At 45.3% G+C, this 72,089-nt stretch overlaps 1 protein-coding gene across 2 annotated transcripts; it reads left to right on the top strand.

Annotated features, from left to right (window-relative positions):
• The first annotated feature begins 24,078 nt into the window (after positions 1–24,078).
• Positions 24,079–59,719, top strand: NDUFS8 (NADH:ubiquinone oxidoreductase core subunit S8). 2 transcript variants are annotated; one of them, XM_069232955.1, is made up of 8 exons: positions 24,113–24,196; positions 29,533–29,714; positions 41,544–41,606; positions 44,879–44,941; positions 45,860–45,949; positions 47,901–48,073; positions 49,051–49,179; positions 59,451–59,719. In XM_069232955.1, exons 3-8 carry the CDS (start codon positions 41,564–41,566, stop codon positions 59,580–59,582), a joined length of 630 nt encoding a protein of 209 aa, XP_069089056.1. In that variant the 5' UTR covers positions 24,113–24,196; positions 29,533–29,714; positions 41,544–41,563; the 3' UTR covers positions 59,583–59,719. The 2 variants fall into 2 exon arrangements, with proteins under 2 accessions (XP_069089055.1, XP_069089056.1); XM_069232954.1 differs by lacking the exon at positions 29,533–29,714 and having other exon boundaries at positions 24,079–24,196.
• The last annotated feature ends 12,370 nt before the right edge of the window (positions 59,720–72,089 follow it).

The raw sequence follows: 72,089 nt of genomic DNA, 5'->3' as shown, positions 1-72,089 counted from the left end.
AGTTGATAAATCTTTGGAAATACTATTCCCAAATAACACCTTCCATACCATCCTTTTGGAAGACGGTAATAGGCATTGAGTCCGCAAATATAACATACCCCTGGAATAACTGGATCTAGGCCATTTAACATGAACGTCCATTTAGCTTGAAACAAAAACGTATGTTTACATTCACTCGTTCCCACAAAGATTGTGTCGTAATATGATTTAGGTCTGTAAGGAAATGCCTCCTTGGCATGGTTGCCCCCTGACTTTTTGCCTTTGCTGATGCTATGTTTACAATTGAAAGTGTGCTGAGGCCTGCTAACCAGGCCCCAGCACCAGTGTTCTTTCCCTAACCTGTACTTTTGTATCCACAATTGGCAGACCCTGGCATCCAGATAAGTCCCTCGTAACTGGTACTTCTAGTACCAAGGGCCCTGATGCCAAGGAAGGTCTCTAAGGGCTGCAGCATGTCTTATGCCACCCTGGAGACCTCTCACTCAGCACAGACACACTGCTTGCCAGCTTGTGTGTGCTAGTGAGGACAAAAACGAGTAAGTCGACATGGCACTCCCCTCAGGGTGCCATGCCAGCCTCTCACTGCCTATGCAGTATAGGTAAGACACCCCTCTAGCAGGCCTTACAGCCCTAAGGCAGGGTGCACTATACCATAGGTGAGGGTACCAGTGCATGAGCATGGTACCCCTACAGTGTCTAAACAAAAACCTTAGACATTGTAAGTGCAGGGTAGCCATAAGAGTATATGGTCTGGGAGTTTGTCAAACACGAACTCCACAGCACCATAATGGCTACACTGAAAACTGGGAAGTTTGGTATCAAACTTCTCAGCACAATAAATGCACACTGATGCCAGTGTACATTTTATTGTAAAATACACCCCAGAGGGCACCTTAGAGGTGCCCCCTGAAACTTAACCGACTATCTGTGTAGGCTGACTAGTTTTAGCAGCCTGCCACAAACCGAGACATGTTGCTGGCCCCATGGGGAGAGTGCCTTTGTCACTCTGAGGCCAGTAACAAAGCCTGCACTGGGTGGAGATGCTAACACCTCCCCCAGGCAGGAATTGTCACACCTGGCGGTGAGCCTCAAAGGCTCACCTCCTTTGTGCCAACCCAGCAGGACACTCCAGCTAGTGGAGTTGCCCGCCCCCTCCGGCCAGGCCCCACTTTTGGCGGCAAGGCCGGAGAAAATAATGAGAAAAACAAGGAGGAGTCACTGGCCAGTCAGGACAGCCCCTAAGGTGTCCTGAGCTGAAGTGACTCTAACTTTTAGAAATCCTCCATCTTGCAGATGGAGGATTCCCCCAATAGGGTTAGGATTGTGACCCCCTCCCCTTGGGAGGAGGCACAAAGAGGGTGTACCCACCCTCAGGGCTAGTAGCCATTGGCTACTAACCCCCCAGACCTAAACACGCCCTTAAATTTAGTATTTAAGGGCTACCCTGAACCCTAGAAAATTAGATTCCTGCAACTACAAGAAGAAGGACTGCCTAGCTGAAAACCCCTGCAGAGGAAGACCAGAAGACGACAACTGCCTTGGCTCCAGAAACTCACCGGCCTGTCTCCTGCCTTCCAAAGATCCTGCTCCAGCGACGCCTTCCAAAGGGACCAGCGACCTCGACATCCTCTGAGGACTGCCCCTGCTTCGAAAAGACAAGAAACTCCCGAGGACAGCGGACCTGCTCCAAGAAAAGCTGCAACTTTGTTTCCAGCAGCTTTAAAGAACCCTGCAAGCTCCCCGCAAGAAGCGTGAGACTTGCAACACTGCACCCGGCGACCCCGACTCGGCTGGTGGAGATCCAACACCTCAGGAGGGACCCCAGGACTACTCTGATACTGTGAGTACCAAAACCTGTCCCCCCTGAGCCCCCACAGCGCCGCCTGCAGAGGGAATCCCGAGGCTTCCCCTGACCGCGACTCTTTGAATCCAAAATCCCGACGCCTGGGAGAGACCCTGCACCCGCAGCCCCCAGGACCTGAAGGACCGGACTTTCACTGGAGAAGTGACCCCCAGGAGTCCCTCTCCCTTGCCCAAGTGGAGGTTTCCCCGAGGATCCCCCCCCTTGCCTGCCTGCAGCGCTGAAGAGATCCCGAGATCTCTCATAGACTAACATTGCGAACCCGACGCTTGTTTCTACACTGCACCCGGCCGCCCCCGCGCTGCTGAGAGTGAAATTTCTGTGTGGACTTGTGCCCCCCCCCGGTGCCCTACAAAACCCCCCTGGTCTGCCCTCCGAAGACGCGGGTACTTACCTGCAAGCAGACCGGAACCGGGGCACCCCCTTCTCTCCATTCTAGCCTATGTGTTTTGGGCACCACTTTGAACTCTGCACCTGACCGGCCCTGAGCTGCTGGTGTGGTGACTTTGGGGTTGCTCTGAACCCCCAACGGTGGGCTACCTTGGACCAAGAACTGAACCCTGTAAGTGTCCTACTTACCTGGTAAAACTAACAAAAACTTACCTCCCCCAGGAACTGTGAAAATTGCACTGTGTCCACTTTTAAAACAGCTATTTGTCAATAACTTGAAAAGTATACATGCAATTTTGATGATTTGAAGTTCCTAAAGTACTTACCTGCAATACCTTTCGAATGAGATATTACATGTAGAATTTGAACCTGTGGTTCTTAAAATAAACTAAGAAAAGATATTCTTCTATACAAAAACCTATTGGCTGGATTTGTCTCTGAGTGTGTGTACCTCATTTATTGTCTATGTGTATGTACAACAAATGCTTAACACTACTCCTTGGATAAGCCTACTGCTCGACCACACTACCACAAAATAGAGCATTAGTATTATCTCTTTTTGCCACTATCTTACCTCTAAGGGGAACCCTTGGACTCTGTGCATGCTATTCCTTACTTTGAAATAGCACATACAGAGCCAACTTCCTACATTGGTGGATCAGCGGTGGGGTACAAGACTTTGCATTTGCTGGACTACTCAGCCAATACCTGATCACACGACAAATTCCAAAATTGTCATTAGAAATTCATTTTTGCAATTTGAAATTTTTCTAAATTCTTAAAAGTCCTGCTAGGGCCTTGTGTGTTAAGTCCCTGTTTAGCATTGTCTTTTAGAGTTTAAAAAGTTTGTTAAAAGTTTGAAATTAGATTCTAGAAACAGTTTTAGATTCTTTAAAAAGTCTTCCAACTCTTAGCAAAATAATGTCTGATACAGAGATGAATGTGGTGGAACTCGACACCACACCTTACCTCCATCTTAAGATGAGGGAGCTAAGGTCTCTCTGTAATATAAAGAAAATAACCATTGGCTCCAGACCTACCAAAATTCAGCTCCAGGAGCTGTTGGCAGAGTTTGAAAAAGCCAACCCCTCTGATGATGACATCACAGAGGAAGAAATTAGTGACTTGGAGGCCAATGTCCCTCCTCCAGTCCTAAATAGGGAGAACAGGACCCCTCAAGTCCTGTCTCCAACTGTGTTAGTCAGAAATAGTGAGTCCCTCACAGGAGGGTCCCACATTTCTGAAATCACTGAGGATGCTCTCAGTGAAGATGACCTCCTGTTAGCCAGGATGGCCAAAAGATTGGCTTTAGAGAGACAGCTCCTAGCCATAGAAAGGGAAAGACAAGAGATGGGCCTAGGACCCATCAATGGTGGCAGCAATATAAATAGGGTCAGAGATTCTCCTGACATGTTAAAAATCCCCAAAGGGATTGTGACAAAATTTGAAGATGGTGATGACATCACCAAGTGGTTCACAGCTTTTGAGAGGGCTTGTGTAACCAGAAAAGTGAACAGATCTCACTGGGGTGCTCTCCTTTGGGAAATGTTCACTGGAAAGTGTAGGGATAGACTCCTCACACTCTCTGGAAAAGATGCAGAATCTTATGACCTCATGAAGGGTACCCTGATTGAGGGCTTTGGATTCTCCACTGAGGAGTACAGGATTAGGTTCAGGGGGGCTCAAAAATCCTCGAGCCAGACCTGGGTTGACTTTGTTGACTACTCAGTGAAAACACTAGATGGTTGGATTCAAGGCAGTGGTGTAAGTAATTATGATGGGCTGTACAATTTATTTGTGAAAGAACACCTGTTAAGTAATTGTTTCAATGATAAACTGCATCAGCATCTGGTAGACCTAGGACCAATTTCTCCCCAAGAATTGGGAAAGAAGGCGGACCATTGGGTCAAGACAAGGGTGTCCAAGACTTCAACAGGGGGTGACCAAAAGAAAGGGGTCACAAAGACTCCCCAGGGGAAGGGTGATGAGACAACCAAAACTAAAAATAGTAAAGAGTCTTCTACAGGCCCCCAAAAACCTGCACAGGAGGGTGGGCCCAGAGCCTCTTCACAAAACAATGGGTACAAGGGTAAAAACTTTGATCCCAAAAAGGCCTGGTGTCATAGCTGTAAACAGCATGGACACCAAACTGGAGACAAGGCCTGTCCCAAGAAAGGTTCCACTCCAAACTCCCATCCAGGTAACACTGGTATGGCTAGTCTCCAAGTGGGATCAACAGTGTGCCCATAGCAAATCAGGGTCCACACTGAAGCTACTCTAGTTTCTGAGGGTGGGGTGGATTTAGCCACACTAGCTGTCTGGCCGCCTAACATGCAAAAATACAGACAGCAACTCTTAATTAATGGGACTAGAATAGAGGGCCTGAGGGATACAGGTGCCAGTGTCACCATGGTGACAGAGAAACTGGTTTCCCCTGGCCAATACCTGACTGGAAAAACTTACACAGTCACCAACGCTGACAATCAGAGAAAAGTACATCCCATGGCAATGGTTACTTTAGAATGGGGAGGGGTCAATGGCCTGAAACAGGTGGTGGTCTCCTCAAATATCCCAGTGGACTGTCTGCTTGGAAATGACCTGGAGTCCTCAGCATGGGCTGAGGTAGAACTAAAAACCCATGCAGCAATGCTGGGTATCCCTGAACTGGTGTGTGTGAAAACAAGAGCACAATGCAAGGCACAGGGTGAACAAGTAGAGCTGGAGTCTGGAAGAATGGCCCAGCCTACCAAGAGAACAGGAAAGTCAGTTGGGAAACCAACTACAACACAGCAAAAGAAAGGGAACCTCTCTTCTCAGGAAGAAGTTCTGCCCTCTGAGGGAACTGAGCCTTTGGAGCTTGAACCTTATCAGGTTGAGCTCTTAGGCCCAGGGGGACCCTCAAGGGAGGAGCTGTGTAAGGGACAAGAAACCTGTCCCTCTCTTGAAGGCCTTAGGCAGCAAGCTGCTGAAGAGTCCAAAGGCAAGAAAAATGGAACGCATAGGGTCTATTGGGAAGATGGACTCCTGTACACTGAGGCCAGAGACCCCAAACCTGGTGCCACGAGGAGAGTGGTAGTGCCTCAGCTGTTCAGGAAGTTCATCCTAACATTGGCCCATGACATTCCCCTTGCTGGACATTTGGGACAAACCAAGACGTGGGAGAGGTTAGTCAACCACTTCTACTGGCCCAATATGTCCAACATGGTTAAGGAGTTTTGCCTCTCCTGCCCCACCTGTCAAGCCAGTGGTAAGACAGGTGGGCATCCAAAGGCCCCCCTCATTCCACTTCCAGTGGTGGGGGTTCCCTTTGAAAGAGTGGGTGTGGACATAGTTGGTCCACTAGAACCTCCCACAGCCTCAGGAAATATGTATATCCTGGTAGTAGTGGATCATGCTACCAGGTATCCTGAAGCTATTCCCCTTAGGTCGACTACTGCCCCTGCAGTAGCCAAGGCCCTCATTGGTATCTTTACCAGAGTGGGTTTCCCTAAGGAGGTGGTGTCTGACAGAGGTACCAACTTCATGTCAGCATACCTAAAGCACATGTGGAATGAGTGTGGAGTGACTTATAAATTCACTACACCATACCATCCACAAACTAATGGCTTGGTTGAGAGATTCAACAAGACATTAAAAGGCATGATCATGGGGCTCCCAGAAAAACTCAAAAGGAGATGGGATGTCCTCTTGCCATGTCTGCTTTTCGCTTACAGAGAGGTGCCACAGAAGGGAGTAGGATTCTCACCCTTTGAACTTCTGTTTGGTCATCCTGTAAGGGGACCACTTGCCCTTGTTAAAGAAGGCTGGGAGAGACCTCTCCATGAGCCTAAACAGGACATAGTGGACTATGTACTTGGCCTTCGCTCTAGAATGGCAGAGTACATGGAAAAGGCAACCAAAAACCTTGAGGCCAGCCAACAGCTCCAGAAGTTTTGGTATGACCAAAAGGCTGCACTGGTTGAGTTCCAACCAGGGCAGAAAGTCTGGGTTCTGGAGCCTGTGGCTCCGAGGGCACTCCAGGACAAATGGAGTGGCCCTTACCCAGTACTAGAAAGGAAGAGTCAGGTCACCTACCTGGTGGACCTGGGCACAAGCAGGAGCCCCAAGAGGGTGATCCATGTGAACCGCCTTAAGCTCTTCCATGACAGGGCTGATGTGAATCTGTTGATGGTAACAGATGAGGATCAGGAGGCAGAGAGTGAACCTCTCCCTGATCTTCTGTCATCAGACCCAAAAGATGGCACAGTAGATGGAGTGATCTACTCAGACACCCTCTCTGGCCAACAGCAAGCTGATTGTAGGAGAGTCCTACAACAGTTTCCTGAACTCTTCTCCTTAACCCCTGGTCAGACACACCTGTGTACCCATGATGTGGACACAGGAGACAGCATGCCTGTCAAGAACAAAATCTTTAGACAATCTGACCATGTTAAAGAAAGCATCAAGGTGGAAGTCCACAAGATGCTGGAATTGGGAGTAATTGAGCGCTCTGACAGCCTCTGGGCTAGCCCAGTGGTCTTAGTCCCCAAACCTCACACCAAAGATGGAAAGAAAGAGATGAGGTTTTGTGTGGACTACAGAGGGCTCAATTCTGTCACCAAGACAGATGCCCATCCAATTCCAAGAGCTGATGAGCTCATTGATAAATTAGGTGCTGCCAAATTTCTAAGTACCTTTGACTTGACAGCAGGGTACTGGCAAATAAAAATGGCACCTGGAGCAAAAGAAAAGACAGCATTCTCCACACCTGATGGGCATTATCAGTTTACTGTTATGCCCTTTGGTTTAAAGAATGCCCCTGCCACCTTCCAAAGGTTGGTGAATCAAGTCCTTGCTGGCTTGGAGTCCTTTAGCACAGCTTATCTTGATGATATTGCTGTCTTTAGCTCCACCTGGCAGGATCACCTGGTCCACCTGAAGAAGGTTTTGAAGGCTCTGCAATCTGCAGGCCTCTCTATCAAGGCATCCAAATGCCAGATAGGGCAGGGAACTGTGGTTTACTTGGGCCACCTTGTAGGTGGAGGCCAAGTTCAGCCACTCCAACCCAAGATCCAGACTATTCTGGACTGGGTAGCTCCAAAAACCCAGACTCAAGTCAGGGCATTCCTTGGCTTGACTGGGTATTACAGGAGGTTTGTGAAGGGATATGGATCCATTGTGACAGCCCTCACTGAACTCACCTCCAAGAAAATGCCCAAGAAAGTGAACTGGACTGTGGAATGCCAACAGGCCTTTGACACCCTGAAACAAGCAATGTGCTCAGCACCAGTTCTCAAAGCTCCAGATTATTCTAAGCAGTTCATTGTGCAGACTGATGCCTCTGAACATGGGATAGGGGCAGTTTTGTCCCAAACAAATGATGATGGCCTTGACCAGCCTGTTGCTTTCATTAGCAGGAGGTTACTCCCCAGGGAGCAGCGTTGGAGTGCCATTGAGAGGGAGGCCTTTGCTGTGGTTTGGTCCTTGAAGAAGCTGAGACCATACCTCTTTGGGACTCACTTCCTAGTTCAAACTGACCACAGACCTCTCAAATGGCTGATGCAAATGAAAGGTGAAAATCCTAAACTGTTGAGGTGGTCCATCTCCCTACAGGGAATGGACTTTATAGTGGAACACAGACCTGGGACTGCCCATGCCAATGCAGATGGCCTTTCCAGGTTCTTCCACTTAGAAAATGAAGACTCTCTTGGGAAAGGTTAGTCTCATCCTCTTTCGTTTGGGGGGGGGTTGTGTAAGGAAATGCCTCCTTGGCATGGTTGCCCCCTGACTTTTTGCCTTTGCTGATGCTATGTTTACAATTGAAAGTGTGCTGAGGCCTGCTAACCAGGCCCCAGCACCAGTGTTCTTTCCCTAACCTGTACTTTTGTATCCACAATTGGCAGACCCTGGCATCCAGATAAGTCCCTCGTAACTGGTGCTTCTAGTACCAAGGGCCCTGATGCCAAGGAAGGTCTCTAAGGGCTGCAGCATGTCTTATGCCACCCTGGAGACCTCTCACTCAGCACAGACACACTGCTTGCCAGCTTGTGTGTGCTAGTGAGGACAAAAACGAGTAAGTCGACATGGCACTCCCCTCAGGGTGCCATGCCAGCCTCTCACTGCCTATGCAGTATAGGTAAGACACCCCTCTAGCAGGCCTTACAGCCCTAAGGCAGGGTGCACTATACCATAGGTGAGGGTACCAGTGCATGAGCATGGTACCCCTACAGTGTCTAAACAAAAACCTTAGACATTGTAAGTGCAGGGTAGCCATAAGAGTATATGGTCTGGGAGTTTGTCAAACACGAACTCCACAGCACCATAATGGCTACACTGAAAACTGGGAAGTTTGGTATCAAACTTCTCAGCACAATAAATGCACACTGATGCCAGTGTACATTTTATTGTAAAATACACCCCAGAGGGCAGCTTAGAGGTGCCCCCTGAAACTTAACCGACTATCTGTGTAGGCTGACTAGTTTTAGCAGCCTGCCACAAACCGAGACATGTTGCTGGCCCCATGGGGAGAGTGCCTTTGTCACTCTGAGGCCAGTAACAAAGCCTGCACTGGGTGGAGATGCTAACACCTCCCCCAGGCAGGAATTGTCACACCTGGCGGTGAGCCTCAAAGGCTCACCTCCTTTGTGCCAACCCAGCAGGACACTCCAGCTAGTGGAGTTGCCCGCCCCCTCCGGCCAGGCCCCACTTTTGGCGGCAAGGCCGGAGAAAATATTGAGAAAAACAAGGAGGAGTCACTGGCCAGTCAGGACAGCCCCTAAGGTGTCCTGAGCTGAAGTGACTCTAACTTTTAGAAATCCTCCATCTTGCAGATGGAGGATTCCCCCAATAGGGTTAGGATTGTGACCCCCTCCCCTTGGGAGGAGGCACAAAGAGGGTGTACCCACCCTCAGGGCTAGTAGCCATTGGCTACTAACCCCCCAGACCTAAACACGCCCTTAAATTTAGTATTTAAGGGCTACCCTGAACCCTAGAAAATTAGATTCCTGCAACTACAAGAAGAAGGACTGCCTAGCTGAAAACCCCTGCAGAGGAAGACCAGAAGACGACAACTGCCTTGGCTCCAGAAACTCACCGGCCTGTCTCCTGCCTTCCAAAGATCCTGCTCCAGCGACGCCTTCCAAAGGGACCAGCGACCTCGACATCCTCTGAGGACTGCCCCTGCTTCGAAAAGACAAGAAACTCCCGAGGACAGCGGACCTGCTCCAAGAAAAGCTGCAACTTTGTTTCCAGCAGCTTTAAAGAACCCTGCAAGCTCCCCGCAAGAAGCGTGAGACTTGCAACACTGCACCCGGCGACCCCGACTCGGCTGGTGGAGATCCAACACCTCAGGAGGGACCCCAGGACTACTCTGATACTGTGAGTACCAAAACCTGTCCCCCCTGAGCCCCCACAGCGCCGCCTGCAGAGGGAATCCCGAGGCTTCCCCTGACCGCGACTCTTTGAATCCAAAATCCCGACGCCTGGGAGAGACCCTGCACCCGCAGCCCCCAGGACCTGAAGGACCGGACTTTCACTGGAGAAGTGACCCCCAGGAGTCCCTCTCCCTTGCCCAAGTGGAGGTTTCCCCGAGGATCCCCCCCCTTGCCTGCCTGCAGCGCTGAAGAGATCCCGAGATCTCTCATAGACTAACATTGCGAACCCGACGCTTGTTTCTACACTGCACCCGGCCGCCCCCGCGCTGCTGAGGGTGAAATTTCTGTGTGGACTTGTGCCCCCCCCGGTGCCCTACAAAACCCCCCTGGTCTGCCCTCCGAAGACGCGGGTACTTACCTGCAAGCAGACCGGAACCGGGGCACCCCCTTCTCTCCATTCTAGCCTATGTGTTTTGGGCACCACTTTGAACTCTGCACCTGACCGGCCCTGAGCTGCTGGTGTGGTGACTTTGGGGTTGCTCTGAACCCCCAACGGTGGGCTACCTTGGACCAAGAACTGAACCCTGTAAGTGTCCTACTTACCTGGTAAAACTAACAAAAACTTACCTCCCTCAGGAACTGTGAAAATTGCACTGTGTCCACTTTTAAAACAGCTATTTGTCAATAACTTGAAAAGTATACATGCAATTTTGATGATTTGAAGTTCCTAAAGTACTTACCTGCAATACCTTTCGAATGAGATATTACATGTAGAATTTGAACCTGTGGTTCTTAAAATAAACTAAGAAAAGATATTTTTCTATACAAAAACCTATTGGCTGGATTTGTCTCTGAGTGTGTGTACCTCATTTATTGTCTATGTGTATGTACAACAAATGCTTAACACTACTCCTTGGATAAGCCTACTGCTCGACCACACTACCACAAAATAGAGCATTAGTATTATCTCTTTTTGCCACTATCTTACCTCTAAGGGGAACCCTTGGACTCTGTGCATGCTATTCCTTACTTTGAAATAGCACATACAGAGCCAACTTCCTACAAGGTCTATATACACAAAGCCTCCCTACGTGTATTGCATCTAAAGCTAGTTTCCCTTGTGTCTTTATCGCAGCAAAAGCATAATTATCTACAGATGTCCTCTTGTGTAATTCCCTTTCTAATTTGTCCTTCCCCTCCTTCCTCCTATCGTCAGTGTGATCTAAAAAACTTTTCTCCATTGGTGAAAGCAAGCATGTAAGTTTTTCTCTGTGGGCGTGAGCTGTGTGAAAAGGTGACAATGGCTCAAAGAAACCCCTCATTAATTTTTATATAATAATCTCTTGCTACTTTACTCAGGTACTCAATTATGGGGATATATGCAAATACAACATCATGATTGGAATAAAAGTAGTGAATATACTCCTGGCCATAAAATCTGGTCATCAATAAACTACATGAAATACCATATGTAAGAGGCATGCTATGATATGTCACTCCTTCTTTTACTGAGGTAGGTATTTGTGTGCACACATAACAATCTTTCGCATCCATTGTCTCAACATACTCATTCAGCAAGCGATAGAAAACGTTTGAAGACAATTCTTTCTTGTCGTGTAAATATTTCTCGTCTTGTTCGAGTTTCTGATGAGGAGTTAATTCAGTAGTAGGTTTAGAAGTAGAAGCATCATTCGCGTCTCTCTCATTCTTCCCATGCATTCCAAGAACTATTGCTATAATTATTAGTACACATGCAGTTATTAGACCTATACACACGTATTTACAACATTTCATTTTGTGTCCTTTTGTAGTGTAGCCCGTCATGATCTATATAGAATCAGAAAGTTGAAGACACTTTATCAAATCAGGTTTGCAGATATATATATATATAAAGCTGAACGAGTTCAATATTCACACAGTTTTCTTTAGCAGCTTAGTCTCTTATCGGTTTAGCAGCTTTGTCTCAAGATCGGTTTCAAAGTCAATCAAGTTAACAATGTCTTATCCGGTTAAAAGTCAATCAGGTTGTCAATGTCTTATTCGGTAATGTTCATGGAATTTTCATTTCTCATGTGCCAAAGTGACGTTCTGCTTCTTCGTTCTCAAGACTGAGAGATAGGAATTCGTCTGACCAATCGTTAGCGGCTATGTATGCCCACTCAGGACCAGAATATCTTCTGTTCGGTATTCTTTTCCTCTTCAATTTTGCATCTCCTTTTGATTTTCTCTTGCTGATGTCTTGTTCTTTGGCTGTGTCCTTTTCTTCACTTGGTGTTGTTATTGCGACAGACACTTCTTTTCTTTTCTCTTTCAACTTTGGCCCTTCACTTTCGTTTATTATCTCTTTAGTCCTTAATTTCACTGGCGATATGCTTTGTCTCCGTTTCGCACTGTTTTCACCTGATGGACCTGCAACCGGTTCTGGAAGAGTTTGAACAATTTCACTCTGTCCTGTCTTGACTTCTCCCCCTAGGAGGTCAATCAGGTTTTCTTTTTCTTTTCCTGTATCGTCTGCTTCTGGGAAAGCCCTCCTCTGATCAGGCTCTCCTGCTTCTTCACCTGTCGCAGGCTCTTCGTCACCTTCAGGATCTTTGTCACTTTCTGATGTTTCTCTTCCGACCTCCTCAAATGGGTCAGCTGCTTCTTCTTCAGAAAATATTTCTCCTTCTTCTATTTCTGCTTGTTCGCCTCCAGGTTCTCTTTGTCTTGTCTCGGTACCTGGTACTTCCCTGCCAGTTGCTGGTAATTTCAGCCCTTCGACTTCCTCTTCTGTGGGGCACGTCACCCTTTTCGTGTGACTGGCGTGAATCCAGTTGGGAACTCCTGCACACTTCACAGCGGTGGTAGTTGTCAGAATCACTTGGAAAGGTCCTTTCCAACGGGGTTCCAGACACGACTTCCTCACGTGTTTCTTTATCACAACCCAGTCACCTGCTTTCAGGGTGTGTCCTGGACTTTGGATCGGTGGCAAGGTGGTTGCCTCCACCTGGTGAGAAAAAGAACGGACCACATCAGCTAGACCTTTGCAGTAGTCCAGTAACATATCATCTGTAATATTTACAAGTGCATTTGCAGGGACTGCTGGGAGGCTCTTGCTTTTCCCATGAGGATTTCATGCGGTGACAGTCCAGTCTTTCTATCGGGTGTGTTTCTCATTGACATTAACACCAAGGGCAATGAGTCAGGCCATTTCAAGTTTGTGGATGCGCATATTTTTGCCATCCTCGATTTCAAGGTGCCATTCATTTGTTCCACTAGTCCTGATGCTTCAGGGCGGTAGCTACAATGCAACTTTTGTTCAATGTTCAGCGCTGCACACAACAATTTGATTACTTCGTTATTGAAGTGACTTCCCCTATCTGATTCTAAAGAGATCGGGAATCCGAAACGTGGTATTAGTTCTCTCAAGAGTAATTTTGCAACTGTGAGACTGTCATTTCTGCGTGTAGGGTATGCTTCAATCCAATGACTAAAAATACACACAATCACCAACACATACTTCAAGCCTGGATGCATAGGCATCTCAATGAAATCCATTTGCATCCTGCTAAACGGCCCACCTGCTCTTCCAATGTGGCTCAAATTTACTACTGTTCCCTTCCCTGCGTTCATTTGTTGGCAAATGACGCAACGATGGCAAACTGCTTCAGCAACTTGGCGGAATTTGGGATTAAACCAATCAATTTGGAATAGCCTAATCATGGCATCCCTTCCAAGATGGGCTTGTCCATGATACAATCTGGCTAGCTGCGTTAAAAGACTGTCTGGCAGAACCAACCTCCCTTCCCTTGAAACCCACAATTCATCTGGTTTCTTTATGCATTGTAGTTTGCTCCATGAGAGTTTCTCATCCTTACTGACATTATTTTGTAGGAATTTCAATTCTTCAATTGTATCTACAACTTTTAAAGCAAAGGCTTCATTTGGTTCAAGTTCTGGCTCATTTATCAGGTTCCATTCGTCTCTGAGCAATATACAGTTCAATGCGCAAAACCTTGCGACTTGATCTGCATATCCATTTCTCAAAGAAACGAAGTCTTGTGATTTCGAGTGTGCACTGCATTTTACCACTGCCACTTCTCCTGGTAACTGGATGGCATGTAACAGTTCTCTTATTCTTTCACCATTTTTCACTGGTGATCCTGAAGAGGTCATGAAACCTCTCTGCGACCACAATTGTCCAAAATCATGCACTATTCCAAATCCGTACTGACTGTCAGTGTAAATGGTGACTTTCATTAATGCAGAAAGTTGGCAAGCTCTGGTGAGGGCTACCAGTTCCGCTACCTGTGCAGAGTAAACTCCTTGAAGCCAAGATGCTTCCAGAACACCTGTTATCGTACAGACGGCATATCCTGCTTTCAATATCCCCAGTGCATCTCTTAAGCATGAACCATCAACAAAAATAATTTGATCATTTTCTTCCAATAGGGTGTCTTTGATATCAGGTCTTGGCTTTGTACAAAATTCAGTCACCTGAAGACAGTCGTGCTCGATGTCTTCAGCGTTCTCAATTTCGACATTTTCACTGGGAAACAAAGTTGCTGGATTCAACGTAGTGCACCTTTTCAGCTGCACATTGGGTGACCCCAAAATGATTGTCTCATACCTTGTAAGCCTAGCACCGGTCATGTGCTGTGTTCGGGAAAGTGTCAAAAGTATTTCGACTGAGTGGGGGACCATGACTGTCAAAGGATGTCCCATCACTATTCCTTCACTCTGATTTAGGCTTATACCAACTGCTGCTACAGCACGCAAGCAACCCGGTAAGGCTGCTGCGACTGGATCCAAAGTAGCTGAAAAATATGCTACTGGTCTGTTTACATCACCATGGGCTTGAGTCAAGACAGACAAGGAACATGCATCAAGTTCATGACAAAACAATGTAAACGGCTTTATGTAATCAGGCATACCTAAAGCTGGAGCTCTGCACAAGCATTCCTTCAATTCAATAAAAGCATCCATTTCATCTCTTTTCAACACTATTTCATCCAGCGCTTCTTTCTGGGTCCGTTTCAACAAAGGTTTGGCTAGAGCCGAGAAATTGGGAATCCATTGGCGACAATAGCTCACCATTCCCAAAAACTTCCTCACCTCTCTTCTCGTCTTTGGTGGACTCATTTGAAGTACACTTGTTATTCTCTCTTTCATAATTCTTCTCGACCCTTTCTCTATTTGATGACCCAAATATTTCACTTTCTTCTGACAGAACTGTAATTTTGAAGGAGACACTTTGTGTCCATTCCTTCCCAAGTGGTTCAATAGGGCAATAGTGTCAACTGTACAGTCATTCTCTGTCTTGGATGCGATTAGTAAATCGTCAATATACTGTACCAAGGTTGATTCAAATGGTAATTCCAATGATTCCAAATCTTTCTTTAGGATCTGATTGAAAATTGATGGTGACTCCGAAAACCCTTGAGGAATTTGACACCAACTGTAGACTCTGTCTAGGAATTTGAAGCAAAAGAGAAATTGGCTGTCCTCATGAAGAGGCACATTAAAGAATGCTTGTGACAAGTCGATGACTGAAAACCACTCTGCATCACAGGGAATTTGAAACATTATCACAGTTGGATTTGGTACCACGGGACAACATTTGACTATTATGTCATTTATTTTTCTCAAATCCTGAACAATTCTGACCTTTCCACTCGGTTTTATTAATCCCATGATTGGTGCATTACATGGACTACTTAGTACTTCTTTCAGTACTCCCTGTTTCACAAACTCATCAATGAGTTGGGCGACTTTTATGAGAGTGTCTTGTGATGTATGGTATTGTGGAGTCTGAGGGAAATTTGCATTGGGTTTTACAGTCACTTTCACTGGTTCTGCTCCTTTAACCAATCCTACTTCTTCCCCTGTCATGTCCCGCACCTCCTTTCCAACTGTTTCCTGTAATTCTGTAGGAATATCAGCTTCAGTGAACATTGGATAAAGAGTAATCAGGGGATACTCTTCATCGACAGTTTCCACTTCGTCCCCTCCTAAACTGTCCTCCTCTTCCTCATCACTGTTCGTTTGAATTTTTATTCCATCATTTGAACACATAATCGAGCATCCCAACTTGCACAGCAAATCTCTCCCTAACAGGGATATTGGACTCAAGTCACACACCACAAACTTATGTGACCCTTGATAGTTACCAATCCTGACTTGCACTGGATCTGTGATTGGGTTTGTCAGATACCTATTTGCTACTCCCACTACTTGAACCGTTCTCCCTGAAAGTGGCAAGTTTGGTATTTCGATACTTCTGACTGTAGAGCGTGTAGCTCCTGTGTCAACCAAGAATGAAACACTATGACCCATAACTCGTCCTTCCACGTATGGTCCCTTTTGATCAACTTCCAAGGATGCTGCAAGCACACAATTTCCCTCCTCATCTGAACTTTCACTCTCCCACATATCGTTTATTCCATTCTCACTGTGTAACGGGAATTGGTGTACTGTGTCATTTTGATTCACTCCTTGACCCGTGACCTGTTGAGGAAGCATTACTTGTTGCTGATTCATTGGTGCTAAGGGTATTTGCATTTGCTGATTAGGTACCATGGGAAACTGCTGTTGCATTGGCTGCAACTGGGCCATTGTACACGGGGCATTTGCACCTGCTTTGGTTGTATGGGTTGTAGACCCTGCATCTGATTCACATTATTTTGAAAATTTGGATTTGGACCCCTCATTTTCGGTCCTCTCATATTCTGAAATGAATTGACATCATTGTTTTGCTGACCTACACCTTCCTGCACCAACATTGGGCACTCCCGTTTCCAATGCCCGACAATTCCGCACGTGTGACATGGCATAACCTTCTTCATTGCCTGTATACCATTTGGAATCACAACAGTATTCAAATCAGGACCATTATTCAAAAATCCTCCTCGGCCTCTGCCTCTCATCTGTGGCTGAAACATAGCATTTCCCTGCTGTTGCTGCTGCGCCAACTGTTGTTGAAAACCTTGCAAACCTTGCAAACCTGTCTGAGCTGCTCTAAGCTGCATCACTATCACCTTTTCTTTCAACCTTTTCTGCTTTGTCTCAATCTCATCACTGCAGTATTTTGCATAATTCAACACCTCATCAATCGACTTTGACTGCCAACAAATCAAATGCATTTTAATCATCTGGCTGATTTTGGGTCTCAATCCTTCCACAAATCTGAACACAAAGTGGCGCATGTCCTTTGCCTCAATCGTTTCCGTACCACTGTAATTTGTAAATGCTTTCAACAATCTCTCATAGTACGCATGTATTGACTCTTTAACTTCTTGTGCTGTTCTGTCAATTCTCTGCCAATCCACATTTTTCGACGCAATCTTTGTTTTCAAATGTTCAATCACCTTGTGGTACAAACTCATCACCGTAGGTGATGGTGCACTTGTGTCCCTATCTCTTTCTGGTTCACTTGTTGGCCACCCTATGGCCCTTTTACAATCTTCCCACAAATCTGCCGGAACCACGATTTCGAATAAAGTATTCAGGTCTTCCCAAAGACATTTTGCGAGTTTCACAAATCTATCTGTTTGTTGATACCATTCGATCTGTTTCTCTCTCAATTTGGGGAAATCGTCCGTAAAGGATTGAATATCACACCTGTGCCACAGTACATGGACAAGCTTTCCCCCTGCCGTTTCTCTCATTGGTAACATGGTTATCAGGTCATCATTCTGTGGTACTTTATCACTCCGATCTGGGGTACTTTCTTTCTTCTTATCCTTTTTCTTGACCCACCTACTCTCCCACTTGTCTAAACATCTCCAAACCTGCGCGCTTTGCAGTATCTCTTTAAGGTGTGTTTTCATTCCTGCAGACCTCATGTGTTCAAAATCTTTTGTTTCAAAGTCTAACCTGTAACTCCTGCTCAAGTGCTTGGTTTTACCTATGTCGACTTTGTTTCTGTCTGCAATCTCTTGTAACTTCTTATGTATGCTGCTTACTTCTCTTGTAATTCTAGGGCACATGTATCTCAGTTCTTCTTCTGTGTATGATTCTAACCTGTTCAGACCCATTTTTCCCTCTACTAGTTCATCTGCTTCCATGCACAATCTTATCTTATTCAAATATTCTTCTCCCTTTCCGCTGGGTGTACTCTGTGGAGAGTTCAGGCTGTTCAACCATTGTGTTAACTGTTCCGCGTTCAGTCCCATTAACGTAGCACTTACATCAACTGCTACTGATGGTTTCTGTAGCGTTTCTGTTTTTGAAGTTAGAGGTACTATTTGTGGTGGACCTGACCTCACCACAGTTGACAGAACACAAGCTGGAATTGGACTAAATTCCAACAAAGACCCAGATCTTTTTGGCAGTGTTCCTACCAGGGTTGTTTCTGGAGTATTTTCTATGCATCTCCTTCCTGTCTCATTTTGTGTCATTACCCCTTGGTTGCATACATTCGGCTTTGCCTGTATATACAATGGTACTGGCGGACCTACAGTGATAGGCAAGGATATTGCATCCGGATTTTGTCTGTTCCATGAATTCTGTGGCATGTTAATTCCCACATTATGATTCATCATTGCTGGCATATCTAACTGGTTTTCTGCTATTTGAGTGTACCTCGGCACTTCTTGCATCTGCGTCTGAGGCATCAAAATTTGTGTTGATTCGGCTTGAATCAATGTCGGTCTTTGATAATTCTGTCCTCCCTGCGCCATTAGATTAGAAGTCATTTCTAAATTATGCTCATCATAATAGCGCCTTTGAACCTGTTGCTGGTAATCATTGACAGGTTTCAATTTAGGCACGTCGGGATATATTCTCTGAACTTGTGGTATTTCTAGTGTAAAAGGCATGTCGGGACTACTCTGCCTCTGCGATATTCTCAAATTCGGTGTTACAGTACCCTGTACTGGTTCTGGAGGGGCAGTACTAGTGCCTGGGCCATTTTCGCTTTCCACAGATGGTGGCGGGCGGTCATTTAGCAATTGCATAATGAACTCCTCGTCGTCTGACTCGTCTGACCTTTTCGAATTTCTGTTGTTTTCTCTATCTCTGGACTGACTCCTGTTTGTTTTATAGGTAGCTTTCCTTCCTTCTGTCTCTGCTTCATCAGTAATTGCTGGAAACAATTTAATTCCCTGCAATACGTCTGATCTCCAAACCTTTTGAGTACTATCCCATCTAGCATCCGCTAGTGTCTTTTCTACTTTTCTCACTCTTGTTTCAAATTTCTTCTGTTGTTGCCTTCCCAAATTGCTAATGCTTCAAATTGTGCTGGTCTTGGAGGTACCTTCATGTCGTATAGTGCGAATCTTAGATTCTCCAAACCTCTTAGATTAAACGATCCATGGATAGGGAACGCTACACTTCCATGCTTTTCTGTTAATGTGCACCATTGCTTTAGCCAAAGACATGGTGCGACACCCTTTTCTTCAATCACGATGTAAGCTGGTGTACCCTCAGGCGGTGTTTCCTCTCCTACATTTGCTTTAATATATACATCTCCCCTCAAGGCACTCTTAAATGCTTTGAAAAATTTCATCTTTCCGTCTTTTATTTTCCTTAATAAATGTAATCAATAAGTGACTTTAATTCCCGGAATACTCTTCGCTTGCCTTTCCCCACCAATCGCGCTTCACGAACTGCGTCCAATCCGTGCGCGACCCTTCTTACCAACCAACCTATCCCAGCGCGGCTCCTAGTGACGTCACACCCACACACTGCGGCTGACAAAGTCTTGCGGCTTGTCCTCCTTCATTCAGCTTCACTCAAAACTAATTTCTGCAATATATCGCGAGCACTAACCAAAAAGAAGAATCAACTCTGTCGGTTTACTACAGGAAGGGTAATACAATCGCTTCAGAAACCTTAGGGATTTTTCGCAAACCTCAGCAGTTATTCCATCTTTCTCGGTTTCCCACTTTCGCAAGCAAAATTTGACCCGCAAACTTTACTCTCAACTGATCAATGAACTATTCTAGCGCGCCTTAGAATTCGTCAAATCTCAAAGTCGAAATTTTCTTTCATTCCTCAACATTCGTCCTGACTCGTTGACCACGCCCGATCAACCTATTAAACCGAACAGATTACAACATCAATCAAGTGTCTCATACACTTTTCAACATACTCTGGAGTCTCCTGACCTCGCAGGGCCCGTCTCAACATCAACAACCACGTAGACAATTTTTCCTGCACAAAGCACTACACACATGTGAAGTTGGACGACTTCCCTACTCTCACACTTTGGAGTACCACTCCTCTAAAATTTCAATTGGAGTTCGTAACCCCCTAAAATCCTCGCAACCTTCACAATTCATCTGCGGCATAAGCTTTGCAAGCGCGAAACCCTAACTTCATTCATACCATCACTAGAACCGCCAAAACCATTCTCACACCTCCATTTCCTCCATTCGCAAGCTCCGAGATTCCGGTAAAGTCATTGGGAATTTAGGGCATCATCATCTCTCCAACTTGTTTTATCGAAGAAAATTCTAACTTGACTCCGCCTATTGTTCGGATGGGGTCCCAAAGGGCCAAACCATCAATCTCTTCTACCATCTACTGATAGCGCATCCAGTCTTTATAAATTACCTGTACTTGGACACGCCGGAGGTCGGTGAACCTTTTAACCGAGTTGGGTTCTCCTCATCCAAAAATAGTCAGATCATTCAAATCAATAATCAATAATCATTTTAATCAATACCCAACACTTAATTAATAGATCGAACGACACATTAGGAAACAATAACAATTGGTATTTTGACACACCATGACCTTCCAGTCATGAATAACCACACCAGTTTATTTAAAGTTAATAAATGTATTTCCCTATATTAACAAAGCTAGCATGATATAAGTAAATCTCAAAATCAAATGATATATGTATACGAACATTACTAGCTGTCCATAGCGGCGGAAGAAACGCAATCTATGCAAAATCTGAATTATAATACACTTGGTTATAGCAATGCAAATCACTAATATAAGTAATTGAATTTGACTAATTGCATACATCGGTCAGCATAACAAGATTTCAATTTAGCATGGTGCATTGAGTGAATACCTCAACTAACCTCTAATTAGCATTGGCATGTGGGGCTTCATGCAAAACGAATTTAGTCAACACAGATTTAGAAAACTTCTAGCTTGGGCCCTATCAAAATAAGCAGTTGGTACCTAGGAAGGAAAACACAATGCATAATAAAATTATCCTTTCATATTTACCAAATACAATTAGCATACAAGGAAACGTCTTCGTCCTTCAGGTACCGGTTCGATCAGCATGGGACAGATTTCAAGGGGGCAAAATTAAGGGCAAGTTTCCTTGCGGCAGCAAGGAAAATGGGGCAGGAGTTACTGCATGGGCAAGACGGGGCAACATTAAAGTTAAAGTCTCTAGGGTGAAAATTCTCTAAAGTCTCTTTCTCTGCGACAGAGGAAAGGCATCGAAGATATCGTCTAAGATGGCTTCTTGAATCAGGCTTCAAAATGGCATCAAAGAAAATGGCTGACTTCTCTTTGTCCGGTGGGTTTAAGTAAGAAACATTCCAAATTCTTCAGGGTCTTCCATTGGAGGGTTCATAGGGTGGCTTCAAATTGACCAATGAATAGTGTCTTTCTCCTAGTACTCATTTATGCATAAGGTGTCCTTGGAGCCTTGGAATACAAGTTGCAACAAAGTTTGCCAATTAATTTTATCACACTGTCTTTATTGTCTGCACCTGCAGAAACTGACCTTGCATCAAAAGGGATGAAACCATCCTAGCACGAAACCTTGAGATAAGTGTATTAGTCATCTCTACTGGAAAAATACAGCATTATAATGAAATAGTATGTCTTTGTTAAACAAGTGAAAACCACGCAGTTAAATTTGAGATCAGGCAATTAGGCCAAAGCCTCTGCTGAATTTAAGCTAAGCATATAACAATTTTGACAAGAAAATCATAGAATACATTTGCAATTATGACGGATTACCACATTTGTCAATTCTTCATGATTAATTTAAGCTTGTTTATAATGATGGCGAACTACCCTGTGGGCACAATTTCCCACGTACATTATTTTCTTTGCTAAAATCACACTACCTTATACGATTTTGATTATATGATATATGAATATTTGTGAGACCATCTTTTCTGCGTCATCACTACAAAAAGCTAGTTCATATTTTTTGAACCTGTCCGGAAAGGATGGGCAACGTGGGAATATCAAAATCTGAAGGTGGCATAAAACCTTAGTTCATGGTTTTTGGAAAACCACACTAGCTAGACTTATTTTTAGAATAAAAACTTTTATTTTCAAAATAATCTGAAAAAGTGTCCTTTGTCATCTGTATATTTGCAAGATGCAACAGTCACATTTGAAAAAAACAATAGTAGATTTAGCAGCTAAATGAATGTATTTGCAGTTTCTTTGAATGTGTTGCTGGGAGTCAACATAATGCCAGTGGCTTCATTTCCTGTGTACGTAAAGACTGTGGGGGTCATTCTGACCCCGGCGGTCATGGACCACCGGGGCCAGGGTTGGCGGGAGCACCGCCAACAGGCTGGCGGTGCCCCGCAGGGCATTCTGACCGCTGCGGTTTGGCCGCAGTCAGATGCGGAAAACCGGCGGTCTCCCGCCGGTTTACCGCTGCCCAAATGGATCCTCCATGGCGGCGCAGCAAGCTGCGCCGCCATGGAGAATCTGACAGCCCATACCGCCATCCTGTTCCTGGCGGTTCTCCCGCCAGGAACAGGATGGCGGTATGGGGTGTCTTGGGGCCCCTGGGGGCCCCTGCAGTGCCCATGCCAATGGCATGGGCACTGCAGGGGCCCCCGTAAGAGGGCCCCACTTTGTATTTCAGTGTCTGCTTTGCAGACACTGAAATACGCGACGGGTGCAACAGCACCCGTCGCACCTTCCCACTCCGCCGGCTCCATTCAGAGCCGGCGTCCTCGTGGGAAGGTTGATTTCCACTGGGCTGGCGGGCGGCCTTTTGGCGGTCGCCCGCCAGCCCAGTGGAAATCCCAGAATCACCGCAGCGGTCTGACGACCGCGGTGCGGTGTTCTGGCGGGGGTACTTTGGCGGGCGGCCTCCGCCGCCTGCCAAGGTAAGAATGACCCCCTGTGTCTTTTTGTGACTTATCTGATCCAATAATATGCAAGTTTTTGTGAGGCGTAAACAATATATTTTAATGTTACATTTGGTAATAAATTGGGAGATGTTGGTTTTTACACCTGATTCCTTAATAGTTTCTTAGTATTTTGCAGGGGAGCAATAGGCATCTCATACCCTCAGGATAGAAAACAGTTTGCAATAATTTCATATTTAAGATTATAGTGGTACAATACATGCCACCATTTTATAACTAGAAAATGGTAGATTTTTCAAAAAATATTGGTGGAATGTTTTCCCCAGTGCCTTGTCAGGGGACGTAAGCGCGATATAAATATTTTTAGAATTACAATATATTGAAGCATAGACAGTTTGAGGCAGGAGACACAGCACTGCCAAGTTATTCAGGTCCATGAGTGATATACTGGTCCATTTCCAAGTTGTTGTTTTTTTATTCTATGACTTGTGGTCTTATTTATTCCAATATAAAGCATTTTTAATTCTGTGACTTGTGGTCTTATTTATTCCAATATAAAGCAGGACTACGAGTCCCATAATTCAAAGAATAAAACCTGGACTGGAGCAGCACATCATGTGTTGTCCTGAGAAAATTGGCAGCTATGGAGCCACGTAAAATAAGGCAATTTTTTGCTTTAAAAATCAGGATTACCCCTCCCCCCCACCCCCCACCTGAATCAGGTCTATTGATACGTACAGCGCTGGTAAGTAGGGGGAACCTGCTGGAATTCGCTTCCACCAGCTATCTCTGCGCTAGATCTGGGATAAGAACGGCCTAGGGAAACATGCTGAATTTGTCCTGGTCACTCTCTCGGACACCAGAACGTAATTCAGCAGCGCTGGCATATTGTCTGACGCATTTGTCCCTGTCGTTAATCTCCTACAAGCAGATATTATTTTTTAAATAAAAGTTCCATCTCCTGCCCTCCTGACTCTACCACCTTTCCTTTACCACGCTTTGACCCCCAGTGTATGGGTTCCCAGAGTACGTTTAGTCCAATTCCAGCAGTGGGTCAAGTATGACAGATTACTGCTGCATGTTGGATATTTCCTGATAATCTTAGTTCACACTTAAGACTTTTTTTCAATTATCTTTAGTTTTTCTTTTTTTCTCCCGGATGATGCGACTTTAGCTTTTATGAATCAAGTCATCTCCCCTCACCACGTGCTCCGAAACACCCTCTTGGCGCTTCTTCCGCCCGGCACCGCCCCCTCCCTCCGGAGTCATCCACCAGCAGTCCAATCACAGGACGGCCATGGCGGCGTCCCATCAACGCAGCGGCACTCGCGGACGCCACAGCCAATGAGCGCCACGGAACTGAGTCGACGCTCTATGATTGGTCGAGGTGCTGACGATTCACCAGTCCCAGGACATCTTACATAGTACGAGCCTCCTTCGCCCATCACGACTCTGACAACTTCTCCAGCATTGGCCGTCACGTGACCCGGAAGTACAGCCATTATTGACAGAGGTCGTCCTCCAGAAGGTCCATGAAGAGCATCAGGCGTTGAGCGGGATTGACGGGCTGCGGTGTAAGTACCCGGCAGGGGTCCCCTCAGTGCGGTGCTTTTTAAATCAGACAGCGTCTCCCTAAATAGCTGGACGAGGCTTTCCGAAATGACTTCTTTTTGGAGGCACTTTAGGGTTCATTTTTTGCAGTTCTCGGTCCCTTGTCGTAATTCCTAGTTTTTCACGTGTGTGCGTGAACATGGCCTGGGAATCCGTTAATGTGTTTTGGAGCGCGGTAACTTGGAATCGCGTATTTTAGGAAATGAGCCCTCGTGAAGGAAGTAGTGGGGTCTACGTGTCTTTTTTGCCAGAAGAGAACACCCCTGCCTCTAGCTCTCTGTCACCCATTCCCCCACAGTAGCATTGCTTAATTGGATCAGCTCAGAGCTTGTGACTAGTCTCGGGGTTCAAAGTACGTTTATTTTAGGCAAATGCTCCATAACCAGCGTATCAGTAATACAAGACTCTTAAAAAGCAATTTAAATTGTAGATTTACAATAAAAACTGAAAAAAACCTATTATTTTCCTTCATTATCAAACTGGGTCCTTTGAAATGGTGCGAAGGCATTTCAAATAAGATGATTTAAACGATAGTCCCTCTCATGGCATATCTCTAGGAATGTACATGTGATTAACATAACCACTGATACAAATAATATCATTGAATTTTGCAAACGTCTTCAGCGAGCTCTAAAGTTCTTTTATTGCAAACATCAAATAAATAGAAACCGCAAACGTTAGTGGTACATATATAAGTTGCTCAGGATACTATAGCTGGCTTAACATATTTCCCATCAAGTTTCTGTAATATCCCTGTGACCTTCAGCCGGAATCACACGAGGTAAATAAAGTGTTTGTGTTTTGGAGGAGACTAATGGGTGGGAAGAGACTTCCAACACCTCATTCTCCAGTTTGAGGAGGACGAATGACAACTTGGACCAAAGACTGATGAAGTATTTCCTAACCAAGAAAAATGTCTGTCACAGGACTAAAATAACAAGAATAAAGCGTTGTGACTTTGATAATTATAAATGAGAAGAAACCATTCAGTCTCTGATAATAACTGGTTGTGCTTCAGAAAGGCTTGCAAAAATTCCTGTAAACTCCTGGTTATGGCTAGAGCCTTGATAATTGCTGAATATCAGGTTGAGTTAACAAATTGTTATAAATTCCGTAACACACTGGAGGATCTGCATGTTAAGGAATTGGTGCACAACAGAGGTGACTATAAATGCACGTGCTCCCAAGTGGTTTTTGCCTTCCGCACAGTGACCCAAAGCACCTGCATTTGTTGTGGCACGATTGAACATTTCACAGTGTCTGCAGGAGCAAAATATCAGAGAACACTATTTCTTAGATTAACCCCTCCAGAGAAGGTGGCAAAACATGTCCCAAGATATTTCCATGCATGTGGCCAGACTGCACCACTGTGTCAGAAATTGCCAGAGGCACCATTTCGTCACCCACAACATGGAGCTTCTTGGTGCTTTACTTGTAGATGACAGCAAGATTTACAAGTATGCGGATGATGTACAACTCTACATGACAGTCCCTTCCTCTTCAGGCACCTAACAGCAAATACACCTGCGCATCTTCCAGACCTGGATGAATAACACCTACCTGAAGCTCAGCCTGGCAGCCACAACAGAATTCCTGTTATTTGCCAGGAACAGCAAACAAGAAACAGTTCAAACCTGGTTCAATACTGTGAACTTTGATGGCTTAGAATCGCAATGTTAACCCAATGCCAAGTCCTGTCACTTGGCTTTACTCTGGAGACCAGTCTCGCCTTCAAGGAGCAGATTGCCAAATGAAGATGCATGATACTAGCACACTCTTCTAAAGAAAGTGAAACTGTTTCTTTCAGAAAGCAACTTCAGGACTGCTGTTCTGCCCCTCATACTCTTTCATGTTTATGTTGGTAACACTCTACACTGTGGCCTTTTATACTCCGCACTGCCCCCTTAAGAGAATCTTATACACTGCAGCACATTTCATACAGGGCCTGGAAAAATATAATCATGTAATCCCCATCTTTATGGAGCTTCTTTGGCTCCCCTTACTGGCCCACAGCATCTTCAAAACCAGCTGCATCATTACAACGACATCACAGCCAGTATACCTTCTTATCTTGCAGACATGCACATCACCTCAAGTAGTTAATGGCACTGGCAGCCAGGGCACCATCAGGCTGTAGACAAATAAGTGTGAAAAAGATGCATCCGTCCATCTGTACACCCATGATTTAGAACAATATCCATGTGTTTATAAGAACTGCACCAAAGCTGCTCAACTTTAGGAATAAGTTGACCACAGTACAACAGTTCATTAACTGTCCACAGCCCAGCTACATCTTATTGACTTTGCATTTTTTTATTTATTTTTGTCTTAAATAGTAATGGATCATAAACAAAAGATACAATGTTATCCATATGGGTAGTCCTATATATTGTGCACATTCCATTTTCCTGAGTTCATGTTTTTTGGCCTTCCTATTTGCGGTATGCAAGTTTAAAAATACCCAGAGATAATGCATAATCTGTTCGACTCATATTTTATTTCTTTTATCTTTTAACCGTTGTGATCGTTATGGCAATATCACCTGCATATGCTAGAATCTTAGTTGCATACCTGTTATAAGAGCTGTATCCTTTCTATAGAGAATCTTGCAAATGAAGGGTTATAGATATGTAGCTAACAGTAGATGGGAGCAGGGCAGTCCTGCCTAGTCCTACACTCTATCTTTCAACATTTTGACTCTTGTCCATAATCTTTAATTTGGCTTCAGAATGAGTGTAAATGATCTGCATTGATTATTGAATATATACCAATCTCCATCACTTCCATAACTCCATAAATATATTTATTTAACGCTGTTAAATGCTTTTTCTGCGTCATGCAGGATAGTAGCCCATGGTGGCTCTCCCCTGGCGATTATGTCAAAAAGAGTAATTGCCTGGGTTATATGGTTAGTTTTGCATCTACCGAGTACAAAACCCTGCTGCCATGGCATTACTACCTTCGTAATGATCCGACTGAGATGTCTAGGCATAATTTTTTAATAGACTTACAGATTATTGTTCATTTAAGAGGGTGACATGAGCAGAGATTGGTGGGCTCTTTATGTTTTTTTTGTTTTTCAAGGAGTACTATTGATATTACTGCCCACGACTGTGAGAAAAGTAAGCCTTGGTGGACACCTCTTAGTAGAGGTAAAATAACTGTTACTGTAATAGAGACATTGTATTTGATAGAGTTCAGGAGGAAACTCATTTGGTTTTACTGCTTTTATTTCTTGTATTCTAATGTTGGTATCTAACCCCTTCTTGTCCTTGTTATTTTAAACCTCCAAGTTACACATTGTTCTAATACATATTTATCAGGTCTTGTGGGGGAGTTTTGCACCCTTGTTAAGTCCTGAAGCACTTGGATAGTCTCCCCTAAATCGTGCACCATAAATAACACTGTTCTCATTCTGTCTTTTTATTTCTTGATGTGTTTAATCTCGTTTTTAGGACTACCACCTTCCCATACTCTTGATTTATTCATATTTCTGAATTGTGTTAAGTGTATTTCTCTGTACCGCCTTAGTGTAAAAGTTGCAGGTGTGTGCTTTTATAACTGCAGTGTTTTTTTTTAAAATTTTTTTTTTTAAAGTTGTTCCAAAATTATCTTTCTTGATGATAACGTTTGTTTGGTTTCTAGCTCTGCTATTTCTAAATAGAAGTCGTCCGTCTAGGCTTGCAAGAGCTATTGTTTCTTAATTGTATAGCTCAGAACGTATCACACACTATATGTGATTCCGAAGAATGTCTTAGGATATTTTTGCAGCTGTGCCCTAAATAGCATATCAACAGGTGCTAGAAAGAAATCCATCTTGTATGTTTGTTTTTGAATGTGTGAATATAATGTGTAGCCCGCAAAAACATGTTAAGCTATCTAGCCACACAAGTCTATTAATTACATTTCTAACTTTGTTTCTTCCCCCTTATAATTCTTTGAAAAATTTGCGTTAAGTTGTAACCAAAATCACCGCAGGCAATTACTGGAGCAGGCCATTATGCTAATTCTATGGCTAGATATTTGTAAACCTCCGGGTCATCATCAGACCTTAAACTGAATGTAAGGTAAACTAGTTTGTCCCAGTAATGATTTCTACGATTGACAGTCTTCCCACGCAATCAGTAGCCTTTTTCCACATTTGCAGCGATTTTGTTTGGCTAAAATTACCACCTGATGAATAGAGGCTTGGGGTGATAGCTAGCTGATATTTTATTTGAATACAATATGTGTTTTCTGTATACCGATCAGATTTGAATATCTTTTTTCTTCTGTAAGCAACTTTTTTTTTTCTTCAGCTCTGTAACAGTTAGTGTTAATATTCTGAAGTTATCTTTGACCACTGTTTATGGCGAGCACGCAAGCACTGCTTTTCTGACATGTTGTTATCTATTTGGGCTGTTAACGTGACCACCGCACGCCTATTACTTTATCTCGTTCATGGGCTTGCCTTTAAAAAATCCTTTATCATTGGTAAATGCTTTATGTTTGTCCCTCCTTGAGGAGGTTTTGTTGCCGCCTTGGCCATCGACCCTGTTACATGGCTAATTGCACTTTTGCCGATACGTTTGCCTGCCAGCAAACTTCTTTTTCCTTTTGTCTCTCCTTCATGCTCGTGGCGCTTTAAATTGACTTGCTTATGTGAAACTGTTTTACTTTTTGTTTTCAATTTATATGGCAAGAAAAGTCTGGTAATAGCATTAACTCGAGCAAATGCAAGACACATTGCATTGTAAATGCTTGTCTCAGTACTAGCCATTTGTTTACGTGTGCACTTGCTTATAGGTGAGCACAACCATATTAGTAAAGCTAATTGCTGAAAGGAATATATTTTTCTAGACGTGAAACTGATGGCTGAAGTGAAATGCATTGAGTTACTGATCCATTTTACTGTTCAGTCTAACATGTCGATCACAAGTTTGTGTAAAGAGCTTGAACACTGCCTAAAACAAAGATGCAGTAAGGCCTCCATTGGTCACGCATACCAAATTTACTCACAATTAACCTCACGTAATAGACAACATTTTCTTACCTTTTTAGAGTTGGGCATTCACTTTTGCGATGTCTCTGAGCTTTTCTGGCGCTCCATCTAAAATGAGAAGCTGAGACTGGGGCAAATTGGCAGCATTTTCTTATTGAATTATGGCCCGCGTTTAAAAAATGTGTTCTGTGGGTATTCAGTGCCACCAAACCAACCAGGGCTACTAATCTTTGCTCTCACTTAACGCTTATGACCTTTCATGTAGGATGAAAAGCCCCTCTCTCACAATCTTTCATGCTTGTCATTTCGTTTAATAAGCTTGCAAGATGCCTTAACTCATCATCGTATGTCAAGTCGTCAATGAGGGACAAAGTTTCCGTGTATTCCGTTTTGCCTTCAACGTGTCATGGATGCCCTCTTTCAGGCTGTCATACCAGTGCATGTTCTTAGCCCCGAGATAGACATGCATAAACATCTGCAGAAGAAAGGAAACTAGAAAGGTACTTTTCACTCAATTGCTTTTGGCTTTTCTCATAGTGGCATAGGAGCAGGGGTTTGAAATAGACAGTTTTACCAGAGACATTTTTGCATAGTGAAAATTACTAACTGTATCCTGGACCCATCTAATCAACACGTGCACACCTGTGTATTTTAGTTTTAATTATGAACTAATGTGAAATGTTTGTATTCGTATTGGCACCATAATATTCGATGACTTAACATTATTACAATGAATAACATTTTTAAAATCAAACACTGTAGTTCTCAATTTTACAAAATACAAATATATTCTAATTTATTTATGGTCGTCAGAAACTGCAGTTGTGTGTTGGCAAGCTCTATTTAAGACGCAATATTGTTACTGATTTACTAAGCTGTTATTAATATAAATGTATGTCTATTTCTTGTGGAGTTTTGTAGAGGGCTGTCTGTTTTCTTTGAGCAAATGTTGAGAGCTACCATGTGCCAGAGTCAGAGCATAAGGCAGATAAGGTCGAATCGGTATGGTGGTTGCTCAGTCTGATATTCTTCATAGCAGTTCCAGCACACACGAAGTTTGGTTGAAGAAACCTGTAACTGTTTAGTTTTCAGGCTCCGCATTTATTTGGATAGTGCCCTGAGATTTTAGCTCTGAGTGTTCCAAAGTTTATAGTCTTGAACCCAGTTACATTCTTCTAATAGGATTTTCCAGTTTTTGTGTGTCCTTGGGAGTATTGGCAGACCAGAACCATTTATGGCAATGTGTACGCTGTGTTGGGACAACCTTTTTAGAAGTTGTCCCACAATGCCTGTACATCAGAGATTAATACTCGTGACGGATTTGGAACACCAGTGCATACTTTGGAAGCAGCAACCCTATATCATAAAGTCCTCTTGGTTCAGAAATGTAGCTTGGAAGTCACGGGCCCTCATTCAGTCAGAGGGAAATGCACACTTAGACTGTTGTTGGGGAAGCAAAAAATACAGCAATCAATGGGGCCCCTCAGAACTCTGGGCGTCAGTGCACTGTACCTACTGCACCAGTGGTAGCTATGCCCCTGTCTGGGTTTAAAAGTCCTCTGAATCTGCAAGAAGTTATCACAAGCAGTGAAATATCTACTTTCATATAAAATACAAGCTTTGGATGATGCCAGTAGGACTTGCTTATAAGTGAAAATGCCTCGACACAAATTGGTGACACAAGACAATGTGTGGGACAAAGCAAAGATGAGTAGTGGGGGAGATCAAGATTAGGGAACAAAGTAAATCGCGGGTACCACACGTCAGTAATTTCAGGAACGCTGAAACTAAATCCAGCAAGACCAATTGATATATTATGTGTTTGGCCTTAGGTTCAGAGTTGCTTCCTCAAACTACTTACCCAGCACTAATCCCCAGAGATAGGCGAACCACTAAAAGCTCGAACCTGAAGCCTGGCTCTGGCCTAGCTCAAGGTCGTGTTGGTACCTTCAGCCAACAACGAGCCAAGCTTTCGTGTGGCTTCTGCCTGCCTCTTGCCTGTATCCTGGAAGGGGCGTTACGGCCAGAGCTGTCAACGTTAGAAGTGGGGAATCATATTTGAGTCTCCGTCTCTGCTCAAAATTATGTGATTCTTGGCAAATCATTTAATCTCTCCAATGCTAAAAACGAGTGATAACCTTGTGTAATGTAGCTGGTTCTCATGTAAAACTCTCCAGTACGTTTGGGTAGAGATTGTGTTATATAAAAACTGTAGAAAAGTACACGAGGGAAAAACAAAGCCTTAACATAAGGAAAGACAAATGGATACCCATTTCCTGGCTGATTTGTATAAAGTGGCACCTGAAAACCTGGATAAATTGTGGCTTCCCCGGTTAAATTGTGTGAGCTTAGGCAATTTTCTTTTTTTATTGCAGCAAAACTATTTTCTTCATTATCGTGTATGAAAGCACTCAAATATGTGAGTTCAGATTACCGGTTGTACAAAACCCTATTGTGTTTTATTTAACATACTATGTTTCTGTAGGACAACCGTGGCCATGCACTGGCTCTACATGACAATTATCTTGCTTCTTAGTTTAATAACAGTTCACGTTTTAAAACTTTCCCTTTTAATAAAGAACTTCTAAGTGTATTGCCTTAATGTGACGTATTAATGTCAAAGCTTAAAACTTTTTCTAAAAATTTCAGACTATATCATATCTTACGTAATGTTTGGTGTATGATATACATAGCAAACATTTTTAGGGCTCATGGACGGGCTCTAAGATCTGCACCAGAGGCTCTTCCTGTTAATTTGGTGGCTCTCCCATCTCTACTAATCCCCAGTACAGAAATATCAAATAAATCCTACAGAGTTTCACATTGTTTCCTTGGTTTTAAGATGCCTGGTCACAAGTGTCTCAGTCGCCTTTTCTAATAAAACAAAGTGCTTCATTCCACTTTTCTTTGGTGTTTGTTGCTTCAGAGTAAAGTCCTTTAAATATATGTAGTTCCCTGCGATTGCAAAATCAGGTAGCCACTCGGAGTCTTTTTTTTTTTTTTTTTTTTCTCGGTGTCCAAACACTTAAGAACGGCAGCACTTACTATTTCTACAAAATATGAGGGAACTAATGTGTAAATATGCAACGGACGAAGCTGTAATTGCTTTCAGAATCTGTCACGTCCTACATAACCAAAAGCAGATACCAAGCAAAGCATACCCGATCCCACAAGATTACCCATAAACCTAAAAGGCAATCCACTTGGGTTATGAGTGCTCCCCTATGGATCTCATTGAGCACATACGAGAATCCAGCAAAATCCAAGAGCCTGCACGGGTTTGAAAACGTTCCCTTTACTGAGGAGCTTTTACCACTGACACAACTGAGGCATTGGACATGGAGACTGTCCTTTTCCTTTGAAGTCAGACATTTTGTATGCATGCATATATCTGCCAAGTTAAGGTTTTATTCTGCTTTTACTGTCATGGCATATACTTGCACTAAACATTTTAAAAAAAAAAATTGCGCAGCTTGCCGAGGCCTGACAACTGGCTCTGCCAATGGTTGTTTGAAAACCAGAAACTTAAGATGTAAGTACCAACTTTAGATATTGATATATGAGAATTACCATTGGCTTTGTGAATTGTAAATCACATTTGCTTGCTTTCTATTTGCTGGCTGTATTTGTTTTAGGCTGTCCAGCTCAAGTTTGTCCCTTCCCCAAACCTTATTTACTTTATTCGTCCACCAGTTCTTGATTTCTGTAAACAGGCCTTTTAAATATTTTTCTTGTCACATTTGCAGTGCATTCAAAGACAGATGTCGAATGTCAGACTCTCTCTTCAAGGGGACTTGGTGTTTACTTTTCTTTCTCTGACTTCAACGTTATAGGATTTATGTGACAATCATGCTGGGGGAAGTGTTTGAGGAAGGCTGTACAATGTTATCTTTTTTTTTTTTCTAGCACACAACAAAATTGAATTGCCTGTAAATGAACTGTGCGTATATTCCAGATTTAGAAAAGTCCAAACAAAGCACATTTTTTGGTAATTCTGAAGTGTGGTGGAAACAAATATTTCAAAAGGATCAAAACAAATCCATACAGTTTGTGCGGGGGTATACATTTATCAGTAAAATTGTACGTCTGTGCGAATGTAATGGTGATTTCAACTGAAGATGTGTTGTCTGTAATGGAAGTGTACTACCACACCAGGCATATTTCACTCTACTCTGCACCACTCCTCGTCACTGCTCTCTACTCTGCACTGCTCCACTATAGACCACAGCACTGCACTCTGCGCCACTGCACTCTACTCTGTTCTGCAGTATTCTACTGTGCACCGCCCTACTCTCTGCCAATGCACTCCACACCACTCCAGTCTAGGCCACACCACTCTACTGTGCACAGCTCTACTGGGTGCCACACTTCACTCTATGCTACTGCACTTTGGCAATGCACTCTCTGCCAATGCAATGTACTCTGTACCAATCCACTCTACACCCCTGCACTCTGCCAATCCACTGTACGCCACTTTACGCCATTACTCTAAGCTACTCTTCCCTGCTATGCTCCATTCTCCAGACTCCTCGCCATCGCTAACTGGATGACAGCAAGCCACCTCAAATTGAACTCCGAAAAAAACGAGATCATAATCTTCGGTCCCAACAAGACAGCATGGAACGACTCTTGGTGGCCCACCACCCTTGGACCACCCACGCACGCAATCTCTGCATGATACAGGACTCATCTCTCTCCATGACTCCGCAAATCAGCGCCATATCATCCTCCTGCTTTAACACCCTTCTCATGCTACGCAAGACTTTCAAATGGATTCCTTTAGAAACCAGAAGAACGGTCACCCACGTCCTCATAAGCAGCAGACTGGACTATGGCAACGCCCTCTACGCTGGGACCACAGCCAAGCTTCAGAGAAAACTCCAGCGCATCCAGAACGCAGCCGCACGTCTCATCCTCAACCTCCCTCGCCACGACCACATCTTCGCCCACCTCAGATCCCTACACTGCCTGCCCATCAACAAAAGGATCATTTTCGAAATCCTTGTCCACGCTCACAAAGCCCTCCACAACACCGGACCGGCCTACCTCAACAAACGAATCAACTTCCACAAACCAACTCGACAGCTCTGCTCCGCCGACCTCGCCCTCGCTACAGTCCCCCACATCCAACGCACCACCTCCGGTGACAGATCTTTCTCCCACCTCGCCGCCAAAACCTGGAACTCCCTCCCCACCAACCTACGCAAGACCCAGGACCTCCTAACCGTCAGAAAGCACCTCAAAACATGGCTCTTTGAGCAGAAACCCCCCACCTCCACCGCCTTAGACCCTACCGGGTGAGTAGTGCGCTTAAGAAATTTATTTGATTTATTGATTGATTCTTCTCTCCAACACTCCAGTCTGTGCCACTTCACTCTACTCTGAAACAGTCTACGTCGCTGCACTCTGCTGTGCACCACTCAACTCTATGTCACTTGATTTCTGCAACACTGCACTTTACGGACTCTGCAACTCTGCCTCTGAGCTCTCTGCCACTTTACTCTGCACTACTGCACTCTATACCTCTGCACTTCACGGAACTCCACTCTATGCCGCTATACTGTACTCTGCACCACTCTACACATTGCCATTCTACTCTGCACTGCTCTAAGCCAATGCTCTGTATGCCACTCTGTTCTGCATCACTGCTCTCTGCACCACTATATTCTGCACCACTGCACTCTATGCCACTACACTCTGCTGTTAGCCACTATGCCATTTCACTCCACTCTACACCACTGCAGTCTACAACACTACACCACTGCAGTATACAATACTCTCCACCACTGCAGTATACAATACTCTCCACCACTGCAGTCTACAATACTCTCCACCACTGCAGTCTACAATACTCTCCACCACTGCAGTCTACAATATTCTGCTCTGCAAAACTGCGCTCTACGCTACTCTACTCTGCATCACTCCACTCTACCCCACAGAACTGTGCAGTATTCCACTCTGTGCCACTGCACTGTATGCCACTACATTCTACACCACTATACTCAGCAACACTGCACTGTGCACCAATCTACTCTACACTACTACATTCTTTGCCACTGCAGTCTACGCCACTCTACTCTACATCACTTCACTGTGCAGTACTCCACAATCTACCCAACTGCACTGTATGCCACTGCACTCTGAGGCACTATCCTCTCCACCACTCTATGACACTCTAATTTGGGGCCTGGGCGCTGAGTTTTTTAGCCTGTGAGTGCGTACTGTTGCAAGTGTGGGCTGGTGGGTGCCTGGAGTGTAGGTGCGTACGTTGGTATTTCACCACTGTGCTACTGAATAATTGGTTTTGAGGTGATGGATTGACTGGTAACACTTGCACTCATGGTAGCATTACAGGTTTGGTTGCTGCCTGGTGTTGTGGGTGGGTGTTTGGTGGTGAGCCATTGTGCTGCTGGTATTGTTGAGGAAATGGGGTAAGGGTACCTGGTGTTGAAGGGGTGGGCATTTGAGTGCCTGGTGTTGAAGATATGATTAGTGTTCCTTATTACTAAAGGGTGGTGGGTGAGGGATACTTGGGATTGAGCCAATGTGCTTATGTGTACTTTTTATTGAGGAAGTAAGTCTGAGTGTACTTGGCGTTTGGGTAGTGGTATATTGGATGCTTGGTGTTTTTATTTTTTCTTCTTGTGGCTGGTGGATAGATGTTTGGTGCTGATTGTGCTGGTTAGGTGGGTGGCTCGATATCGAGACAGTGGCTTGAGGTTGTGAAGTGGACTACTAGGTAATTTGAGCTGTGGAGAACTGGCACCTAACATTCCAGATCACAGCAACTTTGAATGTCTGGTGTTTGGGGTTGAGCCAACGGGCTGCTGGATTATTGGTGTTGAGGCTGTGGGCTGGTGGGTTCTTGGTGTTGAGGGGTTTGACTGGAGGAATACTGTGTTGTGAGGTTGAGTTGATGGGTATTTGGTGGTGTTAAACCAGAGGTTTCTTGACATTTAGGTGTGGGTTACTTAATGCTTGGTGTTGATGTCATGGCCAAATGGGTTTTGCTAACAAACAAACATACACTGTTCCAAGGTAGAAAAGAGAACACAGGGAAGTCCTATTGTTTGAAGCAAGAGCCCTCACACATCCACATGGATGTCATGCTTCATCATTGGGCCTGCTTCTCGTCAGACCGGCGCTGCAATGTCTGATGGGCTCCCCACAAGGGGGGCTCTTTGCCGGAGATCTTTTCTCAGTGTTTTGGTGCCGTAAACAGAGATATAGGCACGGAATAGATAGGAAAGAAAAAGAATACAATTGGCTCAAAACCAAACACAAAACAATTATTTGTTGATCCAAAGAGGGTCTTGGCCAAGGTTAAAACAAAAAGGAGAGTGGGGAATGAGATAATGCTCATTCACTCTCTGAATTGCATCAAAAAACAAGGGGAGGGAACAGGGATGTGGAATTCCTATCGCCCGACGCCCGGGACATCTTGTTTGGGGTCAAGGGCAACAAGTTTTTATGTTTACTTTGTCCTTGGGACAAGTAGGCCCAACCCTCTGCAGCACAAACCCTTTGGCTGCCTGTTTACAGAGAGTGGAACTCTCTCCAGTTGAGGTAATGTGTTTCCAAAAGATAAATCTGTTCGAACTTGTATTTATGGTTCATTATTTGAAAGCCTTCATTATTAGGGTGAGTGCTGTAAATAAATGTTTTAAGGTCACACTTCACTACTGACGTTGGTTCCAGTACAAAAAAAAAGTGTATACACATGTTGGAAAAGTTTAGGCTATGAGGCTAAGTATAATGCTCCCAGAAAGCTCTCTGATTAGATGCAAATGAAGTGTCATTTAGTAAAATGTGTTGATGCATGCTAGTATTTCCCAAGTAACCATTTTCAACACGATTATGGGAAGCATAAACAAACACTGACAAAGCCAACTGATCTGACATATTTTTATAAGTCTATTAGTTTCATCAATGCGTGTCTTGTTTTGACATGGCTTTTGTAACACTTTATTGTGGTGGGAGCTACCAGGTCCTCAACATTGTAACAAACGCTGGCAAAAAAAAACCACAAATGTTTTTGAACTCTAAAAGCACACGTGGCATAACAAAGGACCCGCAGCCGCCCTCCAGGGGGCCCCTTCAGCACAGCACCTGCCCTGAGTGAGTCTGGAGAGGGGGCTCCTCCATGTTCTTTGCAAAGGGGCACCCTCCAGTTTCGTTAAGTCACTGATTGCCACTGTAGTTCCTGACACTGAACAAAACTACTTTGTGTGCCAATATGCTCCTTGTGGAACAGCAGAATGCGATCACTCACAGTAAAGCCAGCCGAAAGAGAGAGAAATAGAAGTTTAATAAAAACAAAATGTCTTTGTTAACACCAGACCTAATTAGGGACCAAGACCCACATGTAGGTAGCTTTTTGCATGTCGCAAACAGCGACTTTCGCTGTTTGCGACGTGCAAAAAGCACATTGCGATGCACAAACCCAGTTTTGCGATTCGGTAACCTGGTTAACAAATCGCAAAACGTGTTTGCGACTCGCAGTTAGGAAGGGGTGTTCCCTTCCTAATTGCGACTTGCAGTGCAATGTAGGATTGTTTTGTGACCGCGAACATGGGCGCAAACCAATCACAGTTTGCACCCATTTCAAATGGGTGCTAACACTTTCGCAAAAGGGAAGGGGTCCCCATGGGACCCCTTCCACATTGTGAATGTCACTGTAAACATTTTTTCAGAGCAGGCAGTGGTCCTGGGGACAACTGCCTGCTCTGAAAAAAATGAAACAAAAACGTTTCATTTTTCGTTTTTGTAATGCATCTCGTTTTCCTTTAAGGAAAACGGGCTGCATTACAAAAAAAAAAAAGCTTTATTGAAAAGCAGTCACAGACATGGTGGTCTGCTGTCTCCAGCAGGCCACCATCCCTGTGAGGGCCGCCATTCGCAAGGGGGTCGCAAATTGCGACCCACCTCATGATTATTCATGAGGTGGGCATTTGCGAAGCCCTTGCGAATCACATATGGTGTCAGGGACACCATCCTACATTCGGATTTGCGGGTCGCAAATCTGAACCTACCTACATGTGGCCCCAAATTCTTAAAGAAAGTCACAAAAGTGCACCCATGGTATATGTCGTACCCATATAAAATATTTGTGAACTGTATTTTAGCATGGGTAAATAAGCATGTGTAGATTTGCTCATGTGAAAATCTATTGAGCATTTGCAAGTTCATTTTCCCTCCAGCCACTTTCTTCCCAACCCTGGAAGAAGTTCTAATTCTGCCATTGTCAGGAGTAAATGTCCAACCTTTCTTAATATGGGAAAATATTAGAGAGGAGCTGGTGAAAATCATAAAGCATGCAGGTTAGTAGGTTTGCAGACTCAAAGGCATTCCAGCCCTGGAACTATTGCTTACTGCTTCCTCCAGCCCCAGTTTGCAGATCTGCAGAAAGGTGGCAAAATAAGGAAATTGCTACAGTAGGGATTGAAACTGCAAGTATTCAAGCCCTACTATGGTAGTAGCCCTGGCATAATCAGAGAGGCTATTATCAGAGCTCTTACATAATGAGATTGCTGCCATAGTTTGTCGCCACACTACATGGCACCAAAGGGACAAGTAGATCTTTTTACAGGACAAGTAGATTTGAGAAGCAACCTGTCCCCTGGACAAGTAGATATTTTAATAAATTCCACACCCCTGAGGGAACTACCTTACAGCCCCTTTAATGGGTAAACAGGTTCACGTCTCAAGGGTCCATACGGATCCAATGACACTTCTTCAGGATCAGATAACTCAATACTTCTAAATTTTACATATGGACCTCAATCGGTCTCCAGCTGTCAGTTTCAACGTCTCCGGTCACTTACAGGAATAAACGGCACATCAGGCTAGTCATATGTAAAGGTCAACCTGTGAAACAACAGACCTAGGGTAAACAACTGTAACCCAATGAATCTAATATCATAAACTTTATGAACGCAAGGAAGTGTGATACTCAGTGAATCAAACGGTGCTGGCGTGCTCTCTGGTAGCGTGCAATTTAGAGATGTATTCCTTACCGTCCCCCATTATGGATCAGGCTCCAGAGGAAACCACGGACCAGGAGACTAGCACAAATACTATAATGATAATAAAAACAATGTATATATGTCTTTTATTACACAAGTGTAATGACACGGGATCCTCCAAACTCAATAACAGGGTTGGTCTAAAACCAAAACTAATTAAACTTAAGTCACGGTCACTCCGAGATTATCATTGGGTGCAGCTGTAAGGCATGGCTGCCCAAATCTTGACTCAAACACACATCAACATCTGGGCCCTTTCTAACAAACAGTTCATCCATTAAAAAAAGGTTGTGAAGAAGATTCAACCAATTGCCAAGGACTGCATAAGTCATTCGCTCAAGCAGATGTAACAAGTGTTAAAATGGAAAGAGTATGATGTCAAACCTGATAGATTCGACAAACAACAAAAAGCCCTGAAAAGTGTGAAATCAAATAGGCTTATTGAAGACCCAGTGGAAGGGGCAACTCCTTATCTCTCATATAAAAACGTATTCACGTGAGAAACTACTAAACCTCTAGTAGAAGGCCTGCCCCAAGCGGAGTTACTGTACTCATACAGTGAACGCTACCGGGGAAGGCAAAAATACCGACCAATCAAGGAAGATAATCGACCAAATCCCTGCTGATTGGATCTCTCACATCATATTATCAAATCTAATGAGATCATAAGTCCATCAACCAACATACGTACCTCCAAAGTAGTAAGTCGGTTAGATTTTATAAAGCCCCAATAAAGGTGGCGACTCATTTACTCTTAATTACAAAGTTACTCACTTCAAAGCTGCTCAGTCTCCGGTAGCAAACCTACCCCACGGTGTGTTCCCGCAATAATGCAGAGAACGCTTTCGGGGACAGTTATGCCCATCAGTCTGGAAGTGAATCGGCCGGATCAGTGCCGATTGGTTGTCTCTCGTCAGCTGATCCGGTGTGATCAAGATAGATGGAGGACTCCGGCGAGCCCATGTCCGCTAATAACAATAGAAAGAGGACTCCCAAAAAGCTTGGAACGTCCAATTCGGAGTGCCAATAGTCATGGGATATTATACAGGTGGAAGCGACGATGATTGCACAGAGCCAGCAAACAGGGAATGAGGTAACACCAAAGAGGCCATGAATAGGTGCCAAGCTGCTGGCATGAACAATAAGGCTTTCACAATCATGGTAGTAACAGAAACAAAGTTACAGCAAAGAAAAGAAAAAAAAGGCCCAGGCAGCAAATTTAAGGTCCCAGTCTAGGGTCACTAATTCTCATAATTCATGTTGAAATAGAGAGTGGTTCAGGCCCATCTAGGAAATGTATATCATATTCCAACACAGTCATTGTCCTAGAGAAAAATGAGGTTTTGTCCCTGACAGCTGGATGAAAAAAATGTCTGGTATTTGGGGTTGATAAAACGGGCTGCTGGATGATTGGTGTTGAGGCTGTGGGCTGGTGGGTTCTTGACGTTGAGGGGTTTGACTGGAGGAATACTGTATTGTGAGGTTGAGTTGATGGGTGTTTGGTGTTGTTAAACCAGAGGTTTATTGACATTTAGGTGTGGGTTACTTAATGCTTGGTGTTGATGTCATGGCCAAGTGGGTGTTGCGCCTGGAGACTCGGAGGTGGGCGGGGGTAGTTTATGGTCAGGTAATATCATGGTGTGTGATTGGTGTCCAGGTGGCAGACCAACTACTAGCACTTCAAATTATGTCAACATTGAAGGCTGGCTTCTGCCAAAAGTGAACACTAAAACCTTTGGGACCTACTCTTGTAAGGACTGTTCTGCAGGCAGTGGTAAGGCTGGCTGGATTATAGTGTTCGTCTGCTACCATTCATCCTGCTGTGGAGGATGCAGACACTGCAGATTTTCTAGTAAGAGCAATGGCTGCGTTAACCGAGCTGGAGGAGACCAATTTTGACCCATCAGAATTACTTCCTTTTTCAAAGTTAATTTGGAAATGCTGTCATTGTTTCATCTCAATTCATGTGGCTGGGATGCGTCCTCTTAGAAAAGAGCTCGTATCTTAGATCTTCCAAAATTCCTTTTCTTGTTACTTTAAACCCTAATTTCCTTCCTGGTATTGAGACTTGTTTAGCAGAATTAATCACCAAATAATATTATGATGTGGATTCTACAATTATAGGTGAATAAAAGTCACAAAAATTGTGAGGAATTGTGAGGTCTGTATGCGCAGTCTAGAGGTCTGCGTTTCTGGGGCCTGTACAGCACTGTTTATGCAAGTAACTGTGTTTAGGGCCTTCTGTTCATCACTCTATGGGATGTGCCCTTTTCTTCCTAACTTTTGTTCTCATGTTTTTTCCAGGAAGCTTACCATTCGCCAACATGTCGGCTCTGCGTATCCTGGCCCTCACTGCCTCCAGGACTGGTAAGTGTTGGTCAGTTCTGTGTGGAACAGGGATACACCCCATGACATTCCCTTGTTACAGAGAGTGGAGAAGAGTGGAAACACTTAATTTGCCCCTGTACTGCCACCAGGGACAAGGTCTGGGATCTCCTTCCTTCACAGTCCTGGGAGAACAGTGACTGGTCCCAGGATGTATCATAATCTGGTACAAATACTTCAGGGTCACCAGCCTCCACCTGCCGGGGGAGGTCATGTACCAATCTAGTCTGCCACTTTCTGGTGGTGTGAGTGATTGAGAGACGAAATTGCAAAAACACTGCATTACTTTAGTTTTGTGGTCGTCCACCTTTGATTTCCCCACAGCAGTAGCAGTTTTTTTTCCCCAGAGAAATGACTCTCCACCAGTGCAGGGCTCAGCTGTGTTTTAACATTGAACATTCATGTGCCTAAACTGCCTCTCCAAGTGCTGCACTTTACATTGGATTGCTGAGTTTTATATTTATTTACTGTAAGCGTTGAGATGCCTTTTTCTTCAAAGAAGGCATGGCTTTGTTATGGAGGTCGAGCATAGGGTTTGCCTTTTCTCATTACATAGCTTTAGGTCTTCTCGGCATGTCCGTGAATTCTGAAATCTGCAGAGCCCATAATTGGATTTTTAAAACATTTTTATTTTAAAGAGGAAGCCAATGATCCGTGGTACAACATTGTCCTAAATAGAAAGATAGGTGTGCGCCCCCTGAGCAAAAATAAAAATGACCTAACTGACAGACAGCAAAGCTAACCATGGCTGCTTCACTGATCGGTGGGGTTAGGACGCAGTGGCGGGGGCGGCAGACTGGATGTCCCTCCCTTCGATCAGGCCAATGGAGAGTAACAATACTCCAAACAAAAGAACTGGTTAGTAAGAGAGACACCAGAGTCTGCAGCTGCCAGTACTGCTCTGCTCATATGTTTAGATCTGTGACACTGTTCCAGCTGCTGCCTGTTCTGAAGAGCCTTCATGCAGTAGGCAGCTTCGTATTCTGTGCTGTAACCTGGCCGTCCAGAGAAAAGATCCCACTAGAGACTCCGCAGCACAAAGGCTGTTCTCAATCTGTTTCTTAGCTCCATGCACAGCATCAGAACAAACAGATGAAGCCATTCCAGTCCACTGCAACTGAAGAACTCACTTTATTCCAGCATTCGAATATGAGTAACTTTGACTATACATAATTATTCAAATGGTGTCAAATAGGAATTGAAACGCAGTACAAAGTTAGCCTTTGTCACATCATTAGTAACCTAGGGCTACATGTACTAAAGATTGGATTTGCGACTCGCAAATTGTGAGTCAGAGCGACTCACAATTTGCGTGTCGCAAAACTTTGTTGAACAGTGTCAATGACACTGTTTGTGATTCGCAAGGGGGTTGCAAATGCCCTACCTCATGAATATTCTTGAGGTAGGTTGCGATTTGTGACCCCCTTGGGAATGGCCGCCCTCACAGGGATGGTGGCCTGCTGGGGTCAGCAGACCACCATATCTGTGACTGCTTTTAAATAAAGCAGTGTTTTTTTTTTTTTTTCTTCAAATGCAACCTCTTTTCCTTGAAGGAAAACGAGATGCATTTCAAGAACAAAATTTTCGTTTTCGTTTTCGTTTCATATTTTAACTGCACGCAGTGGTCCATAGGACCACTACCTGCTCTGCAAAACATGTTTTACTGCCATTCACAAAGGGGAAGGGGTTCCATTATGAGCCCTTCCCGTTTGCGAATGAGTTAGCACCAGTGTGACTCTGGTGCTAACTGCGATTGTTTTGCGACCGCATTCGCGGTCACAAAACAATCATACGTGGAACTGCGACTCGCAATTAGGAAGGGAACACCCCTTCCTAATTGTGACTCGCAATCCCTTTTTGCGATTCGGTAAATAGTTTACCGAATCGCAAAAATGGGTTTCTACATACCAAAGTGCATTTTGCACGTCGCAAACGGCCTGATTCGCTGTTTGCGATGTGCAAAATGCTACGTACATGTAGCCCTTAGTGCCTTTAATAATGTATAGTAAACCTATTTCCAAGGTTATAAAGAGTTATTACAGAATAACAGCACCGTTTATTAATCCAAAGATCTAATGTGTGTACTTTACACAGAAGGCGTTCAAGAAGGTCTGGTCATTAGTCTAATAAGAAACAGGCCTGGATTACAATCCAAACAAAAAACAGCCACAGAATTTATTAACGGTTCAAAATGCTGCTACCCAGGTTCAGCAATTCAAACAAGTGCTCAAAATACCCAACTCAATTGAGTAATTTAAACAGAAACTCGGAACATTACAAAGCACTGCACTTGTTTTTACTGCAGAATGCCTCCAATGAGTAAATGCATATTTTCAGTGATTACTTTTTCTTTTTTTTTTTTTAAACGCTGAACCATCCAATGATCTAAAAATGGAGAAATTCTTTCACACCCTCCCAAAAATATGGTGTCTCAATGGTGTCTCAATTAATAGCTTTTAAAGGCACCATACCAGGGCTTTGTGGAGTAAACTTTAATTTTCCCATTTACACTTTTATCTATTTTCTGAGAGCATTTACTTCTTTTTACAGCTGGTGAGTATTCTAGCAGACGAAAATCTTCCCCTCCAGTTCGTTTGTGTTCTCTTCTGTAAATTAGACGGGAAGATGCAAAGTTTAATGTTTTGTATATAGAACGCAATATGGTCTTTTCCCCCATATTGTATAACACTGGGTCCAGCTCACTTAAGGATATCGAGAGACTCCATAAGTGACCATATGTAATATGACCCAAACCCTCTAGAAGAGGTTCTGCCAAGAATGGCCCAAAGCATCCTTGCATTGGTATATCGGTACCAGTACCTGCACAGTTCTGCAGGGCGGGACAGTCTAGGCCACCTTAACACACTTACAGGTTGTTTGACCAGTGGCACTTCACGCTTTGTGGCTAAGTGACCAGAAGGATTTTTTTGTTGCAGGAGGAGCCATATACAAATACACTAAACTCCCACTTGTAGGTTTGATCCTGCAAACATGCCATACTTTAAAGACATAGCATTGATGGTACATGTTTTATCATATGCTTAACTGTTTTATAAGCTCCCCGTGTGTATAAAATGTTCGTCCCTTTCTTCTGTGTATTAAACAAGGATGTATTTAAATGGAAACAGAATTATATACACCAAATGAATTGTGATTTTGAGTGAAGCAGTGTGGACAAGTAATAATCTCAGGAGCTGGAGTCTGAGTTGCAGGGTCCCCCAGATCTCTGACTTACTCTGTTCTTCTCTCGGCAGGCCCCCCAGTCAGTACAGTTATTGCACGCCATTTCAGTGTCACGCTGCAGCGAGGATCCTACAGTGAGTATAAGTTTGAAAATCTCCGTGGCATGACAAGCATTCATGCCTGTAGACAAAAGCTCTGTTGGTAAAGGATGTGGGTTTCCACTGCCGTTTGGGATAATGTTGTGCTTCACCGCTTTGATCAATTATAGCCCCTGGCAGCTCCCTTCGCTAATCCTACTCTCTGCTAGTTGTGCATTTCTCTAGGGTTGTAGATCCATGTAGGGAGCAAGGGTGATCCTCTCCTCCCCATTCAAACTCTCTGCATGTTGACGTTTTGATCATGAGCTCTGTAGGTATAGGGTTCGTTGCTGAAGATCCTTAGTGGGTGTTTCTGGATGTGGTTACTGTTTGTGGATGAGTCATTGTCTTCCTGCTTGTGTAGGAGGACATTGTCTCCCGGCCCCTGGCTCTGCGTCTGTGTTTCCTCTTCTTCACCAGTATCACTATCCCTGTACCCCCACCCCAGGCTCCAGGCCCACACCCTTTTCTCCCTACCGTAGGTGGTCACCTTGTCCCTGTCAATACATGCCCACACCACATAGTTTTCCATATTCTTTTTTCCCTGTTATCCGCAGTCCCCAACACGTGCCACTAACCACCTTTTCCCAGAGGTGGGCGTGAGTCCTGTTACCATACAAGGAGACCTCTAGTAGGTACTTTCATACAGCACCCGCCATCTTAAAGGTTTTTTATTACCTGCATGGTTTTTGAATTAGGAGGTGGTGCCTGCGTCCTAAAGAAGGGACAGGTGCCTGTTTGACAAATAATTTCTGTGTAAAGATACACCACTGAAAGCTGGTACCAGGTACTCTGAATTGATGTTTGTACAGGTAAATGAGGCGTTACTGTTTGGGCGGGGCTGAACAAAGCTTGTAGTCGTAGCTGGGCATGTGTACTGACGTCATGTTTTTGCTTTTCTTTCCTCGCCTTCAGAGTACGTGAATGCCAGAGAGCTGCCGGATGACATGAAATCCGTCACTGACCGAGCTGCACAGACGCTACTGTGGACTGAGCTCTTCCGAGGTGCGTGACTGCTCCCTGTACAGGCTCTTAGGTAAACCTGGAGAAGGGACACCTCTTCAGAAGCAGAATTTGTGAGGGGGAGTTATTTACAGTCCCAGATCACCCGGATTCTCTTCTGTACTGACTCATCCTCTGTATGAATCGCTCCCTTTACCTGCAGTTTTGTAAACTCACCCCTGGTTTCTCTTTCTTTAAACTGACATAGAAAACAGCTGGTTCTTTACAATCTGCATGTGGGATGTGTCTACATAATGAGTGCTTACGATACACGCACACCGCAGACTACCAGTGCACTGGTGTAATTGCCAACTTAATGGTACTCCATGCTTAAAAGTGAAAAGGGTGAAAGGTACCATTACCCTTTACCACATAATTTACACAGACTTATTAGAAACTTTCATTGGTCTGCTGATCTTGGGTACAGAGGATTATAGTGCTTTGAGACAGAAGGGAGCTGTAGTCTTGAATGGCTTCCTGACATAGATTGATTTGCTCATGGCTCAAAGAGGCTTCTGTCGCTTGTTAATCTTCTGTAGAAACAGCTCTGCAGTTGCATTAATAATAGTAGTGACATACTCTAGGCCTTTGCTCCTTACACTGAATCCTGTGGAAGTGCCAGCGCTATGGAATGAGCGCCAGTATTTGCTCTTCTATGTCCAGCCCCAGATGATACTCTATTCCAGTTTCCTCTGATACTGCGCCGTGTGTAAAACTGGTGTTTTAGTCTCATCCCAGTCATTTTTTCATGTGGTTGTTTCCTGTTTCAAAGGCTTGTTTTAAAGGGGTCGAAAAGGCCCATAACTGCAGACATTATTTCAATCTAGAGTTGTACTGTCCAGGCAAGGACTGAGCTCGAACATACTTGTACTAACCCTTTCACAATGCAGGCCTGCTTTCCGATCCCAGACTAGCATCATGGCTAGGATAGAACACCAGTGTGTCTTCATCTGTGCTCCTTGAAATTAGAAACTCTCGAGGCCATGCCCACCGTATTGGAATCCACCCCTCCATTACCAATCTGTAGAGCAGTTAATCCACTCCCGGGGTGCCTGGATTGGTTCCTGTCCCTCACAGTGGTAGAGATGGGAACATGTTTTAAATCTGCTGGAGAGAGAGTGACTGTGAAAGCCTTTGTTTGGAGAGAGGAGGAGGAGGAGGAGGAGGGAGGAGGAGGAGGAGGGAGGAGGAGGAGGAGGAGGAGGAGGAGGAGGAGGAGGAGGGAGGAGGAGGAGGAGGAGGGAGGAGGAGGAGGAGGAGGAGGAGGAGGAGGAGGAGGAGGAGGAGGAGGAGGAGGAGGAGGAGGGAGGAGGAGGAGGGAGGAGGAGGAGGAGGAGGAGGAGGAGGGAGGAGGGAGGAGGGAGGAGGGAGGAGGGAGGAGGGAGGAGGGAGGAGGGAGGAGGGAGGAGGGAGGAGGGAGGAGGGAGGAGGGAGGAGGGAGGAGGGAGGAGGGAGGAGGGAGGAGGGAGGACACGCGTGCCTTGTGATGATACTAATGGTATTGTTGCTACAAGCCTTTGTATACAGAACACATTTTAATTGATCCTTGGCAGGAAAACTGGCTTGGAATTAGAGGAGCATTTAAACAAGAAATCCTTTTAAGGCTGTGGAAATATCCTATTGCTCATTGACCTTCACAGTGAACGTAAAATCTCAGGGTTCACTTTCTTCATTTGTTTTATTGTTTGTTTACCACTTGCACCATTAACTTCAGTCTCCTGTTTCCCCAGTAGCTCTTTCCTTTTGCTCTATATAGAACTTCCTCAACTTCCTTTTACCAGTGCTATCCTTTTCTGGGTGTATTCATTTTCCCTTTTGTCTATAGTTCCTTCCCCCTTCTGTCATCATCTGTTCTCCTCATATATTTCTCCCTGTCTCCTGTGTTCCTCTAATGTCATCTTGCCTTTCTTACACTTCCTTTTCCCTTATTTCTCTTATCCTTCTTTATCGTCAGGCCTGGCCATGACAATGAGTTACCTGTTCCGTGAACCTGCCACCATCAACTATCCATTTGAGAAGGGACCTTTGAGTCCGCGCTTCCGAGGTGAGCACGCCCTGCGCAGATACCCATCTGGAGAGGAGCGGTGCATTGCCTGCAAGCTATGCGAAGCCATCTGTCCTGCTCAGGTGAGGACCTGAACCTGAGAGGATCATCTAGGGTCCTTGGAACCTAAAGTTGTGAAGTCCTGGCCTACTTAAATTACCAATTAGCTTTTGCCACCAAACTGCATCTACACTCCCTAGCCCTTGATTATGCGATATGGAGCGTCAAATTCCTGAGTCGAATTTCGCTGCACACCACACAAAGTTGCCTGATGTTCTCCCCCCCACATATTTTGAGTGAAGAAACACCAGAACCGATTTTACAGGCCAGAAAATCCAGGTGCTAAAATCATATTGGGAAAGGACTACATTGCAGCCTGGACCTAGTTTCCTGTTTCCCTGTCAGTCCCACTGCTAAAGAACAAGTAGAGGCATTACATGCTGCCCTCGCAGGCTACATCATCCCACTTCTCTGTTCCCACTCCAGCCCCCCATCCCCAAAACCAGGTCCTGCACGAGTCCTCATGGACATTTATCACCTGCTTGTGGCAGGTGATGAATGCCTGTGTTAAAACCTACAGGATTGTGAATACCATGTGGAATTTCACCTGGTAGGACTGTGTTTGCACATTTACTCCCAGTTCTATGGAGCTTAACTCCTAGCGGTGTAATTGGGTACAGAGATACTGTCTGAAATCCTTTATTCTGACAACCCAGAACACCTAACCCATAATTGGGGCATAAGGCTCCAGTCTTCAGCACAGAAGTGTATGCTTCCATGACCGTGAAGAATGTGTTTTATTATCCAGTTCTCCCACTGGGGCTTGTTCTTTAAGGGCATCATTACCACTACTGTATTATTAAGTTTCAGTCTGTAAAAACCTGTATTTAATGGCTCCACGTGTCCTTTGGTCTGCGACCTGTGAGGTCTTTGCTCACTGTCCAACTCTTCTGGTGAGGTCTATGGATTTACCAAAATACACATTAAGACCTGTTCTCTAGACTCCCCTCTTCCAGACAGCAGATCTGCATTAGCATCATCCTGCTTTTTTTGTTCGCAGGCCATCACGATTGAAGCTGAGCCCAGAGCCGATGGCAGCCGCCGAACCACCCGCTACGACATAGACATGACCAAGTGTATCTACTGCGGGTTCTGTCAGGAGGCCTGTCCTGTAGATGCCATTGTGGAGGTGAGCAGTGATGTGTATATCTAACTGAGTGGAAGTGAGCTCTTTGCGCTTAGCAGTGTGGTGTGTACATCCATTCAACATGTACATTCTAGGTGTGGTTCGGTTTACCCTGTAGTTGATTACAGGAAGGCCTGAGTTAGTGTTAAGTATGGTTCAGCCTCATATCACTTGTATCCATCTGCTGCTTTGGAGCAGTTACCGTCTCAATTGAGATTGCTTTTTCCTGAATCTTAGACTTAAATACTCTGCTTGGGTAAGAAAAATCAAGGAAATATTTATTTATTTATATATTTATTTATATATATATATATATATATTCGATGGCATGTGTAGCTGCAGATACAAATGCTGTGCATAGTCCGCCATCTAGTGTGGGCTCGAAGTGTTACAAGTTGTTTTTCGTAGAAGAAGTATTTTCTCGAGTCACGGGATCGAGTGACTCCCCTCGGTGATAGTGCGCATGGGCATCGACTCCTTTGTTAGATTGTTTTCTTTCTGCCGTCGGGTTTGGACGTGTTTCCTCTCGCTCCGAGACTTTCGATTCAGAAACTTTATATTAACTTTATTTTACCATCGGTATTGTTTCGATCGTGTTTCCATCTGCAGTCGATCCGATGGTACCGTTGGGATCAAGAAAACACCTTTTCGGGCACTCGCGCCCTACTTGGGCCTGTTCAGGCCTACCATGCCATAGCCTGATGGATCGGACTCCATTTTGATTTTGTCCTCCATGCCACACAAAATTCCCTTACACTGATCAGCACATGGTATGTAATTTTTGCCTTTCTCCGGAACATCGAAAGGAAGATTGTGAAGCCTGTCGGTCGTTTGGGTTAAAAAAGCCATTGATTGTGTGACCGGAGAGCAAGGAGACTCAAAATGGTATCTAAGTATACAGAGTCCACCGACACCTTAGAAGAGGTGCAGGGCACAACCGGCTGTTTCGATTCAGGACACCGACTCCGAAGCAGATTCAGGTGAGGACAGCCAACCTATCACAGCGGCTCAGCATGTGAGTACACCTGCCCCTACACCCACTACCAAGAAATCTACTAAGGCCTTGGGTGCACCACTGCCAGAAAGCCATTGTTCCACCCAAAAGAAATTTGTCAGCGACCGACCCACGCCTGTTTTGGTGCCGGAGTCGAGCAAACAGATAAAAGGCTCCACCTCCGAGCTGAGCCGACATCCCACTCTTCGGAGTCGCTAATACAACATCCGGCTTCGGAGCTGAAATCTCAACTGGTATCCTCGGGACCGAAAAAATTAGGTACCATTTTGGAGCCAAAAAATCCTTCTACCCAGAGGAGACAGGACTTTCGAGCCGTCTAAAGCACATATCTAAGACAACTACTGAACAATCCTCCAAATTCATAAAACCATCTGAATATCAATCTGAGAACTCTGATATCCAATCAATCTTGGAAGTTTTGGACAGTAGACAAAAAAGGATACATTTATATAAGGAGATGGGAAAAATTATTGCTTCATCTCCTCCACAGACCAAAATAAAGCTGGTGTTTCAAGAGACTCTTGACACTGCTCCACCACCAGCAAAAATATTTGAAAGAAAGGAGAAGCCATCACCTCTACAGCTCTCTCCACCACATTGGCCACAGCTTTATTTTTCTCCACCACCTACTACCCCACCATAGCTGCCCTCACCATCACACTCCCACACCTACTCACAGGGAGATACAGTGGACCCCTGGATCTTTATCCTACCAAACCTTCACCACCAGAGGCTAGTACAGTTTACACTCAGGCCATTTCTAGGGCAGCTGCATACCATGGGGTTCAGATGCATGCAGAACCATTAAAGGAAGATTTTCATTTTAATACACTATCTTCCACCCACGCACGCTACCAGTGTTTACCAATGCTGCCCGGTATGCTTAGAGATGCTGAAGATATATTTAAGGAACCTGTCAAAGCTAGGGTTTTAACCCCAGGAATAGATAAAAAATATAAGCCTGCACCAACCGACCCTGTCTACATTTCCCAACAAGTACCACCAGACTCTATTGTAGTTAGTGCTGCAAGGACAAGGGCCAATAGCCAGTCTTCAGGGGATACTCCTCCCCCTGACAAAGAAAGTAGGAAGCTTGATGCTGCGCGTAAAACAGTAGCAACACAAGCAGCTAACCAATGGCGTATTGCCAATTCCCAAGCTCTGTTTGCAAGGTATGACAGGGCACACTGGGATGAAATGCAAGAATTCTTGCAATACTTACCCAAAGAGCATCAGAAGAGAGCACAACAAATTGTTGAACAGGGACAAGCAAACACTAATAATCAAATTAGATCTGCCCTTGACGCAGCTGATGCTGCAGCTGGAAGTATCCACACTAGCATAACAATTCGTAGACATGCATTGCCAAGAACCTCCGGGTTTAAACCCGAAATCAAACAGGCAGTGCTTAACATGCCTTTCGATAAAGAACATCTATTCGGACCTGAAGTAGATACAACTATCTCAAAACTCAGAAAGGATTCTGACACTGCAAAAGCCATGGAAGCCCTATAACACCACACCTTTTCGGGGTTCCTTTTGCAAACAACAAACTACAGAGGCTTCCACCTCCCATCCCAAACAAACGCAGTAATATTATCCTAGAGGGTCATTTAGAGGCTCTTACAGAGGCCAACACTTTCGAGCCAGAGGAAAGTTTAATACCTCAAAGTGTCACCACTCCCACAAAACAATGATTTCCTCAACATCCCATAATCCCACACGTCTCCTGTGGGAGGAAGACTGCAACAATTCCACTCTCACTGGCAAAACATCACCGCAGATCAGTGGGTACTTTCAATTATCTGCAATGCTTACTGCCTAGAACTCAATTCTACTCCACCAAACATTCCCCCTCGTTATCACAGACTATCTCCAGAACACAATGTTCTGCTAAAAGAAGAGGTACAATCTCTATTACTGAAAGGAGCAATAGAAAGGGTTCCAATATCACAACAGGGAACTGGAGTATACTCACTATATTTGCTTATACCAAAAAAGGATGGTACTCTCAGCCCCATCCTAGATCTCAGACCTCTAAATCTATACATCCTGTCTGAACACTTTCACATGGTCACTCTACAGGATATAATTCCCCTACTACAAAAACACGATTACATGACTGCTTTAGATCTCAAAGATGCTTACTTCCATATTCCCATATATCCAGCTCACCGCACATACCTAAGATTTGTAATAGCGGGCAAACATTACCAATTCAAGGTACTTCCCTTCGGCATAACAGCTCCAAGGGGTTTCACAAAATGTCTAGCTGTAGAAGCAGCTCACCTCAGAAGACAGCACATACATGTATTCCCTTACCTAGACGACTGGCTAATAAAAATCAAGCAATATTCTACAGTGCCAACAACACACTCAATGCACAATAGATACCCTACACACATTAGGGTTCACAATCAATTACCAAAAATCTCATCTTCAACCAGCACAGGTTCAACCTTACCTAGGTGTAATTCTCAATACTCAAAAAGCATTAGCTTACCCAAATCCACAAAGGATACAGGCTTTTCAAATCCTCATATCACAAATACAGCCCAATCAGAATTACACAGTAAGATTTATTATGAAACTATTGGGAAATGATGGCATCATGCATAGCAATAGTACCGCATGCAAGACTAAACATGAGACCCCTGCAACAGTGTCTCACAACAATGGTCTCAAGGACCGGGTCAGTTACAGGATCTAGTGTTGTCAGACCGCCAAACATACAAATCTCTGCAATGGTGGAATCACAACTTAACAAAAGTGCGGTCCTTTCAGGACCGTGTGCCACAGACCATAATAACAACAGATGCATCAATGACGGGTTGGGGAACTCATCTCAACAACCTAACCATACAATGGGAAGGGAATGCAATGCAATTAACTTATCACATAGACCATTTAGACTTGTTAGCTGTGTTCCTGGCCCTAAAAGCTTTTCAACCTCAGATCAGGCACAAAACAGTCCTGATAAAAACAGACAATATGACAACAGTGTATTATCTGAAGAAACGGGGGGGGGGGGGAACACACTCCTCCCAATTGTCCCTTCTAGCCCAAACAATATGGAAATGGGCAATTCACAATCAGATTTACTTGCTAGCAGGATCTATATCCAGGGATACACAAACACTTAGCAGACCTACTAAGCAGGACACAGCAACAAATACATGAATGGGAAATTCACTCACAAGTTGTTCAACAGTACTTTCAAATGTGGGAACGCCAGACATAGACCTTTTCGCAAGAAGCTGAAATGCAAAATGCCGAAACTTCGAATCCAGACACCCACACCCTCTGTCCAAGGGGAATGTACTATGGATCAACTGGTCAGGGATATTTGCTTACGCTTTTCCCCGTCTCCCATTAATTCCATTTCTGGTCAACAAACTGCATCACACCTCTCTCACCATGATACTCATAGCTCCCACGTGGGCACGCCAACACTGGTTCACAACACTTCTGGATCTGTCAGTAGTACCCCATCACAAACTTCCAAACAGACCAGATCTGTTAACACAGAACAATGGTCAAATCAGGCATCCCAATCCCAGTGTACTCAACTTAGCGATTTGACTCCTGAAGTCATGAAGTTTGGATATTTACAACTTCCATTAGAATGTATGGACGTTCTAAAACAAGCACGCAAACCAACAACTAGACAATGCTATGCAAAGAAGTGGAAACAGTTTGTTTACTACTGTCAACCCAAAAATATAGATCCACTTAAAGCATCAATACAAGATATTGCATGTTACCTGCTTTATGTACCAAAAGCAAATGTATCTTTTTCCTCTATTGAGATCCATCTCGCAGCTACATCAGGGTACTTACAAACCATACAACATACTTTTCTCTTCAGAGTCCCTGTCATAAAAGCCTTTATGGAAGGACTTAAACGTATTATTCCACCAAGAACTCCACCAGTTCCTGCATGGAATCTCAATATTGTACTCATAAGATTAATGGGACCACCATTCGAACCCATGCATTCATGTGAAATTCAATTTCTTACATGGAAAGTTGCTCTCTTAGTAGCAATTACTTAATTAAGAAGAGTGAGTAAAATACAAGCATTCACTCTAGAAGAACCATTTGTCCAAGTACACAAACATAAAGTTGTACTTAGGACAAATCCCAAATTTTTGCCAAAAGTAGTTTCTCCTTTTCACATTAATCAATCAGTGGAATTGCCAGTCTTCTTTCCACAGCTAGATTCAACTGCTGAAAGAGCTCTTCACACTTTTGACCTTAAAAGAGCTCTAATGTACTATGTTGTCAGAACAAAAGAGTTTAGAAAAACTAAACAGCTCTTTGTTGCTTTCCAACAACCACATAAAGGTAATCCCATCTCAAAACATGGATTAGCTAGATGGATTGTGAGATGTATTTAAACATGTTACATTGAAGAAAAATGCAACTTTTGATAACTCCTAAAGTACATTCCACTAGGAAAGAAGGTGCTTCTATGGTAGTTTTAGGAAACATACCAATGGCAGACATATGCAAATCTGCCACATGGTCCACACCACCTATATTCACAAAGCATTACTGTGTGGATGTATTATCAAAGCAACATGCCAGTGTTGTTGAAGCAGTACTTAAACACTATTTCAAACCACTTCAACCCCTACAGGCTAGCCACCGCTTTATTGGGAGAAGGAATGCTTTTTAGTCTATGCACAGCATGTGTATTTGCAGCTACACATGCCATTGAACGGAAAATGTCACTTACCCAGTGTACATCTGTTCGTGGCATGTGGTGCTGCAGATTCACATGCGCCCTTCTAGTCGTTGCAGTACTTATTTGTACATATGTGTATATATACTTACGTTTGCATGGACATAGTATTTACTTATTACATTTAGTTGTACATTTACATCTTTTCACTCTATCACTCCTTCCTAAAACCTTCTGCGGGAAAACAATCTAACAAAGGAGTCGATGCCCATGCGCACTATCACCGAGAGGAGGAGTCACTCGATCCTGTGACTCGAGAAAAGACTTCTTCAAAGAAAAACAACTTGTAACACTCCAAGCCCAGCACTAGATGGCGGACTATGCACAGCATGTGCATCTGCTGCACTACATGCCACGAACAGATTTACACTGGGTAAGTGACATTTTCCATATATATATATATAAAATATATTTTTTAAAATTCTCTCAATATGCAGACGTCCTCAATGGAAAAAAGGTACACTGTCCCTTTGAATCTGAAACTAAAAGCAGTAGTATAATGCCCTGCTTTGAGGCACCCACCCCAACTCCAATCTCTCAATAGTTCGATTCCTGAACAGTCCTCTTGTATCTTCATTAAAGCCTAATTTCTTTTAGACTCCATTCCTCTCCCTCCACTACACACTGAGTTCTACGTTTTTCAATGTATTTTATTCTTCCACTCTTGGTTTTAGACTAATCACGTTCTTTGACTGCTTAGCTATTCTAAGAGGGCATCAAAAGCGGTGCTGTGTCTCATAGTCGCGTAGACATCCTAAGCCTCAGTTTTAACTAGTGTAGAGACATGGCCTCCAACCACGCACACCCGAGCAGTCTCTTGCCATTGCTTGTTTATTTTAACCTTCAAGACCAGAGTGGCAAGGCCATGATGGTAAAATGGCTAGGCGCTACTTGTTACCAGCATGTCCTTTATCTTTCTGGCGGGCCCTGTAGGGCCTCCTCGTGGAAGCCATAGCTAGTCAAATCAAATCAAATCATTAACATTTATAAAGCGCGCTACTCACCCATGCGGGTCTCAAGGCGCTAGGGGGAAGGGGGTTACTGCTGCTCGAAGAGCCAGGTCTTGAGGAGTCTCCGGAATACGGAGTGGTCCTGGGTGGTCCTGAGGCTGGTGGGGAGGGTGTTCCAAGTCTTGGCCGCCAGGTAGGAGAAGGACCTCCCACCCGCTGTGGAGCGGCGGATGCGAGGGACAGCGGCGAGAGCGAGGCTGGTGGAACGGAGGAGACGGGTGGGGGTGTAGAAGTTGAGGCGTCGGTTGAGGTATTCTGGTCCCTTGTTGTGGAGGGCTTTGTGTGCGTGGGTGAAGAGACGGAAGGTGATCCTTTTGCTGACTGGGAGCCAATGCAGGTGTCTCAGGTGGGCGGAGATGTGGCTGTTGCGGGGTATGTCGAGGATGAGGCGGGCGGAAGCGTTTTGAATACGTTGCAGACGTTTCTGGAGTTTTGCGGTGGTCCCAGCATAAAGGGTGTTGCCGTAGTCCAGGCGGCTCGTGACGAGGGCGTGGGTCACGGTCTTTCTGGTGTCGGCGGGTATCCAGCGGAAGATCTTGCGGAGCATGCGGAGGGTGAGGAAGCAGGAGGAGGACACGGCGTTGACTTGTTTGGTCATGGTGAGAAGAGGGTCCAAGATGAAGCCAAGGTTGCGGGCGTGGTCTGAGGGGGTCGGTGCGTTGCCAAGGGCTAGTGAATGACATATTGGGGCTGCCTGTAGCCTCCTTGATTTCTCTGCCTCCGCGTATCCTCACTCACCACCCCTCCCAACCCACTCACCCAGCTGCACTGTCATAAATGCATGGGATTCTCAAGAGCAGATAACCTTGTAAGTCTTGGAACTACTTTTCTTGGGGTGCACAGACTGCCTTCAGTTAAGGAGAAATCCCCAGTAATCCCTTTTGCCAAGAACAGAGGGTGCTAGCAAACCCAGGGGAGGTAATCCTAAAGAGTGCCTGGTAACTTCGTGTGTGGATGTCAAGTGGAGCTGGGAAGGTTGAGCCCAAGGAAATGGGGCATTGGATGGCCAGTCGCAGCTGGTGTAGGTGCAAAGGGGTGGGATAAGGGATGCACAAAACAGAAACAGTAAAAAAAAATACTTATCTGCCAATCTCCACTCATCAGGCACAGGCTCGAGCCTGCCCTGTGGCCAATCCTAATGCTGCTCTCATGCTGCTGGCAGCATGAGTAAAGCGTCCAGATTGGCCTGAACGCCTGCAGGTTGCTCTCCAAGGCAGACTGGGAGCCTGTGTCTGCTGTCTCCAACCTAGCAACACAGGACGGGTTGGAGAGAGTTCAGTGAGTGGTGTGCACTTCCCTCAGTGTGCATGTGGGTTAGGCCGGCCGGCCCCGGACGGGCAAACCCACATGCACACTGAGGGGAGTGCACACCACTCCCACTCCCTGCTTGTCATACCCAATTGCCCCGCCCCCTTTAAATATAAAACGATGATAAACCTGGTTTGTTATTGTTTTATTTTGCAGGTTTTGCACCTGCTTCTGCTGGCGGGGGCGAGGCTAAGGGGGGTGCTTCTCCTCCGCCATAGCGGAGGAGCTGCCGCTGTGGGTGGCTGCCGTTAGTTCACAGTTGGTTGTCCACACTGTCACCCACACTGCTTTCTTTCTTCACCACCTGTCTGTGTTAGCACCAGACAGTTAGCACTGCCATTCCTTTCTGGTCTAGCAGGTGTTTATTGGGGCAGAGAGAGGAAACCTGTTGACTCATTAGCAGTTTCTCTACCTCCATCCCCCGCCTTGTAATTGGTGCATTGAGATTAACACCTTCTCCTATCAAGGTCTAAGTAGAGGACTAATTGTACTTCCTGCTTTATCAGGTGAACAAAGATTTCCTCATTGCAGTGTCATACATAAGGAGAGAGGAAGAGTTCGTGAAACCTGCAAGATAAACTTGTCTATTTATTAGTGAGAACCGAGTTTAGATATTTTATCAATGGAACTTCTTGGGGCCCTAGAAAGCCGCTGGTGACCAGTGATGTGGTAGGATGGAGCAGATTCTGCATTAAGCCAAGTAACAGCGCCCTAATCCGCAGTTCGACTTCAGTATTGCCCCAGTCTGTGACCAGGTTGTAGTGCCACTCGTCATAGAAGGTAATTGATAGTGAAGCATTCGTCCTTGAGATGTTCCTTGTCATACTGTGCGACATTGTGACTACAATCAATGTTGAGGTAACCCCAAACATCAGTCTAGTCCCCTGACATCCACATCACCAAGGAAATAGTCACGCTTTTTCAGCCATACATTACTTTCTAAATTACCCATCAGAGGCTCAGAGTCAGAAAAGAAGGTGCTTCATACAAGGGGTTCCAGGCACATAGTGGTAAAGCCACCTCACTGGAGGTCTGAGTAGCTGAGAAACCTTAAGGGACGTAATATTATTTAACCATTGTCAGAACGCACTCATGCTGGCAGATTAGCTACATCAGTGCCAAATGTAAACATTTAAACCCGGCTTCTACAGAAGATACGTTTTTGTGTTTCCTTATTTCCGGAAGCGAGTCGCTGACCATCCTAGCACTACAGTATAAGTGCAGCCATATTAAAGACCCTTCACATTTGAGACCCTCAAGGCTGCTTTAGACCTGGTCCCTATGCTTTTTAGCCCCAGTTATGTATCTATGTTCTGCATAAAGGGCACTGCTTCTGCACCACCCTTTTTACAGGAATCCTGTCTGCACATTTTGGCACTTGAAACGCACAGAAAACTCTTCAAATGTACAGTCTACAGCAGCACATCTAATTAAAACTTTTCCAACTGAAATCTGCCCTGGAGTAGTCTCACTCATGTTAAAAACATTTACATTACACCGGCGATCTTAAAGCACTGTTTTTAGGGCACAAGGCGAAGCTATTTTCCTAAAATATCATCTAGAGCATATTTGATTTTTGGGGCTGACTTGGAGAGAGGATGTTTCGTACAGCAGACCCTACGAAGAGAAAAGCTTTACCCTAAACGATAATTGCATATTGAAAAATGATCGTTAGATCAGCGGATTATAGCAAATGCTGGCTGAAAACAGACCAAATAAATCTATAGCCAAAGAAAGTTGGGACTAGTCTTATAAAAGCATGAGAGATATTAAGAGATATTGAAAGAAAACTATATACTCACAGTAGGCAGTATACTTCAAGTTACGGCTATGTTTATGAAATCTAGAGACGAGACAGATCACGGTCTCAGAAGAGCCACAGGATTTGGCATTGGATCAATTTTGTCAAACTAGTGGTACGGCATTCTGTCTAACCACACTCAACCAAGACCTGTTTTTAACACCCCTTAGGTTTAGAAACTGGCCTTCATCAAACAGGCAAGGGGTGATGTCCTCCTTTGCTGTGTTTTATTCTTCATCTATGCATCCTTTTTTGGTTCCATAGTAGCGTGCCACTCACCGAAAAGCACTTCAACGCCTTGTCAGGGGTAGTAAGTGCTATATAAATAGAATTACAATGTGCTAGGCAGTAAAGCTGAAAGTGTAATGCATGTCCCCCTCTCTTCTCCTTCAGGGACCCAACTTTGAATTCTCCACAGAGACTCACGAAGAACTGCTCTACAACAAAGAGAAGCTTCTGAACAACGGAGACAAGTGGGAGGCGGAGATTGGCGCCAACCTGCAGGCTGACTTCCTGTACCGGTGACCCCCAGCCCCCTCTCCGGGGTCTGCCACTGTCGCCCTGCTCTCTGCGTATGCCATCACTTCTGCAACATCGTCTGCCTGATTTAAATATTTGCTGTATTTAATTGAGTCCTTTAAAAAATAAAAAGTTTGGAGTAAGTGGCCTGTGACCTCCAATTCTATACTCCCTGGGCGCCCACATCAAGCGCAGAACTGCCATCTTCTTGGCCCGATGAGGCACGTTCAGGGTGCACTAGCTGCCACAAGCCCTGCTGGTTTGATTGCTACAACCCTCTTGCTTGGAGGACTGCTATGGTAACCTTATGCTGGGGAGTGTCAAGAAAGTCAGTCACTTGCATGTTTTGTTTCTCCTCATCTTAAGTAGGTTTTCTTGGGCATAACGAGGTATTGTTATATTTTCAAGTTGCCAGTTTTGCATGGTGTGGTCGTGTCTCCAGTAAGGCAGCATACTTTGTTGTGAAATGCTGAGAATGTGTTTTTCATAGGTTTTTATAGCAGTGGAGAGTGGCGTGGAGGCCAGAGTACAAGGGATGGTGAACCTGCGATTATAGACCACAGAGGTGTGACCTGCATCTTGGATCCGTTCAATAAATTGGTCCTGGTGGATGGAGAGTGAGCTGTGTTTTTGGTTATTCTTATTATAGTGCTGTTACCAACTAGCACTGTTGTACAGAATGCATTAGAGTAATTGTCTTTCCTTTACCACACAGCATATATTGGGCTTTCTAACTGCATTTTTAGAAGAAGTGATTTAAACATTGAAATTTGGTGGGCATTGATTTGGAGCTAAAAAGGGAAGGCATTCACGTGGTAGAGAGGGCCCGCTCCAGAGGAGGAACCACGCTCATCGTTAATAGTTTATTCAAGAGAATTCTATGTAGCCAGTCGTGGTGCGCTTGTGCCAGCAGTCTGTAACATTTAGATAATTTATAGAAGTGCCCCAGACCTCTGTTTCTTTATAAATCCTCAGACTGTGATTTCATGAAGTCTTACTAACCTCATTGCTTCCCCATAGATATTTATTTCTGAAATCACTGTTGCACAAACCTCCACTGAGGTTAAGGCAATGCTTGGGTGCTTTTGGCAATGTATTGGGCTCTTTATTGCGGTACTGAGCTCTGAAGACTGCACCGGGTATTCATAGTTAGATGTCTTCTGTTGCGCTGCTGTACTCCAAAATATTGGAGAGCTTTACAAAACCGTGCAACCGATATTAGCTGTAGAGGGGGGTAATAAAGAGGAACTCTTTGGTTCCATCTCTTCATGGGGACCCGACAGTTTCCTGTGCAGAACAAGCATCTGTTGTGCTACAGGTGGGTAGCTGAAACAATAGTTTCCCTCATTGTTTAAAATAAGTATTTGGAGAGGAAATTAAGAAGAACAATCCCTGAGAGAGTGCATCCCCTACCCCACATTGTGCTGCTGATTGCATGAGGCAGCGGAGACTTGCCCTATCAGTCTTGCAGAAGCTGCGCTCAGTGGATACGAAGGACCCACAGAAACTAAGAATCTGGAGGAGCCAGCCCTTGTGGATCAGGACCGCTTGATCTGTTGAGTGGGGGTGAGGTGGAGACGGGTGGAGTATTTGCATATTTTCCACACCCTCACCAAGATAGATACGCTAAGGGAGATTGGATGCCCTGAGGGAATCTTTTTGAGGAACCTGTTAAATATTTGGGATGCAGCTTCCTTTTTTATTGATAGTAGAATTGCCACCATTTCTCCTGAGAGATGTCAGTGATGTTGTTGTTTTCTTTGGTTTCTCTCAAGACATGACTTGTTATTGGAATAGTATTTCTATGAGAACTCCTTCATGAAAATATTGTTGACAAAAACCGAGAAATGGAACTTGAGTGGAGATAAGTGGTAATGAAGTGAAAACAGTGAAGAATCTTAGCAGATATGTAGGAGTGGCTGTCATGTCTCAACTAACATTTTCTGCTTCTCTAGTCCTGCAGAGCCATCACCTCAAGTATAACTTAAAAAGGTGGGTCTTAAGTCCTTTTCTGTACGCAAGGATGTCACGCAATGTTCTAAGCTGTACCAGTAAGGCGTTCTAAATGCTTGTGGACGCCCCAGAACATGAATGCCTAAATAAGTGCTTCTGTTTGACAATTTAGAATTTCTACATTAATTCAGTCTTCTAACATTTACTGCTTTAAAGGTGGCAGAGTCCACACAGAAATGATTTGAACCATGTGAGTACAATTTTCCTGAATCCATTTTTTGTTCTTATGTGTTCGCTTACTATTGTCATGCAGACAATGGTTCATGTAGTATTGCCAATTGTCAACGGATAATTTTATTCGCAACTGTGCATCAAAACATAGACCATTATGTGCTTCAACTGGTAATCCCACCAGTGATCACGCTGTGCACAAATGACAGGGCAGCTAAAACGTGTATGTACAGTTCAACGGGGAGATGGTTTCGCAAACCCGAAGTAAGATACCAATATTTATAGAAAAATAGAATCCCTTAATTTGACTATAATCACATTGATGGTGTTTCAACCTTGTAAGTGGTTTAGAAGGTCTTCACCATGACTGTATATAGTGCAAGCACATCAGGTACTGTTACTGAAGTAGGGATAAGTAAAATTAGGAGGAAAACACTGTCCTATTATGCGCCTTGAACCATCGGAATTTTCATTAAAAGTCAATGTGCTTATTTAACTCTGCTCAAGTGTGTCACAAAACTATAGTGCCTAGAAAGCAGGCTTACACACTTTTAATAAATTGTGCAACTAAAGAAATGAATGCGTGTGGTTGCCATGTTTTTTTCTGAGGCTAAAGTTGTGCCAGAAAAGGAACATTTCCTTCCTATCAAGCGCTTTACCAACACTGCGGATAAAGTGTAACTACAAAAAGAGATTACCTCCCAGAGGTGCCACTGGGAAGGGAGAAGGGGGGGAAAAAAAACTCAGCAATACACTTCTTGCCTTTTGAATGAACAGTATTGTTCACTATTCTGTGTGGTAAACCAAGGAGCCATATAGGAGCTGATTTTCCTTGCCCTATAGAAGACCATATATCGGAAAGATTTATGGTAATGGTGCGAGGGTGGGGGTTCAGAGATCAAACTGTTGCAGTAGTGGGTGTTTAAATAGAGTTCCCACTTCAGGCATAATAGGGTACACAGGGCAGCTTTACATCACCAGGCCTATTGCTGTATGTCATCATTTAATAAGGATTTAACACTAATTGGTTAGAGATGTGTGATGAAATATGATTGGGGCTTTCCTACCTTCGCCCTTGTTTGTATAAAAAGTGCTGAATTGTTCATAATATTTACATTCATTCTAATACATACAATTTGGAGATGAATAATGTATAATAAATAATCCTATGGTGCAAAATACCAACTGCTGAGTGTGCGCTTGCTGATTTTAGGGCATGTCGCTGCGGTGTATTTGTTACTTGCAGAGGGAAGATTCTCTGAAAGATTGCATAGTTCCTAATACTGCTGTCTACTTGCTCGTTACTTAGGGTGGGGTTTCCTTATCTCTGAAAAAGTTGCAGTTCCTATTGATGCTCAGGAAATATACTGGGTGTGGCCCCAGCAACTAGGACATCACCCAGCAGCACTAACATATCACACTGCATTCCACCTTTGGAACACTAACCCACACCACCACCACCAGGATGCTAAGATGGCACAGGTGCAAGGTTGAGTAAAGGGAACTGTGTTTTTCTGTACCCTGAATGACCCCTTTAAATGTTATCCGATCAAAGATGTCACAAATTGTCGCAAAGCATAGCACACCTCATGAAACCAAGAACATTCTGAAATGCTTATTGTTGTTGATTCTTTTTCTCCACTCTTGTTGGCTCCTTTAAAATATTAGTCTGCAGTTCTTTCTGGAAGTGTAGCGGGATGGGTATTGCCAAATCTAAACAGGAACTCTTGAGTTCCATACCATTCTTGCCTAGCATGAAAGGGTTGAGCACCAAATCCTTTCCATTTTGAATTTTCAAACTTCCATCTTGGTGGTCCTCCTGCTGCACATTGTGCATGTTACGATGGAGGTGGTGATCCCGGTTACCATTGCTTCTGGGTTGGACGGGGAACTATTGTAAAGCAGACATGCTAGGAGAGATGCAGTCCAGTCATCACAAAACATTTACTAGGCGTGCAGCTGTATTGAGAGTGGTGTTCAGGGAAGCCAGATGGACCTCCAGGATGCTGGACTGAAATGAGTAGCTGTAGTCAATTAATCAATATTTGTAAAGCGTGGCTACTCACCCGTGAGGGTCTCAAAGCGCTGGGGGGAAGAAGAGGAGCCTCATCCAAAGAGCTGCGTCTTGAGGTTCTTCCTGAAGATTGTGAGAAACGTGCTTTGTCAGAGGCGCAGGGGGAGGTTGTTCCAGCTCTTTGCTGCAGTGTAGGTGAAAGATCGTCCTGCGGCGGTGGTTTTCCGGATGCGACGGAAGTTGGCCAGGGCCATCTGGGTGGAGCGGAGGGATCTGGCGAGGGTTTGGAAGGAGACGATGGTTCAGGTAGGCTGGTCCTGCATTGTGTATGCCCTTGTACATGTGGGTGAGAAGCTTGAAGGTGATTTGCTTCTTGACCAGTAGCCAGTGGAGGGTCCTTAGGTGTTGGGAGATTAGTTCTCGGCGAGGGAGAACCAGAATGAGTCTGGCGGCGGCGTTCTGGATGAGTTGTATATTTTTTTTTAATGTTTCTAGTTGAGGTGCCGGCGTAGAGGGCATTGCCGTAGTTGAGCTTGCTAGTGACTAAGGCATGGGTAACTGTCCTGCAACAGTCTGCTGGGATCCATCTGAAGATCTTCCGAAATTTGCGGAGTGTGTGCCAGCAGGAGAAGGCAACAGTGTTAACCTGGCAGGTCATGGATAGGGAGGAGTCAAGGATGATTCCTAAGTTGCGGGTGTGCTCGGTCGGTGCAGGGGGGTGCTGAGGGATGTGGGCCACCATGAGTCATCCCATGCTGAGGTGACGTTTCCGAAGATGATGAGCTCCGCCTTGTCGGAGTTGAGCTTAAGGCAGCTTTCTCTCATCCAGGTGGCAACAGCTTCCATTCCTGAGTGAAAGTTCCTTTTGGCCATGTCCAGGTCCTCTGTGAGGGAAATGATGAGTTGTGTGTCGCCTGCATATGACACGATGTTCATACCGTGGCTTCTGACAATGGCAGCAAGAGGGGCCATGCATATATTGAACAGTGTGTGACTCAGTGAGGATCTTGGGGGACTCTGCAGTTGACTCCTGTGGGTCTGGAAGTGTAAGGCGGGAGTCTGGCCCTCTGGGTCCTCCCGGAGAGGAAGGAGTGGATCCATTCCAGGGATCTCCGCAGATTCCTATTTTGCGGAGTCTGGTGCGCAGAGTGCTGTGGGAGACAGTGTTGAAATCTGCTGAGAGGTCAAAGAGTATGAATGTTGCGGGGTGGCCCTGGTCTAGGAGTAATCGGATGTCATTGGTGGCTGCCAGGAGTGCTGTCTCCGTGCTGTGATTGCTGCGGAAGCTGGACTGGGAGCTGTCCGGGGAGTTGTTGGCCTTGTTGAAATTCCGTAGTTGTGCGTTGATTGCTTTCTTTAGTACTTTGGCGGGGTAGGGTAGAAGGGAGATGGGCCGGAAATTCTTTAGTTCAGATGGGTCGGCCGAAGGTTTCTTCGGGAGAGGGCGTATTTCGTCGTGTTTCCAGTCCTCACGGAAGGTGCCCGTGCTGATGGAACAGTTGATTGTGTTATGAAGCTCGGGGGCGATGGATGCACTGGCTCTGATGTATATGTGGTGCGGGCAGGGGCCTGAGGGGCTCCAGAGTAGATGCTGTTCATGATGTTGACTGTTTCCTCTGTGGTGAGTGTGGACCAGCCGTGGAAGGTCTGGGTGGGTTCTGGGGGGGAAGAGAAGGGGGGGTGGGGATCTGTAGGAAAGTACCATCTTGCCTGGCATGTTACCCCCATATTTCACTGTATATATGTTGTTTTAGTTGTATGTGTCACTGGGACCCTTCCAGCCAGGGCCCCAGTGCTCATAAGTGTGCCCTGTATGTGTTACCTGTGTGATGACTAACTGTCTCACTGAGGCTCTGCTAGCCAGAACCTCAGTGGTTATGCTCTCTCTTTTTGCTTCCAAATTGTCACTAACAGGCTAGTGACCAATTTCACCAATTTACATTGGCATACTGGAACACCCTTATAATTCCCTAGTATATGGTACTGAGGTACCCATGGTATTGGGGTTCCAGGAGATCCCTATGGGCTGCAGCATTTCTTTTGCCACCCATAGGGAGCGCTGACAATTCTTACACAGGCCTGCCACTGCAGCCTGAGTGAAATAACGTCCACGTTATTTCACAGCCATTTACCACTGCACTTAAGTAACTTATAAGTCACCTATATGTCTAACCTTTACCTGGTAAAGGTTGGGTGCTAAGTTACTTAGTGTGTGGGCACCCTGGCACTAGCCAAGGTGCCCCCACATTGTTCAGGGCAAATTCCCCGGACTTTGTGAGTGCGGGGACACCATTACACGCGTGCACTATACATATGTCACTACAAATGTATAGTGTCACAATGGTAACTCCGAACATGGCCATGTAAAATGTCTAAGATCATGGAATTGTCACCCCAATGCTATTCTGGCATTGGGGAGACAATTCCATGATCCCCCGAGTCTCTAGCACAGACCCGGGTACTGCCAAACTACCTTTCCCGGGGTTTCACTGCAGCTGCTGCTGCTGCCAACCCCTCGGACAGGTTTCTGCCCTCGTGGGGTCCAGCCAGGCTTGGCCCAGGAAGGCAGAACAAAGGACTTCCTCAGAGAGATGGTGTTACATCCTCTCCCTTTGGAAAAAGGTGTGAGGGCTGGGGAGGAGTAGCCTCCCCCAGCCTCTGGAAATGCTTTGATGGGTACTGATGGTGCCCATCTCTGCATAAGCCAGTCTATACTGGTTCAGGGATCCCCCAGCCCTGCTCTGGCACGAAACTGGACAAAGGAAAGGGGAGTGACCACTCCCCTGACCTGCACCTCCCCTGGGAGGTGCCCAGAGCTCCTCCAGTGTGCTCCAGACCACTGCCATCTTGGAAACAGATGTGCTGCTGGCACACTGGACTGCTCTGAGTGGCCAGTGCCAGCAGGTGATGTCAGAGACTTCTTCTGATAGGCTCTTACCTGTGTTGCTAGCCTATCCTCCTCCTTCCTAGGTAGCCAAACCTCTTTTTCTGGCTATTTAGGGTATCTGCTTTGGGGAATTCTTTAGATAACGAATGCAAGAGCTCATCAGAGTTCCTCTGCATCTCTCTCTTCACCTTCTGCCAAGGAATCGACCGCTGACTGCTCTGGACGCCTGCAAAACTGCAACAAAGTAGCAAAGACGACTACTGCAACATTGTATCGCTGATCCGTCCGCCTTCTCGACTGTTTTCCTGGTGGTGCATGCTGTGGGGGTAGTCTGCCTCCTCTGCACTAGAAGCTCCGAAGAAATCTCCCGTGGGTCGACGGAATCTTCCCCCTGCAACCGCAGGCACCAAAAGACTGCATCACCGGTCCTCTGGGTCCCCTCTCAGCATGACGAGCTTGGTCCCTGGAACTCAGCAACTCTGTCCAAGTGACTTCCACAGTCCAGTGACTCTTCAGTCCAAGTTTGGTGGAGGTAAGTCCTTGCCTCACCACGCTAGACTGCATTGCTCGGTACCGCGTGATTTGCTCCGGCTCCTGTGCACTCTTCCAGGATTTCCTTTGTGCACAGCCAAGCCTGGGTCCCGACACTCTAACCTGCAGTGCACGACCTCCTGAGTTGTCCTCTGGTGTCGTGGGACCTTCCTTTGTGACTTCGGGGGAGCTCTGGTTCACTCTTCTTCGTAGTGCCTGTTCCGGCACTTCTGCGGGTGCTGCTTGCTTCTGAGTGGGCTCTTTGTCTTGCTGGACGCCCCCCTCTGTCTCCTCACGCAATTGGCGACATCCTGGTCCCTCCTGGGCCACAGCAGCATCCAAAAACCCTAATCGCGACCCTTGCAGCTAGCAAGGCTTGTTTGCGGTCTTTCTGCGTGGGAACACCTCTGCAAGCTTCTTCACGATGTGGGACATCCATCCTCCAAAGGGGAAGTTCCTAGTCCTCTTCGTACTTGCAGAATCCACAGCTTCTACCATCCGGTGGCAGCTTCTTTGCAACCTCAGCTGGCATTTATTGGGCATCTGCCCACTCCCGACTTGAGTGTGACTTTTGGACTTGGTCCCCTTGTTCCACAGGTACTCTCGTCTGGAAATCCATTGTTGTTGCATTGCTGGTGTTGGTCTTCCTTGCAGAATTCCCCTATCACGACTTCTGTGTTCTCTGGGGAACTTAGGTGCACTTTACACCTACTTTTCAGGGTCTTGGGGTGGGCTATGTTTCTAACCCTCACTGTGCTCTTACAGTCACAGCGACCCTCTACAAGCTCACATAGGTTTGGGGTCCATTCGTGGTTCGCATTCCACTTTTGGAGTATATGGTTTGTGTTGCCCCTATACCTATGTGCTCTCATTGCAATCTATTGTGACTGTACATTGCTTGCATTGCTTTCTATTGCTATTACTGCATATTTTTGGTATTGTGTATATTTGCTATCCTCATACTGAGGGTACTCACTGAGATACTTTTGGCATATTGTCATAAAAATAAAGTACCTTTATTTTTAGTATATCTGTGTATTGTGTTTCCTTATGATATTGTGCATATGACACCAGTGGTATAGTGGGAGCTTTGCATGTCTCCTAGTTCAGCCTGAGCTGCTCTGCTAAGCTACCCTTTTCTATCAGCCTAAGCTGCTAGACACCTCTTCTACACTAATAAGGGATACCTGGACCTGGTGCAGAGTGTAAGTACCCCTTGGTACCCACTACAAACCAGGCCAGCCTCCTACAGGGTCGGTCGCAGTTTTCAGTGTCAGGATTTTCCATGAGGAAGCTGTCCTAGATGTCCTGGTTCTTGTGGTGGAAAAAGGAGGCAAGTTTGTCACAGAGGTCCTGTGACTGGGGATGCTCGTGGCTTCGGAGGGGGGGATCTGTGAACTTGTTGATGACTGAGAAGAGTTCCTTCGAGTTGTGTGTGGAGGAGTTGATGCGCTCCCGGAGTGCATCCTTCCTTGCGTTCTTGATTTTCCGTCGGTGGGCAGCAGATGTCCACCCTAGAAAGAACTTGTGATTGCCTACTGTCTTAAAGTCATTGACAGGGTTAAGATGCTGGAATCCTTTGAGGAGCCTGATTTGGTTTTGATCTCCTTTAGCTTATGTGCGCATGTGTGAATGCAGGTGTGTGTTTGGGGGTCGTGTTTTTTCCAGGATAAAGCCTGTTGACTCGCCATTCTCTACAGTCAAGTGCGTGCAGTCAACCCTTAGCTTAAGCAGGCTTGGAACAGGATGTTGCAGTGGGGAGGGGAAAGAAAAACGAATTCTCTTTCCTGGGGTTTGTGTTTGGCATGTTAGAGTGCCATCTAGCACTTACTGTAAGTCAATATTATGGGGGTCATTCCAACCTCGGCGGTAAAAGGTGCTTACCGCCGTGCAGAAGACCGCCATAACACCATCGCGGCCGCGGTAAACCGCCACGGTCATTCTGACCCACAACAGGCAAAGCGCCAAAATACAGACATCCACAAAAGTCCGCCACACCAAAGGGCAGCGAGAAACTGGCGATGACCAAACCTCCACCGTCACGCCAACAGAAATACGCCCACACTATCACGACACACGAATCCACGCGGCGGTCTTTCAACCGCGGTATTCCATTGGCGATACACACCGCCGCGCTCAAAATACACACACATATACAAAACACAGCCACATTGGACAATTCGAAATACACACACCTGATACACATACACACACCACTCCCACACATACACACACCACTCCCACACATACACCACTCCCACACACCCAATACAATATAAAACACACACCCACAAACCCCTACTCCTAGAGATTCGTGAACACGCACAGAGATAAGAGACCCGAGCACACAGACGTGCAATTCACTGTCACCTAGCAATACTACCACGCATGTCAAAATACACACCAATACACATCACCATACTTATCACCACACAATCCACCCCACACATCACCCAAACCACCCCATGGCACCGCAAAGACACCCCAGTTTTTCTGACGCTGAACTCAGGGTCATGGTGGAGGAAATTGTACGGGTAGAGCCACAGCTCTTCGGGACACAGGTGCAGCACACCACCATTGCCAGGAAGATGGAGCAGAATAGTGGACAGGGTCAACGCTGTGGGACAGCACCCAAGAAATCGGGACGACATCAGGAAGCGGTGGAACGACCTACTGGGGAAGGTGCGTTCCATGGTATCCAGGCACAACATTGCAGTGCAGCGGACTGGCGGCGGACCCCCACCTCCTCCCCCACAACTAACATGGGAGGAGCAAGTCCTGACCATCTTGCATCCTGAGGGCCTCGGAGGAGTCGGTGGAGGATGGGACACTGGTAAGTCATATCTTAACTATAACATCCCCCACCCTACCTGCATGCTATCACACACCTCACACCCTCCCCTATCACCCCAAATCCTCACTAATCTACCTATGACACCAACCACCCATCCCAACACCAAGCCCTGCATGACAAAACTAAGCATGGGCACCCCTCACTAAAGCATGCCCACTGCACATACCCAGAACACCCCCCCCAACCATCATCACCCAACCCCCACACAGGAATGCTTGCACTGGGGTACACGCTCACCCACCCATTGCACACCATGACACACACAGATGCAATAATCCTGTTCCTATACCCCTGCAGGAACCCGAAGGACCGTCACCACACCAGAGGGTCCAGGCAACACCACTCCACCCCCAGAAGAGGCCCACAGTGACGACAGCAGCTCTGCCCCACTGGATCCTGATGACCAGCCCGGACCATCGTGGGCCTCCGGAGAGTCGGTTCCCCTTGCCCAGCCACAGCCCAACACTGAGCTGCCACCCTCTGGTAACACCAGCACAGCACCCACCCAGCGGGCCCAAACCTCCCTACCCAGGACAGGTCAATCAGCGGTGTGTCCACCACCACAGGGCACCCAGGCTAACCCACCACCCCAACAACAGGGACCTAGGGGCAGTGGTAGTGGGCACACAGTCCAGGGGACGGAGGCACAGGAACACAGGGGAACTGGCAGGGCTGCTGTGCGACAGAGGGAGGACAGGCCAAGGGAACCAACTCTCCACGAGGCCCTATCCTCCATCATGGGAGCATACCACCACTCCCAGGAGACGATGGCCACGGTCCTGGACAAGTTGCACGAGACCCTGCGTCTGCAGGACAAACTGTATTTGGGGTTCAGGGAGGAGCTCAGGACCATCAGCTCCGCCCTGGGCACCATCGTAGGGGTGCTGACGGACATTCAAAAGACCCTGAGGGACACCATGGCACTCCAAGGGGCCCCTGACACTAGCCAGGACGACGAACTGCCCACCACCTCCGCCGGCGCTAGTGGACAGGACGCCCCGCCACAGGACCAACACACCAGCACCCAACCCCCTGCAGACGGACAACCACCACGCAAGCGGGACCTGAGATCCAGGAACAGGACAGAGCAAGATGGCAAGACCACCGCCAGGAAATGAGACCACCCTGATTGTGCCGCCACTGTCCCACCTTGTTACCCTGTCCAGCTTGGGACTGCCCCAGCTCCACTTCCAATGCCCAGATGGGCAGTGCACCTGTGAGACTAATAGACTGGACTCTGCCATGGACATTCCTCCACCATCACCCATCCCCATTTTACGACCTTCTTTGATTTTTTTATTTCACTTAAATAAACACCCTTGAAAGTCCAAAAAATCTGGAGTGAGTCTATGATTTGGAACTTTGTATTATCAATTACAGTGTCATAATGGGTTACCCATTGTAAGGCTAACATACCAATGTCACACATCACAAGCCCTTCAAGGATGCAAGCAGTTGACACATAGGTAACCATACCTGTGAAACTGAAATGGAAGGGTACAACTCAATTAACAAATAGTGAGTGAAATGTAGGTACAGGATAGAGGTAGACGTGTAAAAGTTAATGTAATGTTAAACCAGAAAATGTTCTCATCTGTGTGTCACTGGAAATATTGCTGTATGACTGACTCCCTGTTGTCGTTTTCTTCATCCTCAGCTTCATCCTCATCACTGTCCACTCGCTCCACAGCTGCCACAACACCGTCATCTGGATCATCCTCCTGCAGAAAAGGCACCTGGCGTCGCAATGCTAAATTATGGAGCATGGAGCAGGCGATGATGATGTCGCACACCTTCTTCGGTGAGTAGAATAGGGATCCACCTGTCATATGGAGGCACCTGAACCTGGCCTTAAGAAGGCCGAAGGTGCGTTCGATAACCCTCCTAGTCCGCCCATGAGCATCATTGTGCCGTTCCTCTGCCCTGGTCCTGGGATTCCTCACTGGGGTCAATAGCCAGGAAAGGTTGGGGTAACCAGAGTCCCCCAATAGCCATACACGGTGCCTCTGGAGTTGACCCATCATATCAGGGATGCTGCTATTC

The sequence above is a fragment of the Pleurodeles waltl genome, chromosome 4_2 (genome assembly GCF_031143425.1).
Source record: "Pleurodeles waltl isolate 20211129_DDA chromosome 4_2, aPleWal1.hap1.20221129, whole genome shotgun sequence".
Taxonomy (NCBI): Eukaryota; Metazoa; Chordata; class Amphibia; order Caudata; family Salamandridae; genus Pleurodeles; species Pleurodeles waltl.
The sequence above is the reverse complement of the archived record's forward strand: the minus strand, read 5'-3'. Positions and strand labels throughout refer to the sequence as shown.

Coding starts and splice junctions, on each gene's coding strand:
- NDUFS8 (XM_069232954.1), top strand. CDS start 41,564: ATGTCGGCTCTGCGTATCCTGGCCCTCACTGCCTCCAGGACTG. Junction 41,607..44,878: donor CCTCACTGCCTCCAGGACTG/GTAAGTGTTGGT, acceptor TTCTCTCGGCAG/GCCCCCCAGTCAGTACAGTT. Junction 49,180..59,450: donor CTGTAGATGCCATTGTGGAG/GTGAGCAGTGAT, acceptor CTTCTCCTTCAG/GGACCCAACTTTGAATTCTC.